This window comes from Crinia signifera, chromosome 1 (genome assembly GCF_055691185.1).
Source record: "Crinia signifera chromosome 1, ASM5569118v1, whole genome shotgun sequence".
Classification (NCBI taxonomy): domain Eukaryota; kingdom Metazoa; phylum Chordata; class Amphibia; order Anura; family Myobatrachidae; genus Crinia; species Crinia signifera.
This window is the reverse complement of record NC_139217.1, coordinates 47,829,997-47,902,085: the sequence shown is the minus strand read 5'-3', so window position 1 is coordinate 47,902,085 and position 72,089 is coordinate 47,829,997. Positions and strand designations below refer to the sequence as shown.

The following is a 72,089-nucleotide window of genomic DNA, read 5'->3' as shown; positions in this document are numbered from 1 at the left end:
CTTATCTGCCCGAAATCCGGTGACCGGGTGCCGGAGCCTATCGCACTCTGGTCCGCCAGGAGGCGTGACACCGCTCGCTGAGCGGACCCGGAATCGCGTCCAGAATCATTAAAGTAAGGAGTGACACTGAGGGGCGCAAGAGTAAACATTACAGCAGGAGGCGGGCTGTAGACGGTGGAGGAATGTGACTGAAATCCCAGCAAGTAGCTGAGACCAGTTGCCCTAGAGGTGGGTGGTAACTGAGGCGAGGCCTTGGAGAAAGAAACCAATGGTAAGCGCTTGAGGCTGAGAGGGGGAGGAGAGTGCTGTGACGCAGTTAGGCCCCCATGGCTGTCAGTGGAATGGAGCCCCGGAGGTGTGCTGACGAATAGCAGCATCAGTTAACCCAGCGGTGAGCAGTTGTACCCCTACCCCTGCCTCCATCCCCCTGGCTAGTGAGCTGTCTATAGAAGTTAGCAATTGCAATACAGTGAGGTGTTAGTGAGATTTGCCCAGCATAAGAAGAGCCAGAGTATAAGTACTATTCCAAATAAAGTAGCCAAAGATTTATAGTGCAAAACGTATAGTCTTGAGACCCTGCATAAGGAGATAGCAAAGTATAAATTGCCAGTCGCAGAACTACAAGTGTCACAACAGTTGAGAGGCTGGAGTCCTAGAGAGGAGCACCTTTATACAGTTCACAGTTCCATAAATATTGCAAAGAGGCGAAATAGATAGAGATAAAGTGATGAAGCAGTGGAATAAAGAAAGAAGAACTTTGCTAAGGATGTTATTCAGTTAGATATTTATTCTACCTATAAAGGAAAGCATTTAGTGATGATTGACAAAACACTTGCCTGCAAGGAAAAGGGTTTTATACTTCAGGGTCTTCTCAGCTTCTGCAAATAAAAGTCAGACAAAGTAAAGCAAAGTCTTGTTCAAAGTGTGGGATTACAAGCTGGAAACAATAGGTTAATATTCCTTCTGTTGTAACCAACAAAGACTAGGAACTCGACATATTATAGGATAAGATAATCCATTGTTGCAAGAGTAGTTCTACCTTAAGGAGAGAATCGTTGTGAGGAGCAGTGCACAGTGTATACTCAGAACTTTGCGAGTTAATAGGATAGACTGTTACAAAATCTTTTGGGACTCAATTTATGCTGTTAGCAGAAGAGTGAAATATGTGTTTTAAAGTGGCAATGCCGACTACAGTATATTAGTTGTAAATGTGTATTGTAATTGAGATGTTAGATGTATGCAAGTGAATTTTTGTCATATTCACTGTGGGTTAACTATTGTTATTAGCTATTTGATCTATACAAATTCTAATGTATTGCTAGAAAATGGTAAATTTAATTTAACTTGTTTTATGTTGCAATTTCTTGTTGCATAACCTGTTGAAGTGGAACTATTATATACTTCGCAAATATATAAATTTATTCATAAATAAATACTTCATTATAAACTAAAAACCTGTTTATACTTACCGACAATGGAATAATCCTGGAAGTGGAAGAGGAAAGAAGAAGTATCCTGCAAAATAGAAAGGCAGAGAAACATTAGAATAAAATTCCAGTTTATTACACATGCACAGAGTGACGCTGTGGGGCATGCTGCTACGGGGCATAAGCTTCTACAGCAGGGTTGCCGACTTGCATATAATCCTCTCCGGGAGAATCTTTCATTACGAGTTCGGGGGGCGGGGGGCTTACCGGTGATGTCATTAAGCCCCGCCCCCATTACGACAAATAGCCGAAATAACTGATCTCAATGGAGGGGGCGGGGCTAAAATTACACGATTGTGCCATTTTAGCTCCGCCCCCTCCTCTGAGACCCGCGGATTGCGGCATTTACATGCCACGATCGGGGGGGCTCAGTGGGGGTCCCCCTGATTCCGGGAGGGTTGCCCACCCTTCCGGGGGCCGGGAGGGGGGACCCGATTTTCGGGAGACTGTTCAACAAGGTATCACCAGCTTTTGCTAACAATTACGGCCACAGTGCTGACCCTGCAGCGGGGGTTACAGCATACAGAAAAGTGTTTTAGTGGAGGGTGTGTGATGGCAGCTCCAGGCCGGATAAGCCTGTTCTTATCTCAGCTGTGTAGTAAGTCCCTCTTACTCTGAGCTTCTGAGTGGGGACCAGTGTAAAAATTATTCTAATGAAGGGTTTGGACATTCTTCGCTTCCCGCACACATCTATTCGGACAGCGAGCACATTCATTCGCCAGGCGGGATTTAACTATAGCGGGGCGGTGTCTATTTGATTGCTGGACGCTTCCAATTCGCCCACCGGCAATCAGGTCTGAATCAGGCCCATTAGAGGAAGTCTGAGGACAGAGCAGTTTCCTTTATTTTATCTGCACATTTCTTCAACTTTTGTCAAATTTTTCTTTACTACTATTTTAATATTTCACAGTTTTTTTGGTACTTATGTAGTATCTGGGCGTCCGATTTAGAAATCGGATCGGATCGCATCGCATCGTATCGCATCGCATGCGACCAAATCGTATGCGATGCGATGGTCAAGATTTTTCCATAGGATTCAATGTTAAAATGGTCTGAGTCCATTTTAACATAGAATTCAATGGGAAAAAGGGGTCCTTTTCCTTTCCCCACTATCCAAGTGGGCATGGAGTTGGATATAAACCTGTGGCGAGCGTAGCGAGCCACCGAGCCCGAAGCGTGGCGAGCGTAGCGAGCCCCGCAAGGGGACACAGAATACTTTTTAAGAAATATGCGTTCGCTCGCCACGCTTCGGGCTCGGGGGCTCGCTGCGCTCGCCACGCTATATAAAATCAACTCTATGCCCACTTGGATAGTGGGGAAATGAACAGGACCTTCTTAACATTGAATCCTATGCAAAATCGCATTGAATCGCATCGCATCGCATCGCATCTGATTGTATGCCTTAAGGTAAGGCATACAATCACAAAGTCGGCAGCCCAGATACTACATAAGTACCGTTTTTTTTAACATTGAAATACTATAGTTACAAATAAATTCCTACTTTTTATGCACATAAGTAACACACTTCTGGCACTGATAAGTACTTTTTCTTTGCTTTGGGATATATTGGGCCTCATTCAGGTTGACTCACTAAGCAGCGTACATTAGCTGCTTAGTGAGCGGGTAAACGCCCACCCCCCTTTGCCATGTGAATTGCCCCATTTGCATGCGTTTACACATCCATTTGCATGCGGCCGTACCGGCAAAAAAAATTTGATGGCCTCCGACCATCGAATGATTTTATTACCCGTTCACAAATAAAAGTCATTCTGGACTGTATTTTATTTGCCACGGACATGGATGAATTGGGGGTGGGCGCTGACATCATGACACGCCTGCATTCACATATGGATGCCCGTATGGGGCCACCCACCATTTTTATGGGCATGGGAGCTTCCATGTGACAGCCTCATCTGTGCGACAGTGATACTTCCCGAAGGTGTTCACACTTGCGTATTTTCGCCCATGCGCAGACCCGCAATATTGCCCCCCCCCTCCCCCCCCCGGACCGAATTCAGAAAATAACGAGCCAACCTGAATCGAGCCCATTGTGCTTTTGTGTGTGTTTGCAATAAAATGTTTTTGAGTTTTACTTTGTACAGTACACGAGACTGGGAATGGTTTCTGCTCTTTTAGGGAAATATCAGAATTTTTATTTATGATGAATAATTAAAGCTTGTTTGCAAACAGAAAATAAACAAACATGGGTGTACAGTAAGCACATACCCTCCAACATCTGAGGGGAAGAATTCGGTACACAATAGGAAAGGGGGCGTGGCCAATGGGAAATTGGGCGTGGCAAACCCTCCTTTCCTATACTTTCAATGATAAAGTTTGTGTAGCCTGGCTGAGCACCCTGCCCCCCCAGCTCAGCACCTGATGCAGCTGAGCTCATGTCACTTGGTGGCTTGGTGGACTGCTGGCATATTAAATAAGTATATTTAATATACTTGTTTAATAAATAAGTATATTAATATACTTATTTATATATGCCAGCAGCCCACCAAGCCACCAAGTGACATGAGCTGCAGGCAAACAGGTGTGTCACACAATGCTGGAAGATAGATAAGACAAGTGATTTAGTCAAAGTGCAGCCCTGGCTAAATCTACTTGCCCTGCACTGGATCTGATGTGCTGACAGCTGTGGCAGGCTCCGGATGGTACGCTGCGAAGATGAGGAGATCATCATGCGCGCCAGGGCTGGCCTGGCACCAGTCTCCCTCACAGAGGTTCGTGCCTTCAGTTTCTCAGTCTGCGCATGCGCAGTGAGGGTTGAGAGACGTCTTTTTCCCCTGAGTGCGCACAGTGCGCGGTCCCCAGCATGTGACATCATGACACACGGGACCGGCCCTGCAATGCACTCATGGGAACGGAAGGGGGAGATCCGCAGTACATGGAGCGGGGAGAGATCCGCAGTACATGGAGCGGGGAGCGGGGACCGGTAAAACGCTCAGCCAGGAGCTGAAATTATTTTGCGGCGCAAAGTGAGTGTAAAAAATCAGTACATTCGGTACAAACTGAATTTGCCGGTACAGACTGTTAAAAAACGGTACTGTACCGGCAAATTCGGTACAGTTGGAGGGTATGTAAGCACAGTATATGTGACATGTCTAACGCAAACTACACACATATGTATGCTGCTGTTGACGACCAGAATTTATCTTACAATAGTTAAATATGCCTTAAAGACAAGATAAAGGCACAAAATAATGAATACAATGCACCAAACCAGCTTTAGCAATGCATACACCTTCACAACATAAAGGCCCTTATTCTGATTGATGCGGACTTTACCGCGTTCTTACGGATAGCGTCTTTACGGCGTCTGCGCATGCGTGGAGAACGCTACGCGCATGTGCCACGCCTTGACTCGGTACCAGTTCGGACAAAGCCCGTCCAAAACTGGTCCCCGCAATCAGTCGGGAAATAGGGGCGTATTATGGGCGTCATGCGGAATGACACATGGGCGTAGTTTCAAAGTGGGCAAAACGGGGCGGAAACATGGGCGGACACGGGGGAGTACACTTATGTTGGGGGGCGTACATTCGGAAACCACTCCGAATGCACGCGAGCAAAAAGGGCTGAAATGTGCGGTGTCCACAAGTGTACTATTGCTTTGCGGACACCACTCGTTCATGCGGTAGGCGAACGTACGCCTAATGACTACAACCATTAACACCTGAACCCAATACAATCTACTCCTTTACTCATTACTCACTAATAGGACGCTTGTCAGTGCTTTAATTGAAACCATTGCACTTACATTGCTGTAAGGGTTAATGTGTGCAATGCATGTGTTAGGCATGCTTGTAAGGATATATTGGAATCTAATTGATTCCATTTCCAAATAAGCAGTTTTTTATGAGGATAGGTAATTGAATAAGTGGGTCATGTGATGTCTTGCAGAAGATACTTCATAGTGGGTTGTTTGGCGTAAATACTCCGCTTACGTGCGGTAGCACCGCTTGGCTCCTGGTCGGATGCGGTATTCCCGAGCATACTCTGTAATACTCTGTAATACCGTGCCGAATCGGAGTGTTTCTCCCGCACACGCATGGTTTGTATGTCGTCCGTAAACACGCCCTGTTCTTAAAGAGTGAGTCCGTCCGAATGCGGAGGACACGTGGGCGTTTCTACGGACGATGGCCGCACGCGGCAAAACACCGTGGCGTGCGGACCGCTCCGTAAGAATGCGGGAATTTCCGCACAGATCAGAATAAGGGCCACAGTGACCCCAATCTATTTCTACAACTTCCTGGTAACTGTCAACTCATATTTGCTCACTAGATGGTGCTGTTGCACTTTTTCCCCATTTTATTTTGCTGAGTGACTGCAGGCTAAGCAAGGTTCTGTCATGTGTTAATACTGTATATACAGGGTGTTTCATAATTCCCTCCAGGGAAAAAAAAATGATGAATACAGCAAAACAAGTTTCAATTCACTATAGAGAATCACTTCAAGTTTTTAATTAAGAAATTTGCCAGATGGCAGATTATCGTTTATTTATATGGCGCCACAAGGGTTCCGCAGCACCTGAAAATACATAGATAAGTCAAAAAACAAAAACAAAACAAGAAAATAGTGTTTTACAGTACAAATGCCAAGTAGGACAAGTACTGTACATAATAAATAAAGACAGTTGCGGCAGCGGACACTGACGCAGTTATAACAGTGGCACAGATATATTCTTAGACAAGCACATGGGGGTTATTTTGGTTCACTCTTTCTGACAAATTCCTTCTTAGATGGACAAAACCATGTGTACTGCAGGTGGGGCAGATGTTACTTGTGCAGAGATAATTAGATTTGGGTGGGGTTTTACTTCAAACTGATATCTATATTGCAGTGTAAAAATAAAGCAGTCAGTATTTACCCTGCACAGAAACAAAATAACTCACCCAAATCTAATTCTCTCTGCACATTTTACATCTGCCCCCCTGCAGTGCACATGGTTTTGTCCATCTAAGAAGGATTTTGTCAGAAAGAGTGAACTAGAATAAGGCCCTTGGGGAGAGAGGGTCCTGCTCATTAGAACTTACATTCTAAAGGGAAGCGAATGTTAGACAGTTTTTAACAGAAAATGGTGTTTATGGGTATACAAAAAGCAACTGTGTGGCGTATTTTACACAAACACCATACCATGCATGAATTGTCTTGTCTGTAGGTGCTTCAGTTTGGTACTTTGTACGAAATTTCCACTGTACTGTCACAATGGATTCACATGTGCAATTTCTAACACACAATAAGCTTTTATTTGATGCTGCGCATGTGAAAAATATTCTGAAAACCCTTACGGTGCATCTGTTACCCTCAAATATGCCATTGTGTAAGTGAAAAATGGTTTAAGATATGGAGATTCAAAGACATGGACATTTCTGGGCAGTGACTGGCAGGTGTAAGTGCCTATGAGTGAGGGAGTAATCGCCGTAGGGTGGAACCTGTCTCCCATAGCGACGGCATTGATAGGGGACTGCAGCCGGTGGAAGAATGAATGGCTACGAGCTAGTGGAGATGTGGTGTAATTGGAGGCTGAGGGCTGTGAGAACCGGAGGGAGTGCATAGTAGGTGGAATGAACGGTGCCTGTGTCCTGGGTGCTGGTGTGATGGGGAAATCATTCGGGGGTTTGTCTTCCATGTCAGAACTGGCCTGCCGCCTATGTAATCCTGGTGGGATCCTTTGCGTGCCCCTCAAACCCATTCAACCAAAAAAACAGCACAGAGACAACTGTAAAAACAAACAAATATGAATTGGAGAGGGGGGTCTCTAACAAAACAGGAAGGTGGGGGTAGTGTTATCGATTGTTTGAAGAACAGGGGCTCCCTATCGGTATCTTACTTAGGGCCCCATGCGGCCTCTGGCAGGTGGGACAATGTAAGGGGATGAGACTGGAGATGTAGGGAACACTTGAGTTTGAGTGGGTGATGGAGTTTGAACAGTATTCTATGAAAATTTTCACTATTTGGCCCAAATTCACAATTCTAAAATGATGATGTCACAAATATCTACTGAAACGAATGGAGAACTCCACCTATAACCAGTAATTACGTTTAGTAAATACGCTGCCATTCCTTTGACATAAAACATATGGAGGACTAGAATTAAACAATGTTTTCTGAACCATAATTTCAGAAAATGTCAGCCTGTAAGACACAGCCATACTCATACTTGCATACCCTGCCGGATTGGTCGGGACGCTCCCGAAAATCGTGTCCCCCTCCTCCCACATGGACTTGGCCTACAATGCATCTTCCTACCCCACCAGTAAAATCATGCAATACATGTGTGCACACGGATGGGGAGGGGCTAGCACCACCCCCTCCACATACACCCTCCAATGGCACAGCTGCAATGGGTACTCCGTGGCTGCGCAGAATAATGTAACTGCCACAGGTGACATCTTAAACAACCTTTTTTGAATATTGGCACTACCTCCGCTACTTTCCAGTCTTTTGGCACTATACCTATTGACAGGGAGTTTCTAAAGATATAATGTAGTGGGGTAGCTAGTTCTTCCCTTAATTCCATTGGTACCCTTGGGTGATTCCCGTCTGGCCCCGGTGATTTATTTGTTTTAATTTTGCTAAGCCTCTGTGGGTTACACAGGATGGCCGGTGTTCTCCCCCAGCTGTGCCCAATGGCCATCTGATTACCCTTCGGTTACATAGGATGGCCGGTGTTCTCCCCCAGCTGTGACATTGGCCATCTGAATACCCTTGGGTTACACAGGATGGCCGGTGTTCTCCCCCAGCTGTGACCATTGGCTATCTGAATACCCTTGGGTTACACAGAATGGCCGGTGTTCTCCCCCCGCTGTGACCATTGGCCATCTGCTTACCCTTGGGTTACACACGATAGCCGGTGTTTTCCCCCAGCTGTGCCCATTGGCCATCTGATTACCCTTGCATTACACAGGATGGCCAGTGTTCTCCACCAGCTGTGACCATTGGCCATCTGATTACCCTTGGGTTACATAGGATAGCCTGTGTTCTCCCCCAGCTGTGACCATTGGCCATCTTATTACCCTTGGGTTACACAGGAAGGCCGGTGTTCTCCCCCAGCTGTGACCATTGGCCCTCTGATTACCCTTGTCTTACACAGGATGGCCGGTGTTCTACCCCAGCTGTGACCATTGGCCCTCTGATTACTATTGGGTTACACAGGATAGCCATTGTTTTCCCCCAGCTGTGCCCATTGGCCATCTGATCACCCTTGGGTTACACAGGATGGCCTGTGTTCTCCTCCAGCTGTGACCATTGGCCATCTGATTTCCCTAGGGTTACACGGGATGGCCGGTGTTCCCCCCAGCTGTTACCATTGGCCATCTGATTTCCCTTGGGTTACACAGGATGGCCGGTGTTCTCCCCCAGCTGTGACATTGGCCATCTTATTACACTTGGGTTACACAGGAAGGCCGGTGTTCTCCCCCAGCTGTGCCCATTGGCCATCTGATTACCCTTGGGTTACACATGATGGGTGCTGTTCTCCCCCAGATGTGACCATTGGCCATCTGATTACCCTTGGGTTACCCAGGATGGCCGCTGTTCTCCCCCAGCTGTGCCCATTGGCCATCTGATTACCCCTGGGTTTCACTGGATGGCCGGTGTTCCCACAGCTGTGACCATTGGCCATCTGATTACCCTTGGGTTTCACAGGATGGCCGGTGTTCTCCCCCAGGTGTGACCATTGGCCATCTTATTACCCTTGAGTTACACAGGAAGGCCAGTGTTCTCCCCCAGCTGTGACATTGGCCATCTGATTACTCTTGGGTTACACAGGATGGCAGGTGTTCTCCCCCAGCTGTGACATTGGCCATCTGAATACCCTTGGGTTACACAGGATGGCCGGTGTTCTCCCCCAGCTGTGCCCATTGGCCATCTGCTTACCCTTGGGTTACACACGATAGCCGGTGTTTTCCCCCAGCTGTGCCCATTGGCCATCTGATTACCCTTGCATTACACAGGATGGCCAGTGTTCTCCACCAGCTGTGACCATTGGCCATCTGATTACCCTTGGGTTTCACTGGATGGCGGGGTTCTCCCCCAGCTGTGACCATTGGCTATCTGAATACCCTTGGGTTACACAGAATGGCCGGTGTTCTCCCCCAGCTGTGACCAGTGGCTATCTGATCACCCTTGGGTTACACAGGATGGCTGGTGTTCTCCCCCAGCTGTGACATTGGCCATCTGATCACCCTTGGGTTACACACGATAGCTGGTGTTTTCCCCCAGCTGTGCCCATTGGCCATCTGATTACCCTTGCATTACACAGGATGGCCAGTGTTCTCCACCAGCTGTGACCATTGGCCATCTGATTACCCTTGGGTTTCACTGGATGGCCGGTGTTCTCCCCCAGCTGTGACCATTGGCCCTCTGATTACCCTTGTCTTACACAGGATGGCCGGTGTTCTACCCCAGCTGTGACCATTGGCCCTCTGATTACTATTGGGTTACACAGGATAGCCATTGTTTTCCCCCAGCTGTGCCCATTGGCCATCTGATCACCCTTGGGTTACACAGGATGGCCTGTGTTCTCCTCCAGCTGTGACCATTGGCCATCTGATTTCCCTAGGGTTACACGGGATGGCCGGTGTTCCCCCCAGCGGTTACCATTGGCCATCTGATTTCCCTTGGGTTACACAGGATGGCCGGTGTTCTCCCCCAGCTGTGACATTGGCCATCTTATTACACTTGGGTTACACAGGAAGGCCGGTGTTCTCCCCCAGCTGTGCACATTGGCCATCTGATTACCCTTGGGTTACACATGATGGGTTCTGTTCTCCCCCAGATGTGACCATTGGCCATCTGATTACCCTTGGGTTACCCAGGATGGCCGCTGTTCTCCCCCAGCTGTGCCCATTGGCCATCTGATTACCCCTGGGTTTCACTGGATGGCCGATGTTCCCACAGCTGTGACCATTGGCCATCTGATTACCCTTGGGTTTCACAGGATGGCCGGTGTTCTCCCCCAGGTGTGACCATTGGCCATCTTATTACCCTTGGGTTACACAGGAAGGCCAGTGTTCTCCCCCAGCTGTGACATTGGCCATCTGATTACTCTTGGGTTACACAGGATGGCAGGTGTTCTCCCCCAGCTGTGACATTGGCCATCTGAATACCCTTGGGTTACACAGGATGGCCGGTGTTCTCCCCCAGCTGTGCCCATTGGCCATCTGCTTACCCTTGGGTTACACACGATAGCCGGTGTTTTCCCCCAGCTGTGCCCATTGGCCATCTGATTACCCTTGCATTACACAGGATGGCCAGTGTTCTCCACCAGCTGTGACCATTGGCCATCTGATTACCCTTGGGTTACATAGGATAGCCTGTGTTCTCCCCCAGCTGTGACCATTGGCCATCTTATTACCCTTGGGTTACACAGGAAGGCCGGTGTTCTCCCCCAGCTGTGACCATTGGCCCTCTGATTACCCTTGTCTTACACAGGATGGCCGGTGTTTTACCCCAGCTGTGACCATTGGCCCTCTGATTACTATTGGGTTACACAGGATAGCCATTGTTTTCCCCCAGCTGTGCCCATTGGCCATCTGATCACCCTTGGGTTACACAGGATGGCCTGTGTTCTCCTCCAGCTGTGACCATTGGCCATCTGATTTCCCTAGGGTTACACGGGATGGGCGGTGTTCTCCCCCAGCTGTGACCAGTGGCTATCTGATCACCCTTGTCTTACACAGGATGGCCGGTGTTCTCCCCCAGCTGTGACATTGGCCATCTGATTACTCTTGGGTTACACAGGATGGCCGGTGTTCTCCCCCAGCTGTGACATTGGCCATCTGAATACCCTTGGGTTACACAGGATGGCCGGTGTTCTCCCCCAGCTGTGCCCATTGGCCATCTGATCACCCTTGGGTTACACAGGATGGCCGGTGTTCTCCTCCAGCTGTGACCATTGGCCATCTTATTACCCTTGGGTTCCACAGGATGGCCAGTGTTCTCCCCAGCTGTGACCATTGGCCATCTGAATACCCTTGGGTTACAAAGGATGGCAGGTGTTCTCTCCCAGCTGTGACCATTGGCCATCTGATTTCCCTTGGGTTACACAGGAAGGCCGGTGTTCTCCCCCAGCTGTGCCCATTGGCCATCTGATTACCCTTGGGTTACACATGATGGGTGCTGTTCTCCCCCAGGTGTGACCATTGGCCATCTGATTACCCTTGTGTTTCACAGGATGGCCGGTGTTCTCCCCCAGCTGTGACCATTGGCCATCTGATTACCCTTGGGTTACAGGATGGCCGGTGTTCTCCCCCAGCTGTTACATTGGCCATCTTATTACCCTTGGGTTACACAGGAAGGCCGGTGTTCTCCCCAGCTGTGACCTTGGCCATCTTATTACCCTTGGGTTACACAGGAAGGCCGGTGTTCTCCCCCAGCTGTGACCATTGGCCCTCTGATTACTATTGGGTTACACAGGATAGCCATTGTTTTCCCCCAGCTGTGACCAGTGGCCATCTTATTACCCTTGGGTTTCACTGGATGGCCGGTATTCTCCCCCATCCATCTAAGCAGCCACTAGTATCAGCACACCCAAAGAAAAGGGTCACTAGGTCCACTATTTAAAGGTCGCTATACATCAGGATCCTGTCGACCTTAGTCCTTTTGACCTATTTCATCATGTGTCGACCTAAGCCCTCTCTGTGTCGACCTAAGCCCTTTAGTGTTGGAACTAATGTGAGTCGACCTTCATAGTGTCCACCCTATGACCCATACCCAGTCCAGTGGCGGAATTTGGGTGAGTGAGCCCTGGTGCAAAAATATAATTTTGGCCCCCTCCTCCACCCCAACAAAAGTTCACAGTATGCCCCACAGCAGTGGGTGACAGGCGAGGTAGAGTGTGATAGGAAAAAACAGTGGGACACACAAAGAGGGTGACATGGGCAGCAGTGGGCCCCTGTGCACTGCAACTGCTGCACCAATGGTAGTTCCACCTCTGATCACGCCCCCATTTTCTGCCCTCAAACATCAGCAGCATGTCAATTATGCAGCAGCTTTTGGGACATCAGATCTGACACTGAGCATGTGCAGAGCTTTAAACAACATAGATGTACGTTAATATACAAGACTAGAGTAGCTCTGGTATAAATTCTACAAAATCTCTTATTTTTGCCATTTTATGTGCTCGTTACCAGGACCTCAGTGTCTTCTCTGAGACAGATGAATCACAAACCTCCTCCCAAAAACTCCCCATCCTTGATTTTAATTAAAATTTTTAATTTTTTTAAGTAAAAAATTCCTTTCAGGCAGCAAATAAAAGCTGGAAGTGTAACTAAACCCCATCGCAGATCTGTAGGAGTGACCAGCAGGGGGAGCCCAAGGGAAATTTACCTGTGCACAGGCACCACTTGGATCATACTTTACTATCCTAGTGAACAAGGAGTTAGAATAGAATAGTGTGCCGAGTGTAGCTTCCCGGCTTTGCTGCCTCGTTGATGCCATACCCTCCATCTGGAGGGAAGAAATCGGTGCACATCCGGAAAGGGGGCGTGGCCAAATGGGCGTGGTCCGCGGGAAAAGGGGGTGTGGCCAAATCCCCTTTCCGAATGTGTATTGGCGTAATTTAAGATCATATACCCGGGGCCCCAGGTATCATGTTAGCAGCACTCACCCTGCTTTCTGTGCCCCCCCCCCCCCCGAGGCCTCCTCATCCTCAGCCGCCTACCCATCAGCTCAAATACTGTATCGGGGGCGCCCCTGTGCTATGTGGGCCCAGGGGTGCACTGGCTTTGCACTCCCCTGGGAACAGAGAGGAGGTGCAGGGGTTCCAGGGAGAAATCCCAATGCAAGGGGAGGACTGGCATCCCGCTGAGTCCCCCTGCAGTGCAACCTGGGAAATGTAGCCTAGGCCACTCATACTACACAAAGAGCAGTTGGCAGATGAAGACTACAATTCCCAGAGTTGCAGGAGCCACCCCAGAAATCGGTACATTCGGTACAGTTAGATTTAGCCGGTGCAGACCATTAAAAAATGGTACTGTACCGGATAAATCTGTACAGTTGGAGGGTATGTGATGCCGGCATTCCCATTAGGCACTGCTGCTCCCACAGTTCCCGGGGGGGGGGGGGGGGATCTCTTATTACCTTGCTCGGCCACAACTCCGGCTGCACAAAGAAGTGCTCCCATCCCAGCGCAATCTATTGTGCCGGCGCTGTGACCACCCAGGACCCAGCACTCCAGGCTGCAGCCCATTCAGCCTATTGGTTAATCAGGCCCTGATTACTGAGAACACAGTTGGGTTTATTTAATCAGATGAAAGTTCTATTGAAGATGGGATGTTGTCCGTATCAACCAATAAGAATCTGCTTCTTATTCTTATCCGGCGTCCGCACCCTAATCTCTGCCAGTGTTCTGATGGCAGTCGGGATGCTTACCTCAGTATACGGAACACCGCCATTCTGACCACCAGTATGCTGACCACAACAGAATATGCCGGCGCTATACGGAATTGTGTAATAATAACATTAATAATAATAATAATAATAATAATATGTTTAACACCTAAAAATTTGTGATGACGATTTCTAACATGTCAGGTTTGACAATAGCAGATTTGAGTGTAATTCTCAGCATGTTTGCCAATGTATAACCTGCCCAGAAACACACCACATGGCTTCAAACAAACATCTAAATGTGTGTACATAAGATTTTTTTATGGACACATTGGGAAATGTTGAATCTACCAGAACCACTAGAGGGAGCAAGAAAACAAGAAATCAGTGAGTACACTGGGACTGATTCAGATGTGGACGGAATTGCTGTCGATGCTGGTAGCCAATATATTAATGCAGAAGGAGACGTCACACCTCCTGCTGCATCATTTATTTACTATTTATTTTGATCAGTGATTTATATAGCGCACACATATACCGCAGCGCTTTACAGAGAATATTTGAACATTCACATCAGTCCCTGCCCCAGTGGAGCTTACAATCTATATTCCCTACCACATGTACACGCACACACAGACACAGACATTCTAGGGTTAATTTTGTTGGAAGCCAATTAACCTACCAGTATATTTTTGGATTGTAAGAGGAAACCGGAGTACCCAGAGGAAACCCACGCAAGCACAGGGGAGAATATACAAACTCCACACAGTTAGGGCCATGGTGGGAATGGAACCCATGACCTTAGCGCTGTGAGGCTGCAATGCTAACCATTACACTGTCCGTGCATAGTGAACCGAGTTGCATCCTAGGACGCAGTATCAGATCATTTGTGACACCATTGACCAGCTGCGCAACTCATGGGATCAATGTGTTTTCTTTTTGTGTTCTATGAGATACATTAAAGACATAAAGGATTGTTTTTTTTCCTGTGGGGGCTAATGTATTTTTCCCTGTGGGGTCTGATGGTGTGCCCCGGTAATTTAAAAAACTTGTTTGGTGTGCCGCGAGTTGGAAAAGGTTAGAAATCACGGTTCTAGAGTCACCATCTGCCTAAATGTGCTGCTCCAACTGGCCGATGTCATACTATTTATCTGTATTCTCTAACAGACTATCACAATTTTTTTTTTTAAATGAACCTATAAACAGGTCTCAGCTAAATTATCGCTTAGTAAAAAATATAGGGTTTGTATTTGGCAGTAAATGGTATTAGCATGCAAACATTCCATATAGTATAATATAGAAATTGCATTGATACATATGATACAATGAAATTTCTATATTATACTATTATTGTAATTATACTATGTGGTTAGTGCTGCAGCTCAGGGGCAGCAGCTGCCGGTGACCGCTACAACAGTTGGACCCACCTTTGTTTAAGGAAAGTTTGTGATAGGTCACGTGACACATAGACCCTTATTCTGGTTCCCTCGCAAAATCAAATGCCTTCTCAAATAGAAAAAAACATGTGCACTACACGTGGGGCAGATGTAACTTGTGCAGAGAGCATTCGATTTGGGTGGGTTTTGACTTCAAAGTGAGATCTATTTTGCAGTGCAAAAGTAAAGCATTCAGTATTTTTCGTGCACAGAAACAAAACAATTCACCCACATCTAACTCTCTCTGCACATGTCACATCTGCCCCACCTGCAGTGCACATGATTTTGTCCTTTTGAGAAGGAATTTGCGTTTGCGAGCGAACCAGAATAAGGGCCTTAGTGACAAAATGGGAGATGTGGTTTCTTAGCGCAGGTCTCCCGACGCCCACATCGGCTATGTTGGGAAGTATGGATTCGGCTGTGTGGACTGCCCTCTTTACATTATTAAGTGGGAATCCAGGTCCAGGTTGTGTGGGAGAGTCACTTGATTATCAGAAGCCTCCCGGCTGATCCAGGAGTGTATGGCTCAAACTGTAATCTAAATTGCAGTATAAAAATAAAGCTGTCCAGTATGTGTGTGCCAAATGCAAAAGCAGCCAGTATTTACCCTGCACGGACAAAAAAATATAACTCACCCAAATGCAAATCTCTCTGTACCTGTTACATCAGCCCCAGCCAATGCTTAAAGTGGTCTTGAGAGGTGGCTCATTTCCCCCACCAGAGGTACGTGCACTTGAACAGACTGGGAAAATCATTGGTGAGTGGGGAGTTGCGAATGGATTTGCAGAAAGCTGGCAAATTCCTTCTCAAATGGACAAAACCATGTGCACTGCAGATGGGGCAGATGTAACTTGTGCAGAGAGAGTTAGATTTGGTGTAAGTTATTTTGTTTCTGTTCAGGGAAAATACTGACCGCTTTATTTTTACACTGCAGTACAATGTAGTAAAACCCCAAATTGAGCAAATTGTAGAAATCTAGCAGATATCAAGAACACACAGAGATTTGAGCGGAGTGGATTAATGTGTAACATTTCACCAATGTGCCACCTAGCTTCTTCTAGTAACTTGGGGGCAGATTTAACGAGTGATATTCTTGTTGTCACTCGTTAGGATGACAAATGGTGCTTCAGCCAATCAGCTCCTGTCATTTGTCAAACACATGACAGTTAGGCCCTGATTGGCTGGAGCACCATTTATCATTTGTAAGGAGTGATAACCAGAATATCACTCGTTGGTAAATCTGCCCCTTGATATGGTGCAGTGTAGCTGCTTCCTCTGTGTATTCAGTGTGTGGAGCACATTTGCCCTGGAATCCTCAGCCTATGTAATGTCTTGTGCGGCAATAGGTGACACTCAACATAAAGAAGGAAATTTCTACATTTGAAAATGTAAGTACATATGTGTTTAGTATTGTCGCGATGGGTGGCATTAAGTTACATTGGCAAAGCCATCTGACACCTTAAGAACTTTACCCCTCCACAGCACATCGGGATGGGTGATATCTAATAAGCATGGCTTGGAAATTAGGCCTTAATTTTATTTCTTGGCTCTCCCCTCTAAGGCACCCACCCCTCCCCAGCCCTGGTGCCCTAGGCTGCATCCTAATCAGCCCATTGGTTAATCAGGCACTGGGTAGAAGCTTACTGCTGGTCTTCAGCCCACCATGCATTATACCACTGCCTTATATTATTAAGGGGAAATTCAATTGGACTTGAGGATTAGCGAGATGCAAAAAAAAACTTGCGCAACAATTGCCCAGCTTTGGATTGCCACGGGTATGAGAATACAGGTTTTGTGAAACCCTGGTGAAAATACATACACAAAATATATACACTCACACAATTGAATTGTGGGTCACTTTGGATGACCCTATATTTAAAAGAAAAAACAGACCATAGTGCAAATATTGTATCCACAATTGGTCAATTTAATGGTATATGGATGCACTCACATGTACATAAATTTCAAGTGGCATGTAAGATGTCTTTCACTTGGTAAGGCAATCCACAAAAATCTTGAGGAAACTTTAAAAAACGACATCTAGTGCAACATTGTATATAAAAAATTAAACAATACATTTATTGGACAAAAACTCACATTGTATAAAGATAAAATTCGCATGTCACCCACTCCGGGGTATAAAGAATCCTCCACAGGACAGATGTAAACCAGCAGGCTTTTCGGACCCCTTTGGACTTTGATGTGGAAAAGCCTGCTGGTTTACACCTGTCCTGTGGAGGATTCGTTATACCCCGGAGTGGGTGACATGCGAATTTTATCTTTATACAATGTGAGTTTGTCCAATAAATGTATTTTTCATTTTTTATATACAATGTTACAATTTAAAGAGTCAGCATCCTCCTAAATGTGCCGCTCCAACTGGCCGCTGTCGTACTATTTATCTGTATTCTCCAACAGACTATCACAACTTCTTAAATAAACCTATAAACACGTCTTAGCTAAATAATCGCATAGTAAATAATATAGGGTTTGAATGCGGCGGTAAACGGCATTAGCATGCAAACAGACGTGGCTATACATGCCGTAATTAGTATAATATAGAAATTTCAATGTATCATATGCAGAATATTGGGAGTTCAATCGACTGATCAATTAACCCATGAAGTAACCCGCCAAAACAAATCAATGAGGTAATGAGGCCAGCATTTTATTTGACACAAATTGTATGAAACGTAATATATTTAAAACCAATTTTCAGTCTTCTTCTCTTGGAAAAAAACAACGTCGAGATTGTAATTCAGTATTAACCGAAATAACTATGGTGATGCGGGAAGAGAGAAATAAAATTAATTGTAAAACTAATTGACTTAAATAGAAACCATTAGTATCAGGTGAATCATTAACATTTTAATGCGGTGCGTTGCTTACATAATGTATCATGAAATACTCTTACTCTGAGGCTTCCAAGCGAATAGCGTGTAGTTATTGATCAATAATCTAATCTATACTGATTTTGTGTGGTGAATGCGATCAACGCTACAGGAATATAGGGGCTGATTTATAAATAAAGTGTTACGGTTACGTCAGATGTTGTGAGGGGGGCCGGGCGGCTCACAGTTGAAGGGGGGGACGCTCGCCCGCATGCTAGAGCGGGCTATGAGCCCAGCTAGGCCAGCAGGGGGTCCCACCAGCAGGAGGAGGAAGAGACAGTGGGGGCAGATGGGGGTAATAGTCGTAGGAGGCAGAGGGCCTCCAGCCGAGAAAGTCGCACTGGGTCCAATGCTGGATCTAGGACGGGCTCTGCGGCAGGGGATACAGCTCCTGCCTTTGACCCCTCAGTACTCTCTGCTGTGCTCTCCTCCGTCGATGGGGCCCTGGCGCTGAGGCGTATAGGACTTACTAGCTGGTTTTTGTGGTCTGGCTGGTTTTTGTGTGCTCGCGACCGGTTACTTGGAAGACAGACCCTACGAACACATGAACGTCAATAGATACATTCACATGGTGCACGACATGCAGCACAAATACGGCGGCATGGCTTGGCAAACCTACGACAAGCAGTTCTGACACAAGCAGCAAGAAAACTACACAGGGTGATACTGAGCGCTGATTGCTATTCAGTGCTGCTGCTGTGCCAGTAGGGGGATTACCACAAACCCCTAATAGTAGTAGAGAACCAAAAAGAGAATAGGTACAGCGCTGTACTGAATATAAAAAAATATATTTAATAAAATTAATCACAGTAAAATACAATCATATAATTAATAATACATACAAGACACACACACATAAAACATGCAATCTCCTTGTTAACGTTTAGAACTGGTTAGTAGTTATTAGGTTTGCAATTGCATATATTATATGCTCCAACTCTGAGCCTGTTAATAGATGTTAATATATTGAGAGTTCAAGTCCCCACACATGTGCACATTGATTGTGGTTATACTTAATTGTAATCCAGGGGTATTGTGGCTTGTGACATCAGCGATGAAATTCTCCGACCAATCTCAATAGGTCATATCCGAGATGCTTTTCAATCTGCTGGGTACAATAGCAGCCTGGTGGTCCCCTCAACGCGTTTCTCCGCCTAAAACGATCAGCGGCTTCCTCAGGAGAAGTGTATGTAGTATTACAGGGCTTCCGCCTTTTATGCCGATAGTCTCTGTATTGCGCATGCGCCCGCGTCATGCGGGTCACGCCTCGCTTTGAACAGCGCTCATTGTAATACAGGTGCTCGCGTCATGCGCTCCAGGACTCTTTTCCGGGTTCTGTCCATGTTACAAATCGTCATGATCACATCGTGCGTGTCACGCCTCCACATCAGCCCGCGTTTGTTCACGTTCAGCTGACTGTGGAATTTCCTGTTTGCGTGCCAAGCCTCATTCTGAGGACTTATAACGGAGATACAGTTTCAGCATTTAACTTGTGCAATTTAGTAATACATTTGGCAAGATGGTCATTTCTTACTCAGGACTTAAGGCTCATATTAATAGGTGATTCTGGGCATTTATTATAAGTTCGTAGTAAACGAATGATAGCCAGTTAATTTGCATACCAGTTCTCTATTGATAATAGGACATGGACAACAGTTAACACGTACATACATTTAATCAAAATTATATAATATTTAAAAATATACATAGTTTTTACTATTTCTATTTGATAGAGCGAGATATTACAGATAACTGTCTCAAAATATTATCATTAAAATCAATAATAAATATTTCAATTTTTGTTGTTATTATATTTGTACAATGTATTATATTTATAGAATTTCAGAATTCATTTGTATACATATATATCTCTATTTCATTAGATTCTCAATTTATTGAACAATTTTTCAGGGATCATGGGAATACTTATTGTGGATGAATCTTATGCATATCATATCTATATTTAATTCTTATATACATACATATAAAATAATAATATATATACAAAGAGGAAATTTCCATTTCGTTGTTACTTCATGTGGAATTCTTTCATAGAGCATTACTGTGACATTATTATAGTTTGGATTGGATTTGAATCATGGGGATAATTATAGCGGAACGTATAGTATATATAAGGGAGAAATTAATATATATAAAAAAAAATATATAAATATATATATATCCAATTTAAACACATATATTAACCAATTAATAAAAGTAATTATAACCATTTCCTCCCTTGCCCTCCCTCCTATACCTCCCTCCTCCCACTTTAGTGATGCCTCTTCAAAAGAAGTACACCTCCCTCCCCACCTCCCCCCTCCCCCCCTAAAGCCAAAGATATAAACGAAAAGCGGAGACAGCAGGAACTCTTAATTCAGATGTTATTTAACTCAATAGTGTCATTTAGACCCTTCGGTACCATGGTCCCTAGGCGGAATATCCAATAGGCTTCTCGACTGCAAAGTCTATTGAATCTATCACCACCCCTTATTGTATTTTTGACTAGTTCAATAGCTTTAACTTCAATATTTTTTAGGGATAATCCTTGACAAGATGATATATGTTTTGACAGGGGATGGCTTCTACTTCCTCCCAGGATATTCCGCCTATGTTCCAGGTATCGGACATGCAGGCATCTAGTTGTACGGCCTACATATTGTAAGCCACACCCGCATTGTATGATATAGATAACATAGGAGGTTTTACAGTTCAAGAATTTTTATATTCAGTACAGCGCTGTACCTATTCTCTTTTTGGTTCTCTGACACAAGCAGGACTGTCTGCATACTGTATATTAGATTTGGGCTGTAAGGACGTTGAGGTGTGGATGGAGGTCGCCAGGGTGCACTTAGATATGGTTGAAGGTGCCAGTACGTCTGCTGCACCTGTCCCTGCGCCTTACGCTCTGCTGTTGGTGACGCCGGACGCCGCCCCGGGGGGTCGTGCGCTGGCTCCAGGATCGGCAAAGGGAAAATATTATGCTTTTAACAACTCCTCTTGTCAGCTGGGACAGTGCTGCAGGTTTAAGCATATTTGCATACACTGCTCAGGTAACCACCCAGCGTCTAACTGCTTTCGAGGTGGCTGCCCCACTAGGCGGGTGCGGGATCTGTTCAGAAACCAGCCAGCGCTAGGCCCGCTCGCTAGAGCGCATACTCCGGTCCGGGTGGAAGCCGTGGCCAGATGGCTTCGCCAATACCCGGACAGGGAGGTCGCAGATTTTTTGTTCCGGGGGTTTCAGTCAGGGGTTACAGTTGCCGGTTCAGGGCGAAGTTAGAGGGGTGTTCATTTTACGAACCTACAATCCGCCCACTTCATCCCCTCCGATCTAAGGAAGCAGGTGGTCAAGGAGGTTCAATTGGGGCGCATGGCCGGGTCTTTTCCGCAGCCCCAGGTGGAAGGCCTGGTCATTTCCCCGATGGGCGTAGTCCCAAAGAAGGCCCCGGGAAAGTTCCGCTTGATTTATCATTTATCTTACCCGGCGGGGTTCTCTGTTAACGACGCCATTCACGAGGAGCCTGCTTTTTTGGTGCGATAACTTATGCGCGGTGCATGCCATCAATAATCAGAAGGCTAAGTCGCTCATGGTGCTGCGATTCCTAGCTCAACTGTCCCTCCAATGCCTGTGTTTTAATATTCTGTTTTAGGCGCGGCACGTTCCAGGTGTTGAGAATGAAGTGGCTGATGCGCTTTCCCGTTTCCAGTGGTGGCGCTTTAGGGAGCTAGCTCCTGAGGCTGACCATGTTCAGTGAAAAACACCATGTCGACCTTTGACTGTTGACCTTGGCCATGTCGACCTAATGCTTGTGTTGACCTAATGACCTGTGGACCTAGACCCATGTCGACCTTGACCCATGTCGACCTAGTGGTGTCGACCTTATGACAGTCGACCTAGTTGTTGTAGACCCAATGACCGTATAACGGCATTGGGAGACTGGGCAACTTTGTCTGGAGGCTAAAAAAGACTCTACCGCAACTTTAGGAATCTCCCAGATGCAAATCCCATTGTATGTTGCTGTTTTGATTTACAGTAGTCTGTAACTTTCGCATTGAGTAATATTTAGGCATTGCCTATTCTGACCAATGTAACCTCAGCAGTGCAGCCAAGATGGCTGCCTCACCTGGCCCCTTGGGGATAGGGTGAACAATCCATGTAATCAGTGTATGTCATTTTTATAGTGTCTGCATTTCATATATTTTATATCTCACTTTTTGTATTCTACAGATGGAGCACCTCTCATTCAATGGGGACATTCTGGTGAGCGCTGGCTGAGAGGAACTCCACTAGACGGGGACGCGCGAGCGTCTCACACACACGCGGGTCCCAGTCACTCAGCAGCTCGGTGGGTGCGGGGGGAGGGGCGTGTGTGTGAGTGGCGGCGACCGACGGGGACCGGTGGTAAGGTGTGATGGGGAGCTCCGTTGGAATGGGTTGTGCGAGCGTCTCGTGTGTGCGAGCCCCCTTCCGACTCCATCTGTGTGTTGCCTTATAATTTATACTTCCAATGCTGTAGAGCAGGCATGTCCAAACTGTGGCCCTCCAGATGTGGTAAAACTACACATCCCAGCATGCCTTGCCATAGTTTTAGCATTCCCTAATAGCAAAACTGTAGCAAGGCATGATGGGACTTATAGTTTCACAACATCTGGAGGGCCATAGTTTGGACATGCCTGTTGTAGAGTAATCCTTATAGTGTGTCTAAAATGGCTGCCTTTTTTGTAATACTGTAGGTTTGCTTCTCTACAATTTTGAGGAGCTTTTTAAATGACTATTAATATTCTTATTATTCAATTTTTAATACATTGGGATTAAGATTTTATTTATGGGAAAAATTATGGATGTCACAAAGGAGGTAATAATTAATTGTGTAGGTAACACATATATCCTAACATAGGAAATAGAGCTGTGCAGTTTGATTCTCAAGTAATACGAATCCACCCGAATTGTGTGGATCTGAACCGAACCAATAGAGTAACAATTTATACTTTAAAGTGCACAGTATGGAACCTACATTTAGAAGAGGGGTGGGGCCATCAGACAGTGGGGCCCACCAGAGATTTCCCCTGTCTTTCGGTGGACCATTTCTGCTCTGGATATCTGTCCGATACATGCACAGCAATTCATTGGGGATTTATATGGTCAGCAACTTGGGAGAAATCACTGTGAAATATACAACATTTTGTTCTATATTTTTATCCAGGGATAGATTTGTGCATTTCCTGTTTTGTTATCTGGAAACAAAATAATTGCCAAGCATTTTTGTGTCCATTTAAAACAAATGACACCGCCGAGGTGTCATCTTGGAATGTTAGTGCAACCCTATACTGGGAATCATTGGAAGCGGTTCTGGGTTTAGGACAGATGTATCAAGCTTCAAAAAGTGACGAAGTGGAGAGTGATAAACAGCCAGCCAATCAGCTCCTACCTGTCATATTTCAAACCCAGCCTGTAACATGGCAGGTAGGAGCTGATTGGCTGGCTGCTTATCACTCTCCATTTTATCACTTTTTGAAGCTTGATACATCTGGGCCGTTATATGACATCAGTAATGCCGGAACTTAGCACCCAACACCAGAGTATCAAAATCCCACTAACAGATACATCCATTCACCCCTCTGGTGCACAAAGGTTGAGGAGAAAGTGATTTATTTAAATAAAACCATGAGTATCCAATCAATACTTTTCATTATAATTTAATTGGTCAATCTTGTGTGCAAATAAGAAGTACAACTCTACCGTTTATTATGCAGAGCAGTCAGCCGGGTACAGTTATGGGTGACCAACTGGTTAAGTGGGTGCACTCATGCAAATTTACATTAAGGCGGTTATACCTTTGTCGTTGGCATAAAAACTCTCTTTTGCTAATAAAGTAATTGCAATGTTTAAAAGGGAATAAGAACAACTTAACGGGACCATTCATCATATTCCCTCAACAGTGACATATTTTACATATGCCAGATAAAAATAAGAAATTCCCATAATGCAATGGCAGCTCGTTCAATGATAAGGACACAGTATGGTTTACAAAAATGGTAAAGAAATAATAAAAATGTCATTTACTGAATGTTTGCCGCACAGAAGCATTGCAAATATAGATTAGAGAGGAGTGGAATATTCCAAACTGGTCTGCAAAGTGTTCCCTTCATTGCACCCTTAGGGCCGTATTTGCCCTGGGGACCGATGGTGCGGCTCTGCGCATGTTGGTATTTGCGCATTTGCAGGGCCGCTGTATGAACGCCTTCATCGACTATTACAGTCGCAGAGGTTTTCGTACGGGTAGGGGAGGGTAGGAGTACAGAGGGGATTCGACTTTAACCATTGGCGTATTTATAATGGGTGCAATGGGTGCGGTGCACACACACCCCTGGGCCTCAGGTGGGCCCATACTGCACCCATTGTTTAATACTTACCCCTCTGGAGCCCAGAGCTAAAAGCAACAGTGCTGTTGGAATCGCTGAGAAAATGGCCATGCCATTTTTTCAGAGTTCTGCGCATGCGCAGTGGAGTCTGAGCCCTGTGGTGCTGCAGCTGGGAGAGAGGAGGGGCCAGAACAGAGGAGGTTTCACACAGGCCTCCTCCTGTGAGAGAGTGCAACAAAGGTTTTAGAGCGCCGAGTGCCCCCTGGCGCGGGATGCAGAAACCCCAGGACGGAGACAGGCAGAGGTGCCGCAGCAGGCATAACCACCAGCCACGTACCTGGCGGTGAGACACGGATCCATCGGCCTGGAGTACCCTGACCCCTGGGTGCATCTCGGCCCGGCACCGAAACCCGGCAACAGATGCTGTGATGCCCTCCTGAGGAAGGCACCGAGCCAAAATGTGTACCCTGTGTCTCCCCTGTCATGTTCTATATACTGTATGTGGTGGTGTTTTTACTCTCTACCTATCTGGCTGGTGCAATCACAGAGTGGTGTTGCTGAATGGCTGCCTGGGTGCTGTGCAGCTCAGTGGATATATAGTCCGTGTCCCTTATCGGGATACATTTAGTGCATATCTGTACGTGTGATATATATATCTGTACTGTCACTGTTTTTGGTACTTGTGTATTATCCAAGCCTACTCGGTCACCTACGACATAGGCAGAGGAGCAGGGATGCACCTGACTTAAGCGCAGTGGAGATTTCTGTGTTGTGCAAGGTTCTCCAAACATTTGAACTTGCCACATTTGAAGTTAGTTCCAACAATGCCAGCCTGAGTCAGGTCATTCCCCTGATCAGGCTGCTGCAGAAGCAGCTGGAGAAAATGAAGGAGGAGCTAAAGTATTACAATTCCATAAAGCATGTATGCTTTGCCAGGATATGAGGGTGGTCAGTCTGTTAAAGTCAGAGGAATACATTCTGGCCACCGTGCTGGATCCTCGGTTTAACTCATATGTTGTGTCTCTGTTTCTGGTGGACACAAGTCTACAGCGGTGCAAATACCTGTTGGTCAGGAGATTGTGATCTGAAGCGGACCGTGACATGGCAATAGTTCCTCCTTCATTTTCTCCCACACCTGTAGCTATGAGGAAACAGCTCAAATTTCCTACCCGACCCACTGGCGGTGATGCAGGGCCAGCAGGAGCGAGTTTGGACATCTGACTGAAGGACCTGCCAACGATTGCTGACATGTCTACTGTTGCGGCATATGATGCTGTCACCATTGAAAATAAGGTGGAGGATTACATTGGTGACAGCATCCAAGTAGACATGTCAGACAGTCTGTACCTGAACTGGCAGGGAAAAAAAGGAAGTTTGGAACATTGGAGGCCCCTGTATAAATTGGCTCCATTTTACCTGAGTTGTCCCCCCTCCCGTGCGCATTCTGAAAGAATTTTTAGTGCAGCCGGGAACCTGGTCAGTGAGCGGCGTAGGAGGTTTCTTCCGCAAAATGTGGAGAAGATGATGTTCATAAAAATGAATTATCAATTCTTGAACGAAGACCAGCAATTGCCTCCAGAGACAACAGAGGGACCTGTGATTGTGGAGTCCAGTGGGGATGAATTGATAATCTGTGAGGATGAGGAAGTACACACTGAAGGGGGTGAGTAATCGGAGGATGAGGACGACACCTCTATAGAGCCAGTTTTTACAGGGAACGATGATTTGCTTCTTTTTTTGTGGGGCCCAAACAAACCAATCATTTCAGCCACAGTCGTGTGGCAGACCCTGTCGCTGAAATGATTGGTCCTATTTACACAACATAAGAGTGGGTGGGAGGTGCAACTCTTTTTTTTGGCATTATGTGCTCATTGGGGCCTAGTTTTTCAAACTGCCACCCTGTCTGCCACTACAGTGTCACTCCTAGATGTGCCAGGTGTTTGTGCCACTCACTTGTGTCGCTAACCATAGTCATCCAGCTACCTCGGTGTAACCCTTTGGCCTAAAAACAACATTGTAGGGTGTGAGTTGTTCAGGATAGACTGGAAATTAGTGGACATGAATGTTATTGAAGTTAATAATAGCGTAGGAGCATATATATATATATATATATATATATATATATATATATATAGTAACCTTCGGATGTGCGGCACTCGGAAATAACGTGATGAACACAGGGTAATCAGCAACGTTTCAGTTTAATTAAAAACTGTTTTCAAGCCAATTTATAAACAAAAAGTGTCTTACCTAAATACCATAGTTTGCCGCCTTGCCCGACGAAGGAGCCCGCCTCTGGAGCGCGTTGTACGTCGGCGTCGCAGCCGCCACTGCCGATGACGTCACCCCGTCAGCCCGGCTTCCTTGTCTAGCGCGGTGATCCAGTTGCAACTCGATCACCGCGCTAGACAAGGAAGGCGGGCTGACGGGGTGACGTCATCGGCAGTGGCGGCTGTGACGCCGACGTACAACGCGCTCCAGAGGCGGGCTCCTTCGTCGGGCAAGGCGGCAAACTATGGTATTTAGGTAAGACACTTTTTGTTTATAAATTGGCTTGAAAACAGTTTTTAATTAAACTGAAACGTTGCTGATTACCCTGTGTTCATCACGTTATTTCCGAGTGCCGCACATCCGAAGGTTACTGCATTTGTCTACTAGTGAAGGCACCGGGACCCGTTGTTAAAGGGTTTTGTATGGTTATTGGGAGTGCCGGACCCTGGATCTTTTATATATATATATATATATATACAAAGGTTTGGAAAAGGTCTAAGCGACTAACAAATATCTGCACCAGAACGGTTTAACTTTTAAAACATGTAAAAGTTTTTATTCGTATAAAAAATATATATATATAAAAAATGCACAGGAGTAATTTATATAAGAGCAAACAATACACGGAGTATCATAGAAAAAACAGTACAGACAGTAAAAAAGCTTTAATAAAAGTGCCTATCAAAAATATTTAAAAAATGGGAGATATATAAAAAATTAATAAGATACGGTACAGAGGTACCAGAACTTATCTTTTCTATGGAGGAGTCAGCAGGCAGTACCCAACGCGTTTCGTCATCTAGGACTTCTTCAAGGGGTGAGGGGGATGTCTGCCTGGTGCTCTATTTATACTATGTAAGTCTGGGGATAACAATTATGATGTCACATCCTGTAGGATGTGGCTATCGTTTCAGGGATAACAAAAAACTATAAAAATTTGGATGCAGACACATTAGTGTCTAAATACTGGCTCTATGTAGCCTGCGCTTTGAAAGGTTAGTAGATATTAACAGTGGAAAGTGGATAAAAACACATATATAATAGCGGGGATGCGTGCGCCCACTTCCGGCGGGCGCACGTCACTTCCGCCCCGCTTCCTGTGTCCGTCTATGCTATCAGTGGGAGCCTCTTCCGCCTCTCTCCGGCGGATGTTAGAAGTCGCCCCACTTCCTTTCTTAGGATTGCGTCTCATTGGTCTGTTACATTCCTGACGTCAGGTCTGTGTAAACGGAGTTCATTTCAATCTCTGTCTCCGTTTCGGCGGCCATTTTGTTAGAGATTTTTCAATCTTTTGCTTGGTGAATCGGCCATTTTCTCGGATACAGATATGCAGACTTTAGAGTGATATTGCTCGATTTTCTCATGGGACATATGGAAAGATATGAGTAATGAATACAATATGTTAGTATTTGTGCTTGTAAGTGCAAAGTACATAGCTTATGTTAACCATATAGATGATATTTAACCATATAGATGACTTTATAAATGCAGCATGAATTATTTCAATAATAAATTATTTTAAGAGCGCACTGCCCTTCATGAATTCATAATGACCCAAATAAAAGAGAATCCCTATGTATATACAATTATAAATATACATATGTACAATACATAAGAAATGGTGGATAAGAGATATATATAAAATACCTATAAAGTACAAGGATAATAGCAGCAGAATATTTATACAGTGATAAAGGGATGGAAAATCCTTAGTGTGACAGCTGATTCTTTTATAAAGACTTAATAATATATAAATAAATAAATAAGTGAGTGATATAATAATGAAGTGATAATCAGTGTTTTTTAGTAATTTTATTATTTTTAATTTATATATATTACAGTGATTTCTGTATATAAAGACATAATAATATATTCGTGCATTTGTGAGAGAATAGTGGAGGGAGTTGAGCCATGGTATCTCTATTGAGTCCTTGCCACGAGGTATACGTTGTCTGTACATTACAGTACCCGTTCTTCTCAGGTAGTCACCTGTCCTGATACTGTACGGGCCCATACACTGCTTGGCTACCAAGATCGGACGGGTTTGGGCATTGCCAGTGTGGTATGACTGTAGTGTTTGTTCCATGTTTCCTGACCTCTCGGACTTTGTTACCTTATTGCTCGTGTAGTGAAACCAGAGTGAAAGTGAGGGGAAAAAGAAGATATGTGATCCAGTTAGTGTTAGAACAGTAAAGTTTGCAGGGAGTTTACAAGACCTTTACAGGAATGGTGCAATCTCGTATCCTTCATTTAGACCGTTTGGATACAATGTCTGGAGCTGGAAAATCCAGTACATCTCCCTTTGGGATAATTTCTTAGCCAGGTCACCACCTCTGTCCCCCAGCTGGACATGTTCGATTGCTTTGAACGTTAGATCTTCAGGGTTGGAGGCATGGGTTTCAGTGAAGTGTCTAGGGACTGCGTGATTGTCCATTTTATTCTTTATGCTTCTCACATGTTCCTGGATCCTTATTTTTAGGGGGCGTTTCGTCTTGCCGACATATTTCTTCCCACAAGTACATTCTAATAAATAAATAACTGAGGTGGAATTACAGTTGGTAAAGTCTTTTATTTGGAATTCATTATTGTTTCCCATGTCCGTGAAGCTCTTCCTATTAGGGTGGAGGTACTTGCATATAATGCATTTGCCGCATTTATATGATCCTTTGCACTTCGGTAGTCTGTTGGATACTGTGGGCCTTTTAAGCATACTAGGTGCCAATATGTCTTTTAGATTCTTAGATTTTCTATATACAATGTCTGGTTTCGGTGGTAGAATTCCCTTTAATACTGGATCCATCAGGAGGATTCCCCAATGGTTTGTTAATGACTTCTTGATGGTGTCTTCATGTCTGTTATAGGTGGTAATGAATGCCACTGACTCTTTTCTCTCATCTTCTTTCTTCTTTTTATACGTGAGTAGTGAAGCACGGTCTATGTTTCGTGTTTTTTCTGCTGCTTTTTCGATTAAACTGGGTGGATAATCCTTTTCTGTAAATCTTTGTCCATAGAGGGTCAATTGTTCTTCCATATCTTCTGGCTTGCTGCAATTTCGTTTGATCCTATGAAATTGGGAGAATGGTATGTTGTCCTTCCATCGTTTAAGATGGTTACTCTTGTGGTGCAAGTAGCTGTTCTTGTCCACGCTCTTGACATAGTTTTTAGTTACTACTTTGTTGTTTTCGTGTGTCAAGATCAGGTCCAAAAATTCAATGGAATCTTTCTGTACATTCGATGTGAATTTTAAATTCATATCATTAGTATCCAAACTTATGAAGAATTCCTGGAAGCGTGAATCTGTTCCATCCCATACGATTAAAATGTCATCTATATAACGTTTGTATAAAATAATTTCATTTGTGAAGTTAGGGTTATTATAAATATGTAGATTTTCCCAGTGTCCCATAAAAAGATTTGCGAAACTCGGCGCAAAGATAGTCCCCATAGCTGTTCCGCACTGCTGTAGATAAAATTGATCCTGAAATTTAAAATAATTATGATGTAGAATAAAAAACATGACATCGCAGATAAAATCCCTGTGCTCCGGTGTGATTGAGGCATCCTTTTCTAGGTAACTCCTGCTAGCTTCCACTCCTTTTTTGTGTTCGATGCAGGTATACAACGATTGCACGTCTATCGTTACCCATTTGTATGTGTCTTTCCAGTCAAAATTTTCCATTATATGGAGTACGGATGTTGTATCTTTTAAGTAAGAAGGTAAACATTTGACATATTTATTGAGAAAGCAATCCACATATTGCGACAGGTTCGAAGTTAGTGAGTCTATACCTGCCACGATAGGTCTTCCAGGCGGGTTGTTAAGGCATTTATGGATTTTAGGTAAAAAGTAAAAAATTGGGGTAATGGGGTCTGATCTTAAAAGAAATTGGTACTCATCTTTTGATAAAATATTTTTCCTGAGACCTTGTAGTAATAGAGTACGTAATTCCTCAATGTATGTGTCTTTCGGATCATTGGGTAGCATGCTGTATGACTTCTTGTCATTCAGAAGTCTTTCTGCTTCTTTGACGTAAGATTCCCGATCCATAATAACCAGTCCCCCCCCTTTGTCAGCCGGTTTTAAAACCAAGTTTTGGTCCTTTTGGAGTTTTTTCATTGCCTCTCTTTCTGAATTTGTCATGTTTTTTGTTCTGACCGGTGTCTGTTCTATGTCACAGAGATCTTTCTTGACAAGGTCATAGAAGATGCTGATGTTTGATCCTTTCGATTCCAAGGGGTAATATTTGGATGCCGGCTTCAAACCTGATTTCGATCTGTTTTCAAAATTAGATGTTATCGCATCTTCTTTCCTTAGGAAATGCCTCTTCAATGTCAGTTTACGTACAAATTTATTCAGGTCAATATATGTGTCAAATCTGTTCAAGCTGCTTGTGGGTGCGAAGGATAGTCCTTTTCCCAATAGGGACACTTCTGGTGCTGTAAGTGCGTGTTTTGAGAGGTTAAAAATGCCTTTATTCTTTGCCAAGGTTTCGATGTCTTGAGGATTTGTTATGCCGCTCTTTTTTTGGGATCTTTTCCTCCCACTGCCCCGTTTTCCTCGTCGTCTGCAAGTCTTCTTTTTAGTGGCGATGCTTGTTTTACATTCTCCTTCAGAATTACTCTCCAGTCCTCTTTTCTTCTTGTTCCTGTGCTTGGAGATAAAAAAGACGAGGAAGACGGTTCTTGTTCTCCGTTTGGTCTTAGCCTTTGTAAAGCTGTAAATCGGTTGTTGGTCTTTATTGGTGCATAGTTCGGTGAGTCGTAACTCTTATGTCTTGCTGATGATTTATGTGTAACATGTTTCCACTTGTTTCTGTTATCCTGCGGGTGTGTATGTTCAATATTATTGAATCTGTTCCAATTTTTGACCTTACCTTGGTCATAATCTGTCTTGTCCCTCAAGAATTTCTTTTCTTTGCCTTTAATGACATCCTCCTCTATTCTTTCCAATTTTTTATTGAGTACTTTCTCGTTGACCCTGTAATCCTCTGTATCTTTGTAGGTTTCCAAGACTCCTTCCTGTGTCTTTATATCTACTTCCAGTTCTAACAGAGTTTTCTGTTTCTCTTCGATTAGTAGTTTCATCAAACTCAGGGAACATGCGTGGAGAGTGGCATCCCATTTTTCCATGAATGGTGAGTCTTGGTTCCCAAAGGTTGGTTGTTTTTGGATTCTCAAACCTCTTGGAACCCTATTCACTGAGATATAATGTTGTAGTCCTTGTATATCCCACCAAGCCTTAATCTCCTTTGTGAGTGTCTTTTCTATGGCCCAGAACAGATCATCTAGGTCTTGTGATGGTGCTGTCTCGTTAGTTTGTTTGTTCTCATTAAAAATACTTTTACACAAAATGTCTCTTTTTGTGGTGCGTTCATTATTTCTGAACATATTAAAAAAGTGTTCTGACACCAGGCTGCCTTACAAAAAAATAACCGATAATGTCCAGGGAAAGGGGGTATTTGTGGGGCGCCACTTGTGTCCTGAACAACTGAGCTTTTTGGTACAAAAACAGATATACCTTTTTCAGAAAAAAAGGGTGTCAGCTGACCTTTAAGAAAAACACCTTGGTAAGGGGTGTAACGTGAGGAATACAAAGGTTTGGAAAAGGTCTAAGCGACTAACAAATATCTGCACCAGAACGGTTTAACTTTTAAAACATGTAAAAGTTTTTATTCGTATAAAAAATATATATATATAAAAAATGCACAGGAGTAATTTATATAAGAGCAAACAATACACGGAGTATCATAGAAAAAACAGTACAGACAGTAAAAAAGCTTTAATAAAAGTGCCTATCAAAAATATTTAAAAAATGGGAGATATATAAAAAATTAATAAGATACGGTACAGAGGTACCAGAACTTATCTTTTCTATGGAGGAGTCAGCAGGCAGTACCCAACGCGTTTCGTCATCTAGGACTTCTTCAAGGGGTGAGGGGGATGTCTGCCTGGTGCTCTATTTATACTATGTAAGTCTGGGGATAACAATTATGATGTCACATCCTGTAGGATGTGGCTATCGTTTCAGGGATAACAAAAAACTATAAAAATTTGGATGCAGACACATTAGTGTCTAAATACTGGCTCTATGTAGCCTGCGCTTTGGCACCAGGCAGACATCCCCCTCACCCCTTGAAGAAGTCCTAGATGACGAAACGCGTTGGGTACTGCCTGCTGACTCCTCCATAGAAAAGATAAGTTCTGGTACCTCTGTACCGTATCTTATTAATTTTTTATATATCTCCCATTTTTTAAATATTTTTGATAGGCACTTTTATTAAAGCTTTTTTACTGTCTGTACTGTTTTTTCTATGATACTCCGTGTATTGTTTGCTCTTATATAAATTACTCCTGTGCATTTTTTATATATATATATTTTTTATACGAATAAAAACTTTTACATGTTTTAAAAGTTAAACCGTTCTGGTGCAGATATTTGTTAGTCGCTTAGACCTTTTCCAAACCTTTGTATTCCTCACGTTACACCCCTTACCAAGGTGTTTTTCTTAAAGGTCAGCTGACACCCTTTTTTTCTGAAAAAGGTATATCTGTTTTTGTACCAAAAAGCTCAGTTGTTCAGGACACAAGTGGCGCCCCACAAATACCCCCTTTCCCTGGACATTATCGGTTATTTTTTTGTAAGGCAGCCTGGTGTCAGAACACTTTTTTAATATGTTCAGAAATAATGAACGCACCACAAAAAGAGACATTTTGTGTAAAAGTATTTTTAATGAGAACAAACAAACTAACGAGACAGCACCATCACAAGACCTAGATGATCTGTTCTGGGCCATAGAAAAGACACTCACAAAGGAGATTAAGGCTTGGTGGGATATACAAGGACTACAACATTATATCTCAGTGAATAGGGTTCCAAGAGGTTTGAGAATCCAAAAACAACCAACCTTTGGGAACCAAGACTCACCATTCATGGAAAAATGGGATGCCACTCTCCACGCATGTTCCCTGAGTTTGATGAAACTACTAATCGAAGAGAAACAGAAAACTCTGTTAGAACTGGAAGTAGATATAAAGACACAGGAAGGAGTCTTGGAAACCTACAAAGATACAGAGGATTACAGGGTCAACGAGAAAGTACTCAATAAAAAATTGGAAAGAATAGAGGAGGATGTCATTAAAGGCAAAGAAAAGAAATTCTTGAGGGACAAGACAGATTATGACCAAGGTAAGGTCAAAAATTGGAACAGATTCAATAATATTGAACATACACACCCGCAGGATAACAGAAACAAGTGGAAACATGTTACACATAAATCATCAGCAAGACATAAGAGTTACGACTCACCGAACTATGCACCAATAAAGACCAACAACCGATTTACAGCTTTACAAAGGCTAAGACCAAACGGAGAACAAGAACCGTCTTCCTCGTCTTTTTTATCTCCAAGCACAGGAACAAGAAGAAAAGAGGACTGGAGAGTAATTCTGAAGGAGAATGTAAAACAAGCATCGCCACTAAAAAGAAGACTTGCAGACGACGAGGAAAACGGGGCAGTGGGAGGAAAAGATCCCAAAAAAAGAGCGGCATAACAAATCCTCAAGACATCGAAACCTTGGCAAAGAATAAAGGCATTTTTAACCTCTCAAAACACGCACTTACAGCACCAGAAGTGTCCCTATTGGGAAAAGGACTATCCTTCGCACCCACAAGCAGCTTGAACAGATTTGACACATATATTGACCTGAATAAATTTGTACGTAAACTGACATTGAAGAGGCATTTCCTAAGGAAAGAAGATGCGATAACATCTAATTTTGAAAACAGATCGAAATCAGGTTTGAAGCCGGCATCCAAATATTACCCCTTGGAATCGAAAGGATCAAACATCAGCATCTTCTATGACCTTGTCAAGAAAGATCTCTGTGACATAGAACAGACACCGGTCAGAACAAAAAACATGACAAATTCAGAAAGAGAGGCAATGAAAAAACTCCAAAAGGACCAAAACTTGGTTTTAAAACCGGCTGACAAAGGGGGGGGACTGGTTATTATGGATCGGGAATCTTACGTCAAAGAAGCAGAAAGACTTCTGAATGACAAGAAGTCATACAGCATGCTACCCAATGATCCGAAAGACACATACATTGAGGAATTACGTACTCTATTACTACAAGGTCTCAGGAAAAATATTTTATCAAAAGATGAGTACCAATTTCTTTTAAGATCAGACCCCATTACCCCAATTTTTTACTTTTTACCTAAAATCCATAAATGCCTTAACAACCCGCCCGGAAGACCTATCGTGGCAGGTATAGACTCACTAACTTCGAACCTGTCGCAATATGTGGATTGCTTTCTCAATAAATATGTCAAATGTTTACCTTCTTACTTAAAAGATACAACATCCGTACTCCATATAATGGAAAATTTTGACTGGAAAGACACATACAAATGGGTAACGATAGACGTGCAATCGTTGTATACCTGCATCGAACACAAAAAAGGAGTGGAAGCTAGCAGGAGTTACCTAGAAAAGGATGCCTCAATCACACCGGAGCACAGGGATTTTATCTGCGATGTCATGTTTTTTATTCTACATCATAATTATTTTAAATTTCAGGATCAATTTTATCTACAGCAGTGCGGAACAGCTATGGGGACTATCTTTGCGCCGAGTTTCGCAAATCTTTTTATGGGACACTGGGAAAATCTACATATTTATAATAACCCTAACTTCACAAATGAAATTATTTTATACAAACGTTATATAGATGACATTTTAATCGTATGGGATGGAACAGATTCACGCTTCCAGGAATTCTTCATAAGTTTGGATACTAATGATATGAATTTAAAATTCACATCGAATGTACAGAAAGATTCCATTGAATGTTTGGACCTGATCTTGACACACGAAAACAACAAAGTAGTAACTAAAAACTATGTCAAGAGCGTGGACAAGAACAGCTACTTGCACCACAAGAGTAACCATCTTAAACGATGGAAGGACAACATACCATTCTCCCAATTTCATAGGATCAAACGAAATTGCAGCAAGCCAGAAGATATGGAAGAACAATTGACCCTCTATGGACAAAGATTTACAGAAAAGGATTATCCACCCAGTTTAATCGAAAAAGCAGCAGAAAAAACACGAAACATAGACCGTGCTTCACTACTCACGTATAAAAAGAAGAAAGAAGATGAGAGAAAAGAGTCAGTGGCATTCATTACCACCTATAACAGACATGAAGACACCATCAAGAAGTCATTAACAAACCATTGGGGAATCCTCCTGATGGATCCAGTATTAAAGGGAATTCTACCACCGAAACCAGACATTGTATATAGAAAATCTAAGAATCTAAAAGACATATTGGCACCTAGTATGCTTAAAAGGCCCACAGTATCCAACAGATTACCGAAGTGCAAAGGATCATATAAATGCGGCAAATGCATTATATGCAAGTACCTCCACCCTAATAGGAAGAGCTTCACGGACATGGGAAACAATAATGAATTCCAAATAAAAGACTTTACCAACTGTAATTCCACCTCAGTTATTTATTTATTAGAATGTACTTGTGGGAAGAAATATGTCGGCAAGACGAAACGCCCCCTAAAAATAAGGATCCAGGAACATGTGAGAAGCATAAAGAATAAAATGGACAATCACGCAGTCCCTAGACACTTCACTGAAACCCATGCCTCCAACCCTGAAGATCTAACGTTCAAAGCAATCGAACATGTCCAGCTGGGGGACAGAGGTGGTGACCTGGCTAAGAAATTATCCCAAAGGGAGATGTACTGGATTTTCCAGCTCCAGACATTGTATCCAAACGGTCTAAATGAAGGATACGAGATTGCACCATTCCTGTAAAGGTCTTGTAAACTCCCTGCAAACTTTACTGTTCTAACACTAACTGGATCACATATCTTCTTTTTCCCCTCACTTTCACTCTGGTTTCACTACACGAGCAATAAGGTAACAAAGTCCGAGAGGTCAGGAAACATGGAACAAACACTACAGTCATACCACACTGGCAATGCCCAAACCCGTCCGATCTTGGTAGCCAAGCAGTGTATGGGCCCGTACAGTATCAGGACAGGTGACTACCTGAGAAGAACGGGTACTGTAATGTACAGACAACGTATACCTCGTGGCAAGGACTCAATAGAGATACCATGGCTCAACTCCCTCCACTATTCTCTCACAAATGCACGAATATATTATTATGTCTTTATATACAGAAATCACTGTAATATATATAAATTAAAAATAATAAAATTACTAAAAAACACTGATTATCACTTCATTATTATATCACTCACTTATTTATTTATTTATATATTATTAAGTCTTTATAAAAGAATCAGCTGTCACACTAAGGATTTTCCATCCCTTTATCACTGTATAAATATTCTGCTGCTATTATCCTTGTACTTTATAGGTATTTTATATATATCTCTTATCCACCATTTCTTATGTATTGTACATATGTATATTTATAATTGTATATACATAGGGATTCTCTTTTATTTGGGTCATTATGAATTCATGAAGGGCAGTGCGCTCTTAAAATAATTTATTATTGAAATAATTCATGCTGCATTTATAAAGTCATCTATATGGTTAAATATCATCTATATGGTTAACATAAGCTATGTACTTTGCACTTACAAGCACAAATACTAACATATTGTATTCATTACTCATATCTTTCCATATGTCCCATGAGAAAATCGAGCAATATCACTCTAAAGTCTGCATATCTGTATCCGAGAAAATGGCCGATTCACCAAGCAAAAGATTGAAAAATCTCTAACAAAATGGCCGCCGAAACGGAGACAGAGATTGAAATGAACTCCGTTTACACAGACCTGACGTCAGGAATGTAACAGACCAATGAGACGCAATCCTAAGAAAGGAAGTGGGGCGACTTCTAACATCCGCCGGAGAGAGGCGGAAGAGGCTCCCACTGATAGCATAGACGGACACAGGAAGCGGGGCGGAAGTGACGTGCGCCCGCCGGAAGTGGGCGCACGCATCCCCGCTATTATATATGTGTTTTTATCCACTTTCCACTGTTAATATCTACTAACCTTTCAAAGCGCAGGCTACATAGAGCCAGTATTTAGACACTAATGTGTCTGCATCCAAATTTTTATAGTTTTTTGTTATCCCTGAAACGATAGCCACATCCTACAGGATGTGACATCATAATTGTTATCCCCAGACTTACATAGTATAAATAGAGCACCAGGCAGACATCCCCCTCACCCCTTGAAGAAGTCCTAGATGACGAAACGCGTTGGGTACTGCCTGCTGACTCCTCCATAGAAAAGATAAGTTCTGGTACCTCTGTACCGTATCTTATTAATTTTTTATATATCTCCCATTTTTTAAATATTTTTGATAGGCACTTTTATTAAAGCTTTTTTACTGTCTGTACTGTTTTTTCTATGATACTCCGTGTATTGTTTGCTCTTATATAAATTACTCCTGTGCATTTTTTATATATATATATTTTTTATACGAATAAAAACTTTTACATGTTTTAAAAGTTAAACCGTTCTGGTGCAGATATTTGTTAGTCGCTTAGACCTTTTCCAAACCTTTGTATTCCTCACGTTACACCCCTTACCAAGGTGTTTTTCTTAAAGGTCAGCTGACACCCTTTTTTTCTGAAAAAGGTATATCTGTTTTTGTACCAAAAAGCTCAGTTGTTCAGGACACAAGTGGCGCCCCACAAATACCCCCTTCCCCATATATATATATATATATATATATATGGACTGGATGCAGCGGCCAGTGTCTTCTGGGTAGCATGAGCGCCGTACTGGAGATCTTCTTAAAGGGGCAGTATCATTAATTGATGAGGTCATCCTAGTGTCTGCAGCAGTGGCATGTGGTGGGGTGAGGTAGGTGACGCACAGCCTTTCCTGTCATACTAGCGTATATGCCGGCATTTTGAAATTCTAAAGCATGTCAAAAAATACAAAGAATATCTAAAAAAATCGTATTTTTATTATTCTAATCATTTTTATAGTTAAAACTCTGGAGTAAAAAGTTCAGGGCAGGTGAGGCAGTGCCTCACCTGGCTACCTTTTCTGCACATCTCTTATCAAAACTCGAATCCCAAGTAGTGTATACTGCTGCACATGTGTATAATGCCGGCATGTACCCCATGGCTCATATATTGTGTGCATATCTGTCTCTGGTATTTGCCAGGGACTCTTGAGCCATTTACCTCACCGCACGTCCCTGGTCTGCAGCAGGCTCCTCCCTATAAATGACAGTTCCTGGCAGACATTCTTTGCTAGAGTATAGGCATTCACACCTGCTCCAGTAATCCCACTGGGGCACATATATTATAGCGGCGCATAGCAGGAAGGGACATTGACAAGATGTTTTAACATCTTGTTTGCCTAAGCGGGGGAGCACAAACTCCCCCCTCCGGTGATGTCCCGCTCCTGGAGACGCTTAGGGTATACTGATCCTTGTAGTGCCATATTGGAAGATAATAGGGTGCCACCAGGTGCCCACTCTTTTATCATGTAGCGTTTAACCACCGGTACATAGATGCCTTGCAGGGGCAGGTGGCTTACCAGATGTGTGCAAATGTATGTAACTTAGGAGCAGATGTATTAAGCCTGCTGAAGAGATCAAATGGACTTAAAGTAGAAGGTGATAATGCACCAGCCAATCAGCTGTATTTGAAAAATAACAGTTGAGCGGGGAAACCATAAACATGGCATATGTGTGCACTAGATCACAGGCATCATCAGCATGACCACTGTAGACCTGCTCTAGACCCCTTAAATCAGTGATTTTCAACCTTTTTCAGGTCGTGGCACACCAGACAAGACTTCAAAATTGCCAAGGCACACCAACATTTTTTAATCAGATATTCCAAAAATATTGCGCACTTGTAAGTAGGGTTACCACCTTTTTGTTGAGAGATTCCCAGACATTGGCCCACCCCCTGACCCGCCCCAGTCCCGCCTTATGTTGATTTTTTTAAACCTTTGCTTCAATTTCATTCTTGATTTTGCACACCATAATGCCAGTTACATGTTATATCACACACATTAATGGCCATTACAAGTTATTACAAGTCACATCGTGATGCCAATTACAAGCTATGCCATATACCGCAATGGCCATTACACATTATGCCAGGACTCAACAAATTTCTTGCAAACGAGGGACAATATGGACAGTGCGTGCCGAAGGCGCGCACCAAATTTGTCAACATAATGCCAACACACCGCACACCCATTATATAGTATACCACATGCCATAATGGCCATTACATGTTATGCCACACACCGTAATGCCCATTGCACATTTTAGTGAACTTTGTAATTCCGATTACACATAAGCCCACACATGATGCCCATGACATACTATGTAACACTCCGCAATGCCCATGACATACTATATAACACTCCGCAATGCCCATGACATACTATATAACACTCCGCAATGCCCATGACATACTATATAACACTCCGCAATGCCCATGACATACTATATAACACTCCGCAATGCCCATGACATACTATATAACACTCCGCAATGTCCATGACATACTATATAACACTCCGCAATGCCCATGACATACTATATAACACTCCGCAATGCCCATGACATACTATATAACACACCGCAATGCCCGTGACATACTATATAACACTCCTCAATGCCCGTGACATACTATATAACACACTATACACATTTGACACATAAGTGCCACTTACCTACATGCTCAATGCCAGGGGCTTCATGCTCGATGCCAAGGTGGACTGAATTTGCTCGTTGCCAAGGGAAACAGAACTGTGCAGTGGCCCACTCCTGGCTCCCGTCCGCTATTTGAAATTCAATGCACCGCCAGTAGTGTGCGGCAGGGAGGGAGGGTGGGAGCAGTAGGGTGGGAGGGTATCTGCAGTGGGGTGGGAGGGTGGCTGAGAGGGTATCTGCAGTGGGGTGGGAGGGTGGTTGGGAGGGTATCTGCAGTGGGGTGGGAGGGTGGCTGGGAGGGTATCTGCAGTGGGGTGGGATGGTGGCTGGGAGGGTATCTGCAGTGGGGTGGTAGAATGCCTGGGATGGTATATGCAGTGGGGTGGGAGGGTGGCTGGGAGGGTATCTGCAGTGGGGTGGGAGGGTGGCTGGGAGGGTATCTGCAGTGGGGTGGGAGGGTGGCTGGGAGGGTATCTGCAGTGGGGTGGGAGGGTGGCTGGGAGGGTATCTGCAGTGGGGTGGGAGGGTGGCTGGGAGGGTATCTGCAGTGGGGTGGGAGGGTGGCTGGGAGGGTATCTGCAGTGGGGTGGGAGGGTGGCTGGGTGAGTGCAGGAGGGTGGGAGAGTGGGTGGGAGTACACCATACTTAGCCAGCCGATGGTTAGCCGGCCCGCTCACCTCACCCCCCCACCTCCTCCCAGTGTGCGTCCGTGTGCAAACCCCCCTCCTGCCTGTGCTGACACGCCGACGACCCCTCCCCCCTGTCAGTGTGCGTCCATGTGCGCACCGCCCGCCCGCTCACGGCTCCCCCGCTATGTACGGGAGAGAGACGTGCTGTGCTGCTATGTAATATTCATATCTTCCGCTGCTGGACCACTAGCCAATGGGCTCTCGCGGTCCAGCAGCCACCAGTTGATTGGCTGCTGGACCGCAAGCGCCCATTGGCTAGTGGTCCAGCGGGATATATGATTATTGCATAGCAGCACAGCACGTCTCTCGAGTCCCGGACAGTGCACAGCGGGGGAGCCGTGAGCGGGCGGGCGGTGCGCACATGGACGCACACTGACAGGGGGGCGGGCGGAGAAGCATTCCCGGACAGCCACTCAGCGCCGCACGACCACACACAACCCACAACGTCCAGCATGATGCCGAGCCGCCTGCCCGTCCCCCCTGTCAAAGTGAAGCTCCGCTGGTGTGTCGCCGTGACCCGAGGCATGGTGGCACACCTGTCAGCTGGCCGCGGCACACTAGTGTGCCGCGGCACACCGGTTGAAAATGTCTGCCTTAGATAGTTGATGCTAACATTAACTAAAAGTGAGTTTTTTCCATGCCAGTGTAACAGTACAGAAGAAATTTGTATTAATTACGAGAGATGTGCAATAAGTTTCCAGATGTACAGTGCATAGGTAGAGTAGACACAATCTGGTTGTGAACTGTAATCTCTGAGTAAATTTCTTGTAAAATTACAAGGCACAGAACTGTATAAACGCAGCACAGCTCACTGAAGAAATCACCAATATTTCCAAAACCGAATTACTTATATTCCCACCAGCCAAGAAGCCTGTATTTTACTGTATTCAATATAAAATACTTCTACTCACATATTAAGCTATTACCCATACTGCACCAGCATATATCTCTTTACTTATCACAAAATATCTCCCATCTCGACCACTCTGCTCTGCACAAGTTCTGCATCTCCTGCACGGATCACCAGCTCCCATTCACTATTACAGGACTTTCATCGGGCTGCTCCCATCCTATGGAATGCCCTTCCACGCACAATAAGATTCTCCACTAGCCTCCAAATTTTCAAGTGTTCCCTGAAAACTCACCTCTTCAGGCAAACCTATCCTATTGATATACCATACGCATAACCTTCTGAGGCACTTATGTATTATATAGCTTCCCTTCTGGACTTATAACTAGGTGGGACTGCTATGCTATTACTGGTACCTGTCCTTGTGTTTCCCTCCTATGTCCCTATAGATGGTAAGCTTGCAGCAGGGCCCTCCTACCTCCAAGTCTGTCTGTTGTTACCCAATTTGTTTTATCTCTGTTTACAATTGTAAAGCGCAACGGAATCTGCTGCGCTATATAAGAAACTTTATAATAATAATGATAATATTCACTTCCTTCAAAAACTCATTATGGAGCTCAACAGAGGCCACTATAGAACCATGACCTTCTATGCCTACAAGAGTGGACTGCAATTGCAGAATAATTTTGACTGACTGCATGCAGATGGTGGTTTTTGGATGTCCAGGAGTCGTAATGCAGCTACTGTACCACTGGGGTAGCAGCGTACCGTCACTGGGGACTGGTACACCAACCAATGCCTGCCACAAGTGCTGGAAGCCATTTCCAGGCACCGTCCAAGAACGTACGCTCATGGTGCCCTTCTCCAACACAACATTACACCTGCCCACGAGTCCAGCAAAGTGGTGGATAGTTTGTCCATTAACACATCCAGGATTTTGATCATTTGCCGTACAGTGCAGAACTACCCTCTTGTGACTTTTTAATGTTCCCACAAATCAAGCGTAAGAGGCTTAGTATTTGTTATGAGTCACTGAAAGTTGCGGTGGAGACCTTTACCCAGCATGTAGAAGAAAGACCAGCTTCAGACTGGTCCAGCGACTTCCCCAAGTGGTATCAGCTCATGCAACTTTGCATAGACTCCTCTGGTGAATAATATTTACTTGTTTGTTGTATATGCTGTATATAATACCTTTTGTGCAACCAGAAAATGACTGCACACCCCTTGTACAGTATAAATAAACAGGCTTATTGTACAATGTAAAAAAATACATCATGTGAATCATTAAAGAGCTAAGTAAGCAGGGTGGGATTGAAATCCCACAAGGGCGCGCATAGCGTAAAAATAAATAGTTATACCTCCCAACATAAAGATAGACAATTGAGATGCTTTGCGCTGCTGGGTAAATAAGTTGCTGATTGTATCTGCTGAATAAAAATAAATCTGGACACACTGTTTAAATTGTAACAACTTTATAGCATTAAAAAGTATCACATATATAACCAAATACATGTACACAAAAATAAACAAAAATAAAATTATCTAAAATATAGCTCAGTCAATATAGAATGGTATTGGAGGTATGGGGTCTCCAGATTTATAGCAGCATATATTTAGCAGCAATAGTAGTTCAATGCATAATAGGGAGGTCCGCACATTCAAGGGTTAATGAGCCGATACAGCGAAAGAAGCCAATCCTTTAGCATGTAAGCAGGACACGCAAATAGTGTTAGTTGGCAAAGTCTTTTATGACAGTAGGCAGTATTAGTAATACCATGTTCTCATTGCCGCCCCTGCAAAATCCCGGGTTTTTCTTGCCGTGTTTTTGGCGGGGCACAGAGAATGGATACTTTTCTTCCCCATTCTACAGCACCTTAAACCCGGGAAATTCCCGTGTATGACGCGTTCACACTGCTTCCCCTGGTCTGCCCTGCCAACAAGTGTGTGAATATAAAAGCAGCTTTGATTGGCTGTTGAAAAAGTAACTGTGATTGGCTGTTTTAGAAAGCAGCTGTTATTGGCTGGCTGAGGATGATGTCATATAAAGTGGCCTGTTTTTTCCAAGCACACTGCATTGCTGGAATCATGGCTGATGAGATGCTTTTGTTTTGCACCATTTTGCTGTTTCATGCAGCAAATGAGAGCTTGCTGCAGCTGCTTACATTGTGCTACCTTGCACAATGCACTTTGAAGAGGAGGAGAGCGCAATTTCTTGCTGAGAGAGACAGTGCTCGCCTTCATTATGTGCGAAGGAGAAGAGCTTTCATCACCTCCAGCGTTACCTCCATATTGAGGTTCAGCACATCCAGTACCCGGCGAATGTGGACCAGAGACTGCTCTCATGGGCCCTTATTCTGGTTGGTGCGGCCAGAGCCGCACACGGGGCTCCGGCCGCACAAACCAATCCCCGCCCACCCTACGGATCGCCACGGCCGTCCGTACACGGACGGCTGGCGATCCGCATAAAAATGGTGGAGGCGTACGCCTCCACCATGGTGGGAGCTGCCCCCTGCATTCGATGGTCGTCGACCATCGAAGGCAGGTCCGCACGCCCCGGCAGCTCCCGCAAGCTGAGACCACACGGACAATCGTCCGTGTGGTAGCTTGTATGGGGGCTGAAAGCTGACATCCGGCGACGTCAGCTTTCCGCCCCCATGAGTTGCGTCATGCCCTCATTACCATGCGTACGCCCCGCGTTTGCATGGGAACGCCCATGAAACGCGGGGCGTATACATAGGGAAATGAGGGCATGAAGCCCCTCACTCCCCTATACGCCCCCTTTGCGGCGTACTAACGTTATGTGCGGCGAATTCGCCTGCACATGCGCAGATTGACCTCTGCGCATGTGCAGACGGAAAACATCGGCGGTACGGCCGCACGCGGGCCGTACCGCTCGAAACAGAATAAGGGCCATGGCGAGGTATTTTGGTCTACAGTGGAGGGTTATGAGGATGACCAGTGGATGGAGCATTTTCGCATGTCACGTGGGACCTTTCAGTATGTGCTGGACCTTCTAACCCCTGCACTTTCCAGACAGACCACAAACTGCAGAATACCCATCTCACCTAGAAAGAGACTAGCGATAGCGCTATGGTGGTATGCTACACCGGGAGAATACCGCACAGTCGCCTGCTTGTTTGGAGTGGGGAGATCCACTGTATGCACTATAGTCCATGAGGTGACGCAGGCTTTGCTGGAAGGACTTTACCGTCGTTTCATCACCTTACCTCAAGGACAAAGGTTGGACGACATCATCGCTGGTTTCCTGCATCGTGGATATCCACAGTGTGCTGGAGCTATAGACGGTACACACATTCCTATTATTGCCCCCACAGAAAACCATGCGGATTACTTTAATCGCAAAGGCTGGCACTCCATAATTCTACAGGCTGTAGTGGACCACAAATATTGGTAAGTACATTTTTTTATGATAATATTAAACTGTACTTTGCGTATTGCTAGGGTAACAAAACAGAAATCTTAACACTTTATATTTTCAGCTTCACTGATGTCTTCATTGGCTGGCCTGGCCGTTCCCATGATGCAAGGGTTCTAGCAAATTCGGACCTATACCTTATTGCTGAGGAGAAGCAGGATGGCTGGTTGTTCCCTAGAGAGGTAAAGATATGTTTTTGCATGTTGCAGTTGGGATATTTTTAGTGTTATGTATGCATGTATGTATAACCAACGTACCACATGTATTGTTGTTTTTCAATGTCTCTCTTTACACCGGTAGAGAAAAGTGGCAATCAGAATAGCATACTTGTACTCCAAGAATTCCATATTGTAACTCTTATTTTACTTTGCAGAAATCGAAGATCATCGATGGGGTGGAGATCCCAGTACATATAATCGGGGATGCAGCATACCCATTACGACGATGGTTAATGAAGGGGTTCACCCAGCGCCATCAACTTACCCCGAAACAAATTGATTTCACCCACACCCTCAGTTCTGCACGAATGGTGGTAGAAAATGCCTTTGGCCGTCTAAAAGGCCGTTGGCGTTGTTTAATGAAGCGCAATGACATTGATACCAGCTTCATGCCTCATGTAGTTGCTGCCTGCTGTGTGTTGCACAACATATGTGAGTTTAAGAAAGAACAGTTTCTACCAGAATGGACCGTACTGGAGCCTGAGGAATCAGATCACTCTGCAGATTCTGAGATGTATGAGGGGACAAACACATGTGCAGAAGACATTCGCAACACCATTACCAATAACATATTTGCTTTAACCCACTAGTGTACTATAGTTTTTAATTTTCAATAAACTTCAAAAACATTTCTGTTTGTTTGTACATATTTTATTCATATGTACAACATATATTTTTTTAGTTAAATAGCATAAAGTGTACCAAAAATGCACATAGAAAAATATAATAAAACTGTAATGACAATACCCAAATGCCTTACATAACTTCTGTACAGGCCGGGTGGGCAGACAAATAAACAAAAAGTCAATAAACACCTCTACAGCACATGGTAGCGGGGGTTTTCCTTTCTTGGAGCCGTTCGATTCTCCGCATGACTATGTGGACCAGCCGCATAATCAAGGCAGTGTGGTGGAACTGTGGGAGGCTGAGTTGCACCCGGTGTACGCTCAGGGAAATGGCAATGATTTGCTGGAGGCTGAGGTGTCCCAGCAGCATACTCGGGGCACTGCGGAGGAACTGGTGGAGGCTGAGGTGCACCAGCTGTACGCTCTTGGAAATGTCGAGGATTTGCTGGAGGCTGTGGTGTCCCAGACGCATACTCTGAGGAGTGCGGTGGAACTGGGGGAGGCTGAGGTGGACCTGCTGTACGCTCAGGGAAATGGAGGTCATTTGCTTGAGGCTGAGGAGTCCCAGCAGCATACTCAGGGAAAAGGTGTGACATTGGTGGTGGGTGAGGTGTGCTGTATGGCACCATGTTCCCCTGGGTTGGGCCTACAAAATTTGGTTGGCCTGCGCTATACATTGGATAACCATACTGAAAATTATTGTGTGGTGGCTGGGGCAGTGCATGGCCTTGTGCCCTAAATAGACTATTAAGGAACTCCATCTGCGTATCTCGGTTCTCTCGATTGATACGCTCATGCATACCAACAATGGCAGTAATGAACGTGTTCTGTAGGTCACGCTCATTGTCCATAAATCGCTGCAGACGAGCATCTTAATGAACTTGCATCGAATTATCCATTTCCTTCAGGTGTTCAAGCATTACGGTGGTCATTGCTTTTGTGGCTTGTTCCATCTTAGTGGACCTCTTTCTTCTCAGTGGCACATTATAAACTATGGGAAAAACAAACAACACATTACTATACAAGACTATAATAATGTTACTTCTCCTTCTACCCAAAAGACATTGTTGGTGCCCATGCACTTGGAAAACCATCTGTGCTGAAGGCTAGATATCAGTAAAACCTTAACTTCTCATTCAGATGTGTTAGCAATGTTGCTGACAGGCCTGAATCAGATCCCTTCTGCACAGATGCATGTGGATGTTAAATTTCAAAAATACTTAAATAAAAAAGCAGTGTTGGCACATGCATGCTTGAGGCCTTTTCCCTCCTGCACTCTTGCTACATGCTGCAACATATTTCTTTAATAAACAAAAATATAGTACTGTGTAATAATGGTGTGTGTAAAAAGTTATAAACTTACTGTTGGTCCGCAACTTTGGACGTGCACTCTGTGGCAATGCTTCAAAGGCTGGACTTCCTTCAGCAGGTAGTGATGATGCAGGCGTTGATGGTGGTCGCTGCAAAGGTGATGGCGGATGCTGCACAGGTGAAGAGAATGCCGTGGGGCCTACAGCTGAATTGTGGGAGTTAAATGATGAATCCAGAACTTCACATTGGGCTTCACCATGGACAGAGCGGGAATCCATTTCACTGTCTGTGGCCTCAAGGTCAATGGGTGACGCTGCTGCTGCTACTGCGTTTTCTTCACAGACACTTGCTGCACTGCCAGCAAAACTGCTGGAGGAGGACAGTGATATGGGATTAGCCAGTGCAGAGTTCCCAAAGATGACATTACACTGGTCATAAAATGGCCAGTCCATACGGGCACCACCACTCTTCCTCCTGTTTAGGTCATGGACCTTAGCATACTGCTTCCGCAGGGCTTTGAGTTTATTCACTACCTGTTGCTGCGTTTTGACGATGCCACGGGCAGACAGGATTTTGGCGATGTTGTAGTAAACAACGGAGTCCTTCACTGTGCCGGTCACTTGCTTTTTTATCTCCTCCTCTCCTCTCACTGCTAGCAGCTCGAGCACTTCCTCATCCCTCCAGTGCGACATGTCTGCTCTCCTCGACGCAGCATATGGACGTCAGACGCAGCATGAAATGGACGTCACGTCACCTGATCACATCCGCCAATGAGCTTCTTTTTTTCCATCATGTTTGAAAAACCCGTGTCTGCGCTGTTCAGACTGAAGTACACCCGTGTTTTACCCAGGAAAAACCCTGCAAAAAACCCGTGTGTAATTCCCGGGGCATAACACCCGGGAATTTCAAAAGGACGCGTTCACACTGAGACACGACACGGGAAATTACCGCTCGCCCTGCCAAATACCCGGGTTTTTTAGGCAATGAGAACGGGGTATTATAGATTTTATCCCTTGCAGAGTAAGGATAGGGAGCGTACAAGTTGGTGTATTGCTCACCTATATAGAAGCAGTGTCCAATCCCTGTATGTAAAAGTTCCACAACCCGACGGCTGTTTTTTTATGCCGTTTATAGTAGCCGGTAATGTGCATTTGCCAGACAGTGTGCGCTGGCTGTACTGCTATTTCATTTAAGCAGATGCTCCACTAGAGTGTAGGTCTCAGCAAACAGCGTGATCCGGCAAAGGCCCTTATTCTGATTGACGCGTACTTTACCGCATACTTTCGGATCGCGTCTTTACGGCGTCTGCGCATGCGTGGAGAACGCTACGCGCATGTGCCACGCCTTGACTCCGTACCTGTTCGGGCAAATCCCGTACAAAACTGGTCACCGCAATCATTCGGGAAATATGGGCGTATTATGGGCGTCATGCGGAATGACACATGGGCGTAGTTTCAAAGTGGGCAAAACGGGGCGGAAACATGGGCGGACACGGGGGAGTACACTGATGTTGGGGGGCGTGCATTCGGATACCACTCCGAATGCACGCGAACAAAAAGGGAAGAAATGTGCGGTGTCCAAAAGGCCACTATTGCTTTGCGGACACCACTCGTTCCTGCGGGAGGCGAACGGACCGCCTAATGACTACAAGCATTAACACCTGAACCCAATAAAATCGACTCCTTTACTCATTACTCACTAATAGGACGCTTGTCAGTGCTTTAATTGAAACCATTGCTGCTTCAAGGAAACCTTACTAATCACCCACATATGCTGTACTTCGGACACACTTTAAACCTGCTAACAATGGACATGACTAAATATTAATACTAGCAATACACATGTGTATGCGACATGTACTAATTAAACCACACAATTGTTGTAAAGTAAAGAAATTTATTTATATACATTTCACAGTCAATGCCACTGTGATGCAATGACAAAAAAATGAAGATACCAAAAAATACAAACCATGGCAGGAATGTCCCAAAATAAATTATAATACAAAACAAATATAATTGCACACAGATGGACTCCAGCACCTCCTATGTGCCACTGCACATGCAGCCAGTGGGAAATGAGGAGGCTGCTGGCCCTTCTACAGCAGGCCAACCTGCACCTGACCATTCTACAGCAGGGCAACCTACACCTGGCCCTTCTGCAGCAGGCCAACCTGCAGCTGGCTCATATGCACCATCAGCAGAATCATTTTGAACACAACCGGGGACTTAGCAACATCACATCAAGTGCAGCTGACAGTAATGGCAGGCAAAAGAGGGCAACAGGGGAACCAAAAAGGACATTTGAAGCAAGGGCTCATCTGGTTACCCTCAGCACGTGATTGGACACAAGAAGCTGACACACACAGTACAATGGAAGATTTGGGATGAGATAACGGTGGAGATTAATGCAGCCACAAGTTCATTTTCGACCACGTTTGGCCTTGGTAGGCTCCTTGGCCTGTGCAGCAGCTCTTCGGGCACGGCCAGATGCTGGGGCAGGTGGAGCAGATGCTGGTGAGGGGTTGGCTGGTCTACCCCTCCTGCCAGCAGGGAGTGTTGCTGGTGGTAATGCACCAGAAACGGATGACATTAGGACCCTGTTGCTGGTAACTAGCTCCACCATAAGCTCATTATGGTGGAGGAGGAGATCATTTTGGCGGGCGGCTTGCTCGGCCAGCACCTGAGCACTTGCAGCCATGGCCTGATGCGCCTCAGCCATGGCCTGCAGGCTCCCAGCGATGGCCTGCTGGGTGCTGACCAAGCTCGCCATGATCTCCTCGGTCCTATGCATCCGTTCTGATGCCAACTCTCCCTGCTGGTTTATGTCCCCAAGCATCTGGGCCAACCTGGCCAAATCGGCTTGGGCCGATGGCTGCTGCTGCACAGGCCTACCACTGGGGCCAGGTGGCACGGACTCCTCCACCTCCTGACCAGAGTCGTCACCAAGCAGTGGGGTGTCTGTGGAAAATGATAAACACAATTAGGACACATTCTAAGATAATTACTTGCACAAGTTTATGGCATGACAAATATTTACCTTCAATAAAAGACGCAAACACTTCAGCTGGGGCCTCGCTATCCATCGTGCTCACCCCCCTGACCTCCTCAAGTGATACACAGCTCTCGGCCATCAACTCCAGGGGGGTGAACTCTAGCCCTGATGGCATGGGCCCGGCCCCAGATGTCTGGCTGTGTTCCCACCGCTTGGTCATCTTCCTCTTCAGGTTGGTTTTGAAGTCCTGCCACCTGCAATGTAAGTTGACATATTAATACATGTCACTCCAGATGTTTGCTGTTGCTGCCATTGCTCTGTGCTACATATTACGACATGTGCTTAATGTCCAAAAGATAACATTACATGCAACTATGATATCAACCGTTACAATACACATTCACAATCACCCTACTCTAACTCTCAACCAAATAACATGTCAATAATGTCTGTGTATGGTAACAACCTCACCGGCCATTTGCAAAATCCATCTAAGCATGAATTCAATCATTACTTGTCTATTACTGGGCACATGTATCACAAAACAACTTGCCTCTTCTTGACATGGTCGGCCTCACGAACTTGTGGCGCAACTTCATTAATCTCTGCCGTTATCTCTTCCCAAATCTTCCATCTGCGTGTGTGTGTCAGCCTCTCTGATGGACACTCAATCAAATCACGTGCTCGGGGAACCAGGATGGCAAGCTCCTGTGCTTCATATGCCTTATTTCTTGTAGTTGGTTCCTCTGTTGCCCTCTTTCTCCCCTTGCCACGTCCATGGCCACGCCCCCTGGCACGTGTCGCTGCACTTGAAGTGCTGGCCATGGTACTATCTTGTGAAGTCCCCGGTTGTGTTCCAAAAGATTCTTCTGATGGTGCATATGAGACAGCTGCAGGTTGCCCTGCTGCAGAAGGGCCAGGTGCAGGTTGCCCTGCTGTAGAATGGTCAGGTGCAGGTTGCCCTGCTGTAGAAGGGCCAGCAGCCTCCTCATTTCCCACTGGCCGCATGTGCAGTGGCACATAGGTGGTGCTGGAGTCCACCTGGTCAAACAGTTGCTGCAGCTCCTGGTCCACCTCTGGTTGTGATCCAGACATGTTAGCAACAACATTGTCACATTCTAATACACCTTTATATACTGTTTGTGTATCCTGTTTGGCGGACATCAGCGGCAGCTGCGTTCCGTGCACGAGCGTACGTCGCTGTTTTTTCGCGCCGCATACGGTGGCGGAAATTCCATTGTGTAAAACCTGGCGAAACTTCTACATGAAATACTGGTCACCAATTCTAACATTGCATAGAATCTTCTGATACACCTGTGACTATCGCACAATACACATGCTATTTGCTAGCATGACATGACATTTGGTTCATGACTACTGTGGTATTGTGGCGTTTGATTGCAAGCTAAAAGTAGCCCAATCCCTTAGAAATTCCAGGCCACAAGTCATGCAATACTCATCACTACTGTTATAGACCACACATGTGACAGGCCTATAAATAGTGAGTTGCTGCTAGAATCATTTGTCTCCAGATCTGGACTTGTCAGGGTCTAAGGTAAGCTCTTCCATGGTCCTTGTAGATATGATATCCATTAACAATGTAAGTGTATGAATGTATGCACCATTGCCTCACTGACTACAGATTGTTGGGCCAGCAAAGTCTTTGTAGCATTATTGCAACATGTCACATGTTCACTATTTCACTCACAGGTCTTAAACCTGTGTGTGTTCATCTATTGCAGGACAACATGTCCCAGCAATAGCTGGAATGTCTCATAGTACATGATGTCGGCAACAAATGCAGACACCTTTGATACTCAAGTAGTGTTTAGTAGTTCGATGTTGTAAGCATCTGTGTGTTTAGGACGGTGTGTATTGAGTTCATATTATTGTTACATCATTATAGAGTCAAATGGATCTTCGGGATTTTACAGGTCGGCCATCTATTGTACGTATTGAAGCCTACAAATCTATTTGTAGTGGGATATGGCCATTATGTGCATAGGTGCATCAGTATTTATGTTCATTTCTTTATAGGTTGCTGAAGCAATGATGCGGGACATGGAAAGGAGGCTAAGGGCACTTGCGGCTCTCCCCACTCGTCGCCCAAGGAGGCCAGGACGTGCTAGAATCTATCGCACACGGGTGACTCTGTTTGCTATGCCCGATGATGAGGTACTTACTAGGTACCGGTTACCGCCACATGTAATTCTGGATCTGCTCTCGTTAATTGAGAGTGATCTGGAACCTCTACACGGGATCACGACAGCAATTCCGCCTCACACACAGCTGCTGGCGGTGTTGCATTTCTGCGCCTCAGGATCATTCCAACAAGTAGTGGCAGTACTTGCTGGAATATCTCAGCCGGCCTTCTGCCGAATCCTGAGGCGTGTGACGTCGGCCATGTTCAGGCGCAAGGGGCACTTCATGGCCATGACATTTGCCACCGAGACCCTGCGCAGAAGCCAGCAGGCCTTCCATCAAATTGCTGGCTTCCCTAATGTGATAGGGGCTGTGGATGGCACCCATGTACCATTTGTGCCTCCATCTCGAAGTGAGAAGATATATAGGAACCGCAAATTGTTCCACTCACTGAACGTGATGGTGGTATGTGGCCCATCCATGGAGATTCTCGCCTTCAACTCGAAGTTTCCCGGAAGTGCCCATGACTCTCATGTCATCCGACAAACCGGGATATGGCAAAGACTACAAGAGCTGGAAGGCCGTGATGCGTGGGTTCTGGGTGACTCCGGTTACCCATGTACGCCCTGGCTACTTACGCCGTACAGCTACCCAGCACCGGGCCCACAGGAGGCATTCAATCGGGCGCATGTTGCCACCAGGCAAGTGGTGGAGCGCTCAATTGGCCTTTTAAAGGGTCGATTTAGAGTGCTCCACCGCACTGGTGGTGACTTACAGTATGCGCCTCAAATGGTGTCGAGGATCGTGGGCCTGTGTATATTTTTCCACAACATTGCTGTGCGGCGTGAGATACCCTTTGATGAGTGGGAGGTACCATCTGAGCCGCAAGATCCGCCCATGCGCCCATCCCGCGCCCCTGAATGCCGGAGGGGATACCAGCTGCGGGACTCTGTGGCGCAAAGATACTTCAGGTACATTTTATCTAGTGGACCAGAACACACCAATTGTTGTAAAAATCACCCCTTCAAATAAGTACAGTGTGGTAGTTGTCAGTGTTACAAAACGACAATTAGCCAGCCTGCCCTCCTAATGGCAAAGAAATAGTAGATATTTATCATATGTGCTTAGTTTTGGGGGAAGTACAATATAGGTGCTCATTATTATACCTTGTACAAGGGATCTTATGTGTTTGTTATATCTTCATTATTGTAGTTGATACTATCCCTGATGACTGGTGAGTACATTGATTTATTCTCTAATGTGTTGGGGATTTTTTCCTGTGTTGATGTATGATTTGTTTGCAGATATATATATATATATATATATATATATATATATGATATTTCAATTTATTAACATGTTTAAACATTTCAAGGAGCAGGCAGGCAGGCAGCCAGGCAGGCAGCCAGGCAGGCAGCCAGGCAGGCAGCGCTGGTGTATAATGCTGGACTCAGGATACCTGCAAGTATGTGTATGTGTCTTTTAAACATAAATGTACGCATACACATAGATGCATAGAGTAAGTAATGCTAAGTACAGCTATGCGTTGCTAAGCTATAGCACGCGTTGCTTGGCGGAGCGAGGCCTTATTGGATTTGCTAAGTGCATACACACTGTGTTTTATATATATATCAGATTTGCTCATTCCCATACATCAGCACTACTGTTTTTAAGGCATGCGAATTTGTCACCATTTGTGTTGGCGCAGAGACGCTGTTCATGTAAAGATGAACAATAAAGTTATTAACACAAATAACTGTGATAAACCAATGACACCACCTGATTGGTTGATTGATGCCATTGTTAACATGGCGGAGACACGCAGGGCAGAGCCATTTTCGCCTGCGGAGCTGAGGGCTCTGGTCTCCGTCATGGAGACAAGGCTGGGCCGTGCGGGGCCCTTTATCACAAATGGGCAGAAGCGGCGGGCATATGCTGCGGCAGGGCGCCGGATTTACGCCCGCACCCGGGTGCGGAGGAGCATCGGCCAGCTCGAGAGGCGGTGGTCGGACCTCCGCAGGCGCCAGCCCCAGCTTCTCCAGCAAATTAGGGGCGAGATAGCTGATTGTGAGTATTTTAGCTATGAAATTTCGCACTTACATCATACCATCTATAAACAATAAAATGTGTCTCATGATAAGTGGGTGTCCATGGGTTTACAAGTCCATAGACTGTTATGTGTGCTTCTTCCTGGTTAACATGCAGTCATGTGGCTTTTATATGTAATGACATAGCATTCATGATTCAGATGCATACAATGTGCCAGATCTAATATGTGTTCAACATTGATAAATGCCTGGGTTGTAATGATTGAACAAATTACTAACAATCACATAATAACTTAAATGTCACATTTTGGAGTCCATTAACAGTAAGGAGCTACTTTCAAGCATCGTTTGCCAACATTATCACCCTTCCATGTATGTCTTGTTATGGATTACTACATGTGCCCCAATGACCCGACATTGACCATGATTTTGTTTTCTACCACACAGCACGAGCCCGAGCACGACAGGCACGGGAGCAGGCCGAGGCAGCCCTGGCGGAGGAGCAGGCGCAAGAGCGTGATGAGGAGGTGGCGGCGAGGGTGGAGGAGGAGCAAGTGGAGGAGGAGGAGGAAATGGTGGAGGAGCAAGTGGAGGAGGTGGAGGAGATGGTGGAGGAGGTGGAGGAGATGGTGGAGGAGGTGGTGGAGGAGGAGGAGGTGCCTGAGGAGGTGGTGGTGGAGGAGGTGGAAGAGGAGTTGGTGGCAGAGGAGGAGGTGGAGGAGGTGTTGGTGGCGGAGGAGGAGGTGGAGGAGGTGGTGGTGGTGGAGGAGGTGGTGGAGGAGGTGGTGGTGGTGGAGGAGGTGGTTGTGGCGGAGGAGGTGGAGGAGGTGATGGTGACGGAGGAGCTGGCGGAGGAGGGGGCTGAGGAGGCCACGGTTGCCCCAGAGGTGTCCGAATCCGAGGGGGAGGAGGCGTGTGAGGCCCCGGAGTCCCATCAGATCGGTATGTTTACATAATGCATCATTCATGAAGTAGTTGGACTGGTATTTGTTATGTAGCACTGGTGATTAAAAATTTTGGTACAATACTATTAATACAGACCCCAAAGTGGGTAGCTACAGATACTGGGACGGGTTAGATGGGGTGTCCAAGGCATCCCTTTCATCCAGGACACCTCTGAATTACACAGGTTTGTGGGATGGCTTGGAGCTCCATTTTGACTGCCACATAACCGTTGCAGTTAAACAGGATCCTGGAGTAAAGGGATGAGTGGATCATTTGTGGATTAAATTCACCTGCTGCAAGCCTCGATTCTGACCCATCATATAGTGGAATCTATATTGTTGTTGAATGTTATTTATAAACTATAGGATGTATGCTATAAATGGAGTATGGGCCGGCCTACCTTGGAATGGAGTCACAAGTTGCCAGTGTCCCAGGAGCCTCCTCTACCTAAACACCCCCTGTAGTTCAGATTGTTTTTTTGGCCTCACAGAATTGTAGGTTGGTTTAGACTGAATTATGATTTTGAGGATGTGTACTGTGCATTCCTGACATTTGCATAACTCCCATGCCACGAACCATCACTGAACTTAGACTGAGGAGATTGTGACAAGTTCTTATTGACGGAGGCCATGACATGCTTGTCATTGGTTAGTCATGGGTGGGTTGTAAATGAGAAGAAACACTATGACTGTTATGTCTTCTGCAGAGTAAAGGGTAGAGGGAAAAAAACACAGTATGTAGTAAATAAGTTTGCATGTATGTATATATGTGTGTGTCATATCTATTTATCTATGTGTGTCTCTATCTCTCTACATATATATATATATATATATACACATGTCACCTAGCATTTCTGCAATTTATGTAGCAGTATGTGAAATGTATGCATGAATATCATGACTAATTTTTGCCCCTTTGACATGCCCACAGATGACACAACACCGGCAGATGAGGGGGTTCGTGGGGCCCTCCTGCGTGCGGAACACCATTTACGATTATTAATCGCGGATCTGCAGGACCTGCGCGATTTACTTCTTTAATTTTTTTTTTTTTTTTGTTGATATTTAATTGTTAATTGTTCCTCGTAATAAATAATTTATGCAAGTTCAAAGTTGTTGGTTTTCTTTGCACATTAAACAGTATATGTGTAGATTGTTTATAATCTTTTACACAGGGTCTAATACAAACCATTGCACTTCAATTGCTGTAAGGGTTAATGTGTGCAATGCATGTGTTAGGCATGCTTGTAAGGATATATTGGCATCTAATTGATTCCAATTCCAAATAAGCATTTTTTTATGAGGATAGGTAATTGAATAAGTGGGTCATGTGATGTATTGCAGAATATACATAATAGTGGGTTGTTTGGCGTAAATACTCCGCTTACGGGCGGTAGCACCGCTTGGCTCCCGTTCGGATGCGGTATTCCCGAGCATACTCTGTAATACTCTGTAATACCGTGCAGAATCGGAGTGTTTCCCCCGCACACGCATGGTTTATATGTCGTCCGTAAACACGCCCTGTTCTTAAAGAGTGAGTCCGTCCGAATGCGGAGGACACGTGGGCGTTTCTACGGACGATGGCCGCACGCGGCAGAACACCGTGGCGTGCGGACCGCTCCGTAAGAATGCGGGAATATCCGCACCGATCAGAATAAGGGCCAAAGTCGGGTGTGACAGTCGAGAAACCCCACAGGAAATTATGCTGACGTCAACGCGTTTCGTAACCACTTGTTCACAGGAAACTTTCTCAAGACAGATACATCCCATCAGTCGAAGAGCTATTTAAAGGCAGAAGTGTCTCTCATAGCCATCAATTATGCAATTAGTACATTAATAAACAAACTATGTAAAAATATATGTAGATAAGCAGTGTGTCCGGTATTCCAAAACAATATAAAAAAACCTAGTACTTTAGACAGTCCTAGTAATCAGTTAATTATAAATAAGTTTGTTGTACACAAATAAAAAATAATAAAATAATAATATGTTTCACTGATGATTTAATCATCTGACATTAATAGTTGGGTTTGTTGGTAATTATCCAAATAATATAATTAGTAAACATCCAATAGGTCCCAGAGAGAGAGATAGACAGCTCATTAGATAATTTCAACCATTAATTTAGTGATTTATAACATATATATATATATATATATATATATATATATATATATATATATATATATATATATATATATATTTAGTGCATCTGTTATTTATTTTTATTATTTAGTCTCAAATATATCCATATTCCATGTCACCTTGATAAAGATCGCAGTAGCGATTGAAACGCGTTGGTGATCGGGCTGGAACAGGGACTGCAGGAGAAGGACTTAGGCATTACCAGCAGAGGGGACTCGCTTGGGACTGAATCCAGACGGGACCAGACGTTACCCCTGACATCTATGCTTTATATGAGAACATCCCTAATCGGATTTCTCATATATTTCTGGTAATTACAGAACTTTTACTTTTCCTCACCACCCCTGCCACAGCACTTTAGCTTTTACTTGTTTTATATGTATCTATGTGTTTTATATAAATAAAAGGACTTCTGCACTATATGCACTTTCCTTTTTTTCACATACTGCATGTAAACTGGATGAAACACCCTGGGAAAAAGGACAAGGATCCTAAGAATATATGCTGATCTAAGCCTGTCTGTCTGGTTAACCCCTGATTGACTGATACGGAGAAGAGGAACGGTACCCCCATTAAGGGATGCATATTTCTTAAATTCCTCTTCCTATTAGTGGCGCCTACATTGGGTTTATCCCAACCCCCTTTTCTTTTTCTGTATCTAAAAAACAGGTGGGAGGACACCTGAAGGGATTATCCACGTGGGCCGCCTATTTGCGCACTGAAAGGGACTTATATGCCTTTTTGTCTTCACTTTTCCCAATGTCCCTGCCATGTCTTTAAACCCTCTAAAAAAATTAAATTTTACAAACACACATTGGCTTCTGTTTTGACGATGACCTCCTCGTTTGAGCTGAATTTTTTCCCCGTGAGCCACAATTTCAGGTTAGGGAACAATAAAGAAGTTGCAGGGAGCCAAGTCGGGCCTATGAATCAATCTGAAATTTAGTAAGGCGTTGTTTGAAAGATGGTAGTACACAATAGTAATACCAACTTTCCTCAGCAACGCCACCTGCCTTCAAACACAGGTACTTATTGATACACCCTCATATGATAAAGTAAAAAATATATATGCAATATAATAATTATAAAAAAAAAATAGCCCATTCTGCTAATTATAATGAGGGGCAGAAGTGGATGAAGTCACAAATCACATCACGAGTCAAAACCACATAAAATAATAGAATTATATACTGTATATATATATATATATATATATATATATATATATATATATATATATATATATATATATATATATATATATATATAACAGTCCAATAGACCCACAGGGATGGGAATAAACAGCACTCGAGGAGACTTGGTAAATGCACAAAAATGTGTATTGAAGAATGGAGGTGGATGGGGGACGTTTCGGGGTATAAGCCCCGTCCTCAGCCCCAAACCTACAGCAATCTTATACAATTCAAACACACATTATATACTCACCTGGTCCTGGGATCACCGCAGACGCATTCACAGCCCGCCTCCGTCTGCCGGAAGAGACGCGCAACGCACTTCCTGTCTGCGGCTCAAGCAACAGGTTGCCAAGCAACCTGAAGCTTGCGCTCCACAAGACAGCAGCGTGTACGTGCCGCATATCCGCGCATGACAGGCACTAGCTGTGACGCGTAATAGGGTCCCCCAGGCCAGGAAAAATAAAAAATAAACAGAAAACCAGAAAAATAACAAAGACACTGCTCACCGTCCGGATCCTGCTCCCAATAGTCTCACAGCATGGGACCTCATGTGAGGACGACCATCCCGGATCCAATATTCCCTGTGGCACCCACTAGTGCCACAGGGAATATTGGATCCGGGATGGTCGTCCTCACATGAGGTCCCATGCTGTGAGACTATTGGGAGCAGGATCCGGACGGTGAGCAGTGTCTTTGTTATTTTTCTGGTTTTCTGTTTATTTTTTATTTTTCCTGGCCTGGGGGACCCTATTACGCGTCACAGCTAGTGCCTGTCATGCGCGGATATGCGGCGCGTACACGCTGCTGTCTTGTGGAGCGCAAGCTTCAGGTTGCTTGGCAACCTGTTGCTTGAGCCGCAGACAGGAAGTGCGTTGCGCGTCTCTTCCGGCAGACGGAGGCGGGCTGTGAATGCGTCTGCGGTGATCCCAGGACCAGGTGAGTATATAATGTGTGTTTGAATTGTATAAGATTGCTTTAGGTTTGGGGCTGAGGACGGGGCTTATACCCCGAAACGTCCCCCATCCACCTCCATTCTTCAATACACATTTTTGTGCATTTACCAAGTCTCCTCGAGTGCTGTTTATTCCCATCCCTGTGGGTCTATTGGACTGTTACTTATGCTCTTTCTGGCACCTGGAGCGGTTGTTTTGCAAGACACTAGGAGTGCCGGCAGCATTGGATGATTATATGCTGTGTTTGGTCTCATCTGGATTCCTGACACCGGTTGGCAAGGCACCGATTGTATTTTTATCACTGTGACTTTCTTTCATTTTGATATCCTGTGGAAGTTCCCACCACAAACCTACATTGTATGCTCAGATTTTGTACCAGTGACAGCTTTGGACATTTATCTGATTTTTGCTGTTTATTAGTGTCATGGAATCACAGAACCCCACATCCAGTGCTGAGACAGCAGGATGTCAAGTGTTTTCTGTTCCCCCATGTGACACACTTACTTTTACAGCAGCAGAGATTGAGGGTATTTTGTTTAACCCCGATGATACACCTAAGGGGCCTGATTCAACAATTGAAGATGTTTTTCACCAATTACATCGTTTACGCAAACGTGAGACAGATTACCTTCTTCACGGTACTTCCCTTTCGGAGTATTTCAGAGCCAGACGTATTCCAAGGGGGTTCAGGGTGCGGAATACACCCACCATCGGCCGCCATAACCCTGACTTTGTGAGACGATGGATTGCCATACTCAATCACTGCTCCCTCGATTTGATGGTGTTAGTCATCGAGGAGGCAGGAAGGGATCTACAATCTACCCGTAACAAGCTTAATGATCTCACGAAGGAACATCATCTTCTCCTCAACGATGTTTCTAACATTGCTTGGATCGATAAATTGGAAGCACAATGTGCGTCATATAAGAATGAACTCATTAAGTTTAAACGCACTAAACGTTCGACTGTTGACAACGACTATGCCGAAAATAGGGTTTACACCTGGCTTTCTGGAGCTAATCAACGCCAAGAAGGCAATGATCGCAGACGGCGTCCATGGCAGTCCCATGGCGGCCGTAATCGCCAACAACGTGAGGCCAGGGAAGCTAATAATGATAGCGATTTCATCGTCTCGGATTCGGATGAAGCTACCAATCCTGGAAATGTCCCTTTAGGCGGGACGGCCTCCGCTTCCAAGCCCCCGAATATTACAAAGCGCCCACCCGTCGGGGGGGCCAGACCAAAAGAAATTCGGAGAAACCCTACTCGGCTAGTCAATCAGAAACAGTCGTAATTAATTTATCTTCTAGAGTGCTGTCCAATTTAGAAACCCAAGTTTTGAACAAAGGCCTCACCTATGTCCCCACCAATCTCCATGATCCTTTCACCTGGAAGCGGGATCACCATCAATTCCTCCGCAAATTGCGTTTGAAGGAACATTTTCAATCCAGTCCAGCAGTGACACCAGATGATCCAGTTCATGGTTTCATCCGTAAAACCACCAAGTCTCGGTTTGACCCTATATCGTCCAATTCATCTATCAGGACTTTTGGCAGACTCTTGGACGAATCAGTCACAAAGTTTTCGTCAGCACCAGCCAAGATGAAACATAATCTGACCAGGCCTGAGACCCAGGCGCTGAGTGCTCTAAGTAAGTACGACGACATTATCATCAGACCCGCCGACAAAGGCGGGGCGATAGTCGTCCAAGATATTTCCTCCTATCGCCAAGAATTACAGAATCAACTGTCAGATGCTCTTGTCTACAAAAAATTACCAGCTAATCCTACTTCGAAATACCAACAGGAACTGCTAGACATTCTGTCTAAAGCCGTTAACAATGGGACAATTTCACCCAAACTCAAGTCAGCATTGTACAGGGAATACCCGGTGGTTCCTGTGCTCTATTCCTTGCCGAAGGTGCACAAGGACCCTCTGGCACCACCTGGGAGGCCAATTATATCGGCCCGGGACTCCCTATACCAAAATGTATCTCAGTTGTTGGATCAATTGCTGCAACCACTGCTTCACCTTAAACCTTCTTTTCTAAAGGATACCACCTCATTCCTACAATTATTAGGCCAGATAGATGAGGTTCCTGATGGTACCATCATGGTATGCTTAGATGTGTGCAGTTTGTACACCTCCATTCCACATATCGGTGGTTTGGAGGCTGTACAAAAATTTATCAGTCAGTTTCTTGATCCTGAGATCTTTAATCATAAATTGTTTGTTGAGTTATTGTCCCTCACGTTACAAAGAAATTATTTTTTTTTGACGGTGGGTATTACCTACAGCTAAGAGGGTGTGCCATGGGTTCTCCTGTGGCCCCCTCTTACGCTAACATTTTTATGTTTTTTAAAGAAGAGGCCAGATTCCTCCAGGTTCCCTCCGTCAGGGACCACCTACTCCTGTTCACCCGTTACATTGATGATATTTTCATCTTGTGGACGGGTGGACAGGAGGCGCTACTTAACTTGTTGCACGATATCAATCTTGGTCCCTCTACCATTAAATATACGGCCACCCACAGTGAAGTCTCAGCGCATTTCCTGGACGTAGCTGTTTCTATTTCAAACAACAAAATTAAAACAGACGTCTTTTTTAAGGATGTAGACAGAAATACTTTCCTTATGGGGGCCAGTCACCATCCACCAGCCCTCAAGCGTGGCCTTCCGCGTTCTCAGATGATGCGTGTGGCTCGCATCATCAGTGATCGTTCTGCGGTTGAACCACGCTTGGATTTACTCATTTCTAAATTCTTGGCTCGTGGTTATAATCTGGACACATTGTTGGCCCAGAAACAAGAGGTTCTGCTTATGTCCCGTAATGATCTGCTTGCCCCTAAGGTAAGAAATCAAACTTCGGTTCTGCCCTGGTCGAGTTCTTTCTCCACCTCCAGTGCAGTCATCAGACATGCCACCAATGCCCTCTGGCCTATTGTAAAAACTGACCCTGATTTACCCGGATTGAGGTCAGTAAGACCGCTGGCAGCATTCCGCAGGGGCCCCAACCTGAGGGATCGCCTAGTTAAGGCCGATATCACCGGCATGGGCATGCCCAAACCTCCTAACACCTACACGAAGGCACCTGGTTGTTACAGTTGCATTTCGTGTGAGACCTGCAAGCACCTGATAGTGTGCAAACGTTTTAAACACCCCCATGGGTCTAAAATGTATGACATCAGACAGGTACTCACTTGTAGGATGTCATATGTGGTTTATATTATCATTTGTCCCTGCGGGCTCCACTATGTGGGCCAAACTTCCCGTACTTTCAGGGAAAGAATGGCTGCTCACCGGTCGGCCATCAATCTGTCACTCAGGGGCAGAGATGTTGACCAACCGGTGGCACGCCATTTTAAGAGATGTGGGCATTCCATTTCCGATCTCAAGTATTTTATGATTGACCATATCAAGGAGTCCCCACGGGGTGGTGATCGGTCTAAAAAATTACTCATTCGTGAGTCGGAATGGATCTTCAGGTTGGGTACCATCTATCCGGATGGTCTCAACGAGAAGATAAATTGGAACTCTTTAGGTTGAGGTCCCTCTACATACTTCTCAATGTTGTGGTCATTCATGTATCCTGTATCTTTGCTTGTTTTTTATTGTATTCTAATATGCTGTTATTTTTTATTTTTTTCAGACACATCACTGAATCTGGCTCAAGATGCCCTAATATCAACATCATGTCGACACTCTGAGTGGTCGACTGGTCCCTTGGCAACCATGACTCAAGGTGGCGCTAGTGGGTGCCACAGGGAATATTGGATCCGGGATGGTCGTCCTCACATGAGGTCCCATGCTGTGAGACTATTGGGAGCAGGATCCGGACGGTGAGCAGTGTCTTTGTTATTTTTCTGGTTTTCTGTTTATTTTTTATTTTTCCTGGCCTGGGGGACCCTATTACGCGTCACAGCTAGTGCCTGTCATGCGCGGATATGCGGCGCGTACACGCTGCTGTCTTGTGGAGCGCAAGCTTCAGGTTGCTTGGCAACCTGTTGCTTGAGCCGCAGACAGGAAGTGCGTTGCGCGTCTCTTCCGGCAGACGGAGGCGGGCTGTGAATGCGTCTGCGGTGATCCCAGGACCAGGTGAGTATATAATGTGTGTTTGAATTGTATAAGATTGCTGTAGGTTTGGGGCTGAGGACGGGGCTTATACCCCGAAACGTCCCCCATCCACCTCCAGTCTTCAATACACATTTTTGTGCATTTACCAAGTCTCCTCGAGTGCTGTTTATTCCCATCCCTGTGGGTCTATTGGACTGTTACTTATGCTCTTTCTGGCACCTGGAGCGGTTGTTTTGCAAGACACTAGGAGTGCCGGCAGCATTGGATGATTATATATATATATATATATATACTAGGTGATTCATCGCGCCCTACGGGCGCTCTTCACACCGTCGTAAGGGGCTGCGCCCCCTTAATTTGTGAACGTTTGTATATGAGAAATATGGTTAGAATTGTATGAAAGATGCCCTGTATTGCAACTTAGGTGTCCGCGAATCGCGGGAGGGGGGGTCGCGGAGGGTGCCGCGAATTGCAGGAGGGGGGGTCGCGGGGGGTGCCGCAAATTACAGGAGGGGGGGGGTTGTGGGGGGGTGGATGCTGCGAATCGCGGGAGGGGAGGGATTGCAGAGAATCGCGGGAGGGGGATCGCGGGGTGGGTTTCCGCAAATCGCGGGAGGGGGGTTACGGGGGCGGGGGTTGCGGCGAATCATGGTAGGGGGGGTCGCGGGGGATGTGCCGTGAATCACGGGAGGGGGGGTCACGGGGTGGGGTGCCGAGAATCGCGGGGGGGTGTGTGTGTGCCGTGAATCGTGGGAGTGGGGGTTGCGGGGGGGTGGGGGGGTGTGACGCGAATCGCCACAAGAAAAAATCAACACAGAAAGGTCAACACATGTAAATGTTGACATAAGTGTGCCACTTCATTGGTGTCCATGTTGACACATGACAATGAATATGAAAACATTCAAAAAATGAAATAAATCTTCAAAAACTCATGTCAACCTTTTTCATTGTCGACCATAGCCGTGCCAGTGTTTTGCATGTGCCATTTAATCCTGGGGCTGCCGCGAATCGCGGGGGGTGCCGCGATTTGCGGGAGGGGGGGGTTGCGGGGGGTGGGTGCCGCGAATCGCGGGAGAGCGGGGTTCATGGGGGTTCCGGTGGGGGGTTGCCGCGAATTGCGGGAGGGGGGGGGGTCGCGGGGGGGTGACGGGGTGGCGCGAATCGCCGGAGGGGGGGTTGCGGGGGGTGTGACGCGAATCGCCACAAGAAAAAAATCAACACAGAAAGGTCAACACATGTAAATGTTGACATAAGTGTGGCACTTCATTGGTGTCCATGTCGACACATGAGAATGAATATGAAAATATTCAAAAAATGACAAAAAAACTTCAAAAACTCATGTCAACCTTTTTCATTGTCGACCATAGCCATGTCAGTGTTTTCCATGTGCAATTTAATTCTGGAGCTGCCGCGAATCACGGGGGGTGCTGCGAATTGCGGGAGGGGGGGTCGCGGGGTGGGTGCCGCGAATCGCGGGAGGGCTGGGTTCACAGGGGTTCCGGTGGGGGGTTGCCGCGAATTGCGGGAGGTGGGGGGTCACGGGGGGTGCCGCGAATCGCGGGAGGGGGGGTTGCGGGGGGTGTGACGCGAATCGCCACAAGAAAAAATCAACACAGAAAGGTCAACACATGTAAATGTTGACATAAGTGTGCCACTTCATTGGTGTCCATGTCGACACATGACAATGAATATGAAAAAATTAAAAAAATTAAAAATAAATCTTCAAAAACTCATGTCAACCTTTTTCATTGTCGACCATAGCCATGTCAGTGTTTTGCATGTGCCATTTAATCCTGGGGCTGCTGCGAATTGCAGGGGGGGGTGCCGCGAATCGCGGGAGGGGGGTCGCAGGGGGGGTGCCGCAAATCGTGCAAGGGGGGGTCGCGGGGGGGTTCTTTTTGCCGCGAATCGCGGGAGGGAGGTCGCGGGGGGGTGTTTTTTCCGCGAATCGGGGGGGGGTCACGGGGGAGGGTTTGCCGCGATTCGCGGGAGGGGGGGTCGCGGGGTGGTGGTTATGCCGAGAATTGCGGGAGGGGTCGTGGGGGGGTTCTTTTTGCAGCGAATCGCGGGAGGGGGGGTCGCGGGGGTGTTTTTGCTGCGAATCGCGGTAGGGGGGTGCTCACGGGAGGGGTCGCGGGGGAGCGGGTAGTTTTGCCGCAAATCGCGGGAGGGGGGGGCGCGCGGGGGGGGGGAGGTTTTGCCGCAAATCGCGGTAGGGGGGTGCTCACCTGGTGGCTGTGGAGTAGCAGTGCTGGGCAACATGGGAAGGCAGTGGGTGTCTGGCACTGTCTGTGGGCTCACTGGGCTGGTTCTCTGTCACATACCTCCCAACATGACCCTCTCCAGGAGGGACACAATGCTCTGTTTCTAGACTTCCCCTTAATGTATGATTGCCATCACCTGTTTTAAACAGGTTAATTTCTCAGAAAGGTGTTCAGCACAGATGAAGGCAATCACACATTAAGAGGAAAGTCCAGGAACAGAGCGTTATAGACACAGACACCCACTTTGAGTGACAGATGTAGCCAAATATATAGGAGATATATATATATATATATATGAAAAAAAAAGATATAGAGGTGCGCTAGATCGAAGTTTCACCCAAAATATATACGTGTTGGTAAAACAATAAATATATATATTTTTTTATTTTATACAACAATATAAAAACAATTGATGTTTACACAATATTCACATCATGTTTAGTCCGGTGTTTGATACCACTTTCAATAAGTCTTTTCCTGAAAACCCTCCGCGTTTCGTCATGAAGGGACTTCTTCAGGGGTAACAAGGTATTAATCAACAATTATCCTATCTCCAATGGTCGACGAACCAAAAAAAGGGGGAGTCAACACCACAGGGAAGAAATGGTCTGTCAAAGTATCATCATCTCAGGACCAATACATAAACATATCCAACTGTTGTCTTCACCAAACTGACATTCGGTAAGAGGTATTAGGTAATCCCATCAGTCAGAGAGCAAGTCATATATAAATACATACATATTTATGTATGTATATATGTAATATTACATCCTTTTCCATGCCATGTTCTGTTTCATTGCCCAACCTGATATATTTATTAATTTATGTTGTATTTTATTTGCCTGTGGATGCTCATGCTAAAATCATTATTATAGACATGCTAAATTAGATTGTGTGCTCTTTAGACCAAAAATACAATATCACGACTCTTCACGTCACAAAACAAGAATAAACAAGGCAAAAGAATTGAACAAATCTACATGGATCCTAAATGACGTGGGTAATCAGTGTTACAGCATATTGAATGAGGTCTAATGAGTACTAATATGTTTAAGTGCCATTTAATTCAATATAACGATGGCTGAAAGAAGATTACTACTGCAGCAGAACTGTACAGGTGTTCTGGAAAATGAGACCAATATTATAACATATGGTTAACGATTAACCTGGTATTTGTGTAATGGCTGTCCGCTGTGCGGTAGCGGAATGCCCTAGTGTATTTGTTTCACTATTAATAAAAAGAACTCATTGCTTTAGCGCAAGAGAAGGACGGGGGCGAGCGCCCCTTTCCAGGGACCAGTGAATCATTTTTTAATTGATCCTGTGATTACATGTTATTGGATAAATAAAATAGGTGATTGTTCAGCACATCGTCGCCCTTTTGTTGAATGTGTACGTCAATAGACAATTCATAAAGATGATACTAACTATCATCAGAGGAGTGATAGGGTCTTTATTGATAAATAAATCTCCGACCGACAGAACTAATGGCATCTAGCTGGCCAAGCATGACATTAGTGGGGAAGAGCTGGGAACAGCCTTGCAGGCATGTTGGCTCAGGGAGATGAGATAACCATATGTATTGAGGTTAATTTCTAAACTTACAAGGTCAAAGTTAAACTAAATAACTTTTACAACTGAAAACATAAGACATAGTGCAAACCGCATAAGAAAAAATCACGCATACACTGCTGGTACATTGGTATTATTATTTATTTTTATCCAATACAGGTTGAGTATCCCTTATCCAAAATGCTCGGGACCAGAAGAATTTTGAATAATAAATTATTCCGTATTTCAGAATATTTTTATATAATGAGGTATCTTGCATTTATGTTGTACAAACACATACAACACATGAAATACACAAAAATATATTTTGTTTGTGCATAAAACAAGGTTTCAAAACATGAAACAAAGTTTGTGTACTATCTCAGATACTGAATTGAAATGGCAAGCAATCATTGTCTTGGACATATTTAGTGGCAGTTACATATCATGTCCTCAGTAGTGCCAGTTACATATCATGTCTCCAGTATTGCTGTTACAGATGTCTCCAGTAGTGCCAGTCACATATCATGTCCTCAGTAGTGCTGTTATAGATGTCCCCAGTAGTGCCAGTTACATATCATGTCCTCAATAGTGCCAGTTACATATCATGTCCCCAGTAGTGGCAGTTACATATCATGTCCCCAGTAGTGCCAGTTACATATCATGTCCCCAGTAGTGCTGTTACAGATGTCCCCAGTAGTGCCAGTCTCATATCATGTCCTCAGAAGTGCTGTTATAGATGTCCCCAGTAGTGCCAGTTACATATCATGTCCTTAGTAGTGGCAGTTACATATCATGTCCTCAATAGTGCCAGTTACATATCATGTCCTCAGTAGTGGCAGTTACATATCATGTCCCCAGTAGTGCCAGTTACATATCATGTCCTCAGTAGTGCTGTTACAGATGTCCCCAGTAGTGCCAGTTACATATCATGTCCCCAGTAGCGCTGTTACAGATGTCCCCAGTAGTGCCAGTTACATATCATGTCCTCAGTAGTGCTGTTACAGATGTCCCCAGTAGTGCCAGTTACATATCATGTCCCCAGTAGTGCTGTTACAGATATCCCCAGTAGTGCCAGTTACATATCATGTCCCCAGTAGTGCTGTTACAGATGTGTCCAGTAGGGCCAGTAACATATCATGTCCTCAGTAGTGCTGTTATAAATGTGTTCAGTAGTGCCAGGTGCCAGTTATATATCATGTCCTCAGTAGTGCTGTTACAGATGTGTCCATTGTTGCCAGTTACATATCATGTCCTCAGCAGTGCTGTTACAGATGTCCCCAGGAGTGCCAGTCACATATCATGTCCTCAGTAGTGCTGTTACGGATGTCCCCAGTAGTGACAGTTACATATCCAGTCCTCAGTAGTGCTGTTACAGATGTGTCCAGTAGTGCTTTTAGCAACAAAAAAAAAATCCTTTTCCTAATGTATGGTTTTCGGAATAATTTGGATAACTAATATTTGGATAAGGGATACTCAACCTGTATGTATGTATGCATATATATATATATATATATATATATATATATATATATATATATATATACACACAACAATGTCAATAGGGCAGCACTTCTCCTTACTTCAAAGAACTGTGCTCCAGGGACCGGTGCCCTTCCTGGACAAACCCTTGCAGGGTCCCCCATAAATACTAGAAAACAGTGGCGGCACCAGGAGGCAATAACAGAATCACACAGCAGCGGTGAGATCAAACGTTTTCGATGTTTAGAAACACAAAACTCTCATGAAAAGACTGAAAGATATTAATATGTATATTTGTGAGCAGAGTAGGGAAAGGGGGGACATGATAGAAACTTTCAAATATATTAGGGGTGTTACCAAGGTCCAGGAGGGAGACATTCTTCACAAGAAGAGAAGTATTCAACCTCCCACTAAAACTAGAGGGAGGAAGATTCAGGGGAAATCTGAGGAGAAATTACTTCACAGAAAGGGTAGTGGACAAGTGGAATAGCCTCCAGTCAGACGTGGTATTGAGTATACAGTAGAGCTCTTTAAAAGGTAGGCTTTTATTGTATAGTATGTTATTTAAAAATATTGGATCCAAAATCTAAACGTCGGGACTCCCATGGTCAGTATTCCAATATCGGAATCCCGACTGTTTAAATGCTCGGCAGTTGGGATCCTGACAGACAGGGACTAATATCCCTTGTGGGGGTCTGAGCCCGCAACGTGGGAGCACCGGCAGTTGGGATTCCGATGTCGGGATACTGACCGTCGGGATCCCGATTACCAGACTGCCGTACCTCCTCACCTCCTCAGTAGGGTCCTACTGAATTAATAATTTGTTTGCCCCAGGACCACTAATTTTTTAAACTGTCCCTTTTGTTGTAACCCAAACAGATAACGACATCCTTTTCTAGAATTGAATATTCCTTTCTTACATTTACCGACAGCTCCTCGCAGCTAAACAACCGATGTTCTTTGTTCCCGAGGTTTTTTTTTTCCCTTTCAAATTAATTAATTTAAATTGACCATTAAGTCTGCCGAGTTTTGATTGATAATTTCAATAACGGCCCTTTCCTGCAGAGCTGTCCAACACCTTAGAAATTATCATTCCCAGTGTGCGTGATAGGAAGTACAGCTTCTCTCCGCCGCTGAGTTATAGCTGGGAATTTGCCGGCTATTGGGATGAGTGTAATTTGAATACAGATTAGCTGCCCAACTGTTCCAGAGCTTTAGCATTATCATTACTGGGGACAGTAATTTGACTGATGAACACATAGGTTATCGCAAGGTCATCACCTCCACGCCGCGGACTGGTCCATCTTCTTCATTTTGGAGGTATGGAGGGCAAAGCTTTCAATAGCAAAATTAAGTCCTGTAATTAACTTGTCCAATAAGTTATTGAATAAATCCTTTGCTAATTACACAACCAATATGCCTTTTTGTTCTAAGATCTTGAATGGCTATATTAAAATCAATGAGGTAGCATCGGTGAAACAGTATTTCTTCACATAAATTAAAAACCCTCCATCCAATTAGACACAAGTATTTGGGGAGGCGCACGCGGCGGGCTGGTGGGGGTGGGAGGGGGCCGTTTGGTTTGAAACTTGCTTCAGAATTTAACATATTAGACACTTTAAGCAATTAACAGGATACTGCTTGTTGCTAATTAGAAATGTCTGTCTTTATACCTCATAGGATGAAAAATATTAGCTTCCGAAAGAACTGGTTAAATGTTCTTGTCGCCTTGGATACAGGCGGAAGCCATTTTGTGGTCAGGGCCTACTGGGGCACTGTGAGAATAATCTGTAACTGCCACTTCACACACTTCTACCAATGGACAGGTTGGGTTTCAAAATAGGCCTTGGTATTCTTCAGCACGCACCCATGAAAAAGTGGGCATGGCCACTCCACATGAGGTGTGGACGTGTGCAATTCATGGGGTTGTGGCTTTACAGTGCACCATTTCTAATCATGCTGGCTGAGGAGAGGGTCTGGTGGCGGAGCTGCTCGACCAGGCTTCCAGACAGCTGAACGGCATCAGGCATATGCCAGAATTGTCAGATGCCCGGCCCAGACATACTTCTACCTCTTGATCCAACCCTCTATTCTGTTAGAAATATGTGTACAGGATTGAGGATGTAGCAGAGTTTCTGTACACACCTACATGTCCAGCCCAGTTACTTAATGGTTTTATTGAAGATAATTACAGCTGTACTCACTGTTATACACACTGGTAATGAAGCAGAGCTTGAGGGAAGTGGGTACACCTCACCTTATGATTGATACGATGCGCAGTCTAATGGCTGCGAGGGGAAGTTGTGGTCTACCTGCTCTGGCCTAGCGGGAATTCAGAATGACAAAGAGAACATTACACACAGAGGTCTTGTTACCTTATTAATGACCTACCATCTTGTATGTTGTAATCACTATTATTTGAAGCCTACAAATATTCATAATCATATTGGGATCACTTTAGCACTTTATTGAATAGAATCCACTCTAACTACAACAAAAATCCCTGAAATAAAAATCATCACACTCATTAGTGCCACATATTTGTCTGACACTTTGCCTAATGTCAGATGGACCAACCGTCAGCCTGCCAGCCTGATCGCCAGATCTCATGTGCTGGCTCATCCTGGTGGATGGCAGACTTATCTGACAGGGATGCACGAGCATCTCACTCGCT

General features: G+C 44.9%; 1 protein-coding gene, 1 long non-coding RNA gene and 2 pseudogenes across 2 annotated transcripts; 2 read left to right on the top strand and 2 right to left on the bottom strand.

The window, feature by feature from the left end:
• Positions 1 to 28,743: 28,743 nt before the first annotated feature.
• LOC146039126 (5S ribosomal RNA) lies at positions 28,744 to 28,863 on the bottom strand (annotated as a pseudogene).
• Positions 28,864 to 36,771: 7,908 nt separating this feature from the next.
• Positions 36,772 to 36,891, top strand: LOC146039115 (5S ribosomal RNA; annotated as a pseudogene).
• An 8,060-nt stretch (positions 36,892 to 44,951) lies between these two features.
• Positions 44,952 to 45,954, top strand: LOC146009267 (uncharacterized). The gene is made up of 3 exons (XR_014444634.1): positions 44,952 to 45,443; positions 45,533 to 45,650; positions 45,842 to 45,954. It is a non-coding gene; the product is annotated as an uncharacterized LOC146009267 (long non-coding RNA).
• Positions 45,955 to 47,184: 1,230 nt separating this feature from the next.
• Positions 47,185 to 48,616, bottom strand: LOC146079909 (uncharacterized). The gene is made up of 2 exons (XM_083186659.1): positions 47,676 to 48,616; positions 47,185 to 47,303 (listed from the first exon to the last, which is right to left on the bottom strand). Exons 1-2 carry the CDS (start codon positions 48,313 to 48,315, stop codon positions 47,185 to 47,187), a joined length of 759 nt encoding a protein of 252 aa, XP_083042785.1. The 5' UTR covers positions 48,316 to 48,616.
• Between the last annotated feature and the right edge of the window lie 23,473 nt (positions 48,617 to 72,089).

Coding starts and splice junctions, on each gene's coding strand:
- LOC146079909 (XM_083186659.1), bottom strand. CDS start 48,315: ATGTCGCACTGGAGGGATGAGGAAGTGCTCGAGCTGCTAGCAGTGAGA. Junction 47,304..47,675: donor TCCAAAGTTGCGGACCAACA/GTAAGTTTATAA, acceptor TTTTTCCCATAG/TTTATAATGTGCCACTGAGA.